The sequence below is a fragment of the Porites lutea genome, chromosome 10, assembly GCF_958299795.1.
Source record: "Porites lutea chromosome 10, jaPorLute2.1, whole genome shotgun sequence".
NCBI lineage: Eukaryota > Metazoa > Cnidaria > Anthozoa > Scleractinia > Poritidae > Porites > Porites lutea.
Window position 1 is genome coordinate 26,250,265 of NC_133210.1, and position 64,718 is coordinate 26,314,982.

General features: G+C 39.0%; 5 protein-coding genes and 1 pseudogene across 6 annotated transcripts in view; 1 reads left to right on the plus strand and 5 right to left on the minus strand.

Moving 5' to 3' along the window:
- Positions 1-3,561: 3,561 nt before the first annotated feature.
- Positions 3,562-13,457, minus strand: LOC140950134 (rRNA 2'-O-methyltransferase fibrillarin-like). Its single transcript, XM_073399317.1, has 10 exons — positions 13,424-13,457; positions 13,286-13,342; positions 11,527-11,643; positions 10,211-10,276; positions 9,751-9,845; positions 8,808-8,984; positions 6,837-6,969; positions 4,799-4,911; positions 4,057-4,202; positions 3,562-3,669 (listed from the first exon to the last, which is right to left on the minus strand). The coding sequence occupies exons 1-10, from the start codon at positions 13,434-13,436 to the stop codon at positions 3,642-3,644; spliced, it is 945 nt and encodes a 314-aa protein (XP_073255418.1). The 5' UTR covers positions 13,437-13,457; the 3' UTR covers positions 3,562-3,641.
- Positions 13,458-13,506: 49 nt separating this feature from the next.
- Positions 13,507-14,772, plus strand: LOC140950135 (ATP synthase subunit g, mitochondrial-like). Its single transcript, XM_073399318.1, has 2 exons — positions 13,507-13,645; positions 14,378-14,772. The coding sequence occupies exons 1-2, from the start codon at positions 13,561-13,563 to the stop codon at positions 14,635-14,637; spliced, it is 345 nt and encodes a 114-aa protein (XP_073255419.1). The 5' UTR covers positions 13,507-13,560; the 3' UTR covers positions 14,638-14,772.
- Positions 14,773-15,177: 405 nt separating this feature from the next.
- Positions 15,178-34,718, minus strand: LOC140950133 (uncharacterized). 2 transcript variants are annotated; one of them, XM_073399315.1, is made up of 16 exons: positions 34,238-34,718; positions 30,060-30,159; positions 28,227-28,377; positions 26,962-27,034; positions 24,865-24,940; positions 24,280-24,374; positions 23,549-23,681; positions 22,937-22,978; positions 22,191-22,295; positions 21,033-21,122; positions 19,023-19,280; positions 18,163-18,277; positions 17,522-17,547; positions 16,693-16,899; positions 15,802-15,903; positions 15,178-15,527 (listed from the first exon to the last, which is right to left on the minus strand). In XM_073399315.1, the coding sequence occupies exons 1-16, from the start codon at positions 34,339-34,341 to the stop codon at positions 15,474-15,476; spliced, it is 1,731 nt and encodes a 576-aa protein (XP_073255416.1). In that variant the 5' UTR covers positions 34,342-34,718; the 3' UTR covers positions 15,178-15,473. The 2 variants fall into 2 exon arrangements, with proteins under 2 accessions (XP_073255416.1, XP_073255417.1); XM_073399316.1 differs by lacking the exon at positions 17,522-17,547 and having other exon boundaries at positions 18,164-18,277.
- A 5,634-nt stretch (positions 34,719-40,352) lies between these two features.
- Positions 40,353-45,553, minus strand: LOC140949716 (uncharacterized). Its single transcript, XM_073398855.1, has 5 exons — positions 45,006-45,553; positions 43,722-43,887; positions 42,442-43,372; positions 41,371-41,481; positions 40,353-40,715 (listed from the first exon to the last, which is right to left on the minus strand). The coding sequence occupies exons 1-5, from the start codon at positions 45,277-45,279 to the stop codon at positions 40,353-40,355; spliced, it is 1,845 nt and encodes a 614-aa protein (XP_073254956.1). The 5' UTR covers positions 45,280-45,553.
- Positions 45,554-49,868: 4,315 nt separating this feature from the next.
- LOC140949717 (uncharacterized) lies at positions 49,869-59,014 on the minus strand (annotated as a pseudogene).
- Positions 59,015-59,801: 787 nt separating this feature from the next.
- Positions 59,802-64,718, minus strand: part of LOC140949718 (uncharacterized) — a 7,149-nt gene continuing 2,232 nt past the window's right edge. The window contains exons 3-4 of the mRNA XM_073398856.1: positions 63,964-64,059; positions 59,802-61,606 (exon numbers count right to left, since the gene is read on the minus strand). Of these exons, the coding sequence (XP_073254957.1) occupies positions 59,802-61,606; positions 63,964-64,059 (1,901 nt within the window). The remainder of the gene's footprint in view (positions 61,607-63,963; positions 64,060-64,718) is intronic.

The following is a 64,718-nucleotide window of genomic DNA, read 5'->3' on the forward strand; positions in this document are numbered from 1 at the left end:
TGAGGAAGGCTAATTTTGTTAGTCGAAATATTGGCCTATAATAAATCAGCCCTTTGCCGTAGTGCCAGCCCTGCATTGAGTTTTGTGGATATGCAGTTATCCCTTTTATGCGCTTTTCTACCTTCAGTGGCTTTAAGAACGACAAATAGACATACTAGCCTGTATGCTTTTTATGCTGTCTTAAGACTAGTGTACATCAGAGTGGATACGTGGATATGCAGTGAATATTATTTAAAAGATATTTACTAAGTGGATACACGGATACGCAGATACGTATGTGGTGACTGAGTATCCCCGTATCCACCTTTTTTGGGAGGTTGCTTTCAAGTGGCAGGGTATTCTGCAGTTAAGCCATCGCAAATTTCTGATAATGGGAGTTGCACACAGTATGACGTCATCTATCATTTCTTCCCTATCAATTCTCAATACTTAAAGACGTGGGGGGTTGAAAGCCCTGCATGTAGCAGTTGAAAAATTTAAATTCTTACATTAATAAAAGAATCTTAGTCTCTACCACTTTTCTACGATCTCAGATGAGCCTTACCTTTATTTAACCTCCCGGCCGACTGACTTTTTTGTGCTACTTTGTGTCAAAGCTTGTTTCCCGTTGCTGAAGTAGCACACTGCTATACACGTAAAGGAGCTAAACAACGACGAATAAGCCACCAGATGGTTAACCGTCTAAGCCACGGTGTTAAAGTTCAGTACAAACGGTGAAATCACTGTAAAGTTCAAGTTTTGAACACGCACGTTTTTCAGGCGCCATCTTAGTTGATTCTCGGTCCCAGGTCCCACCACAGGACACCCAGGCTCATGGAACTTATTATGTAGCGAGTTGTTGTTGTCCTTAATATGCACACGAAGTTTCGGGAAAAATAGATTCTACTATGTAGGAAAGATGAAGGAGAGTATTTTTCCCGCAGCTACAATCTTGGACAAAATACATGTAGATGGAAAATTTGTCGCCCCCCCCCCCCCCCCCCCCGCCTCCCCCGCTAAATCAAGGAAGGGAAAATGGCTCGTTTTGGCTTTTGGGCGGCTTCATCTTTGATTTTGGGGGATGGGGATTTGCTGTTCTATTTTATTCTGTCCAAGATTGTAGCAACTAGCAACTCGAAACTCGTAACTAGCAAGTCTCAACTTCACAACTCGCAAAATACCTAGACTTTAGAAAAAGTCCTTCGTCCGATTTATGAGGTCGACTTGTAGCAAGTCTACAAAATAACCAGTCCCGATAATAATAACAATTGATGCTCTAGATAAAAAAGGGCGTCTTTCTAGACAATAAAAAAGTCCGAACATCAGCTTTTTTCAAAGTTTTTCCTCATATCTAATTTTTGTTTCAAATATGGGTAGAAATAATAATGATTACGTCCTGGAAAAAATCAAAGCTTTTTTACATTATAAAATGTTCATTTTTTAAAGTTTCAAAAATCGAATTTTTCAGGTCAAAAAATTAAACGTTTTTCTTTTTTTATTTTGAAGAAAATAAGGCCAGAGATAATAATGATTGGTGTTCTAGATAAAAAATGACGCCTTTCTAGACTATAATAAAGGCGATTTTTCAAAGTAAAAAAATCAGCCTTTTTCTAAGGGGCTAACCTATGATTTTGGTCAGAATTTCAAAGTTCTTTCTTCATCTAGTCTTGAAGGGAAAAAAGACTAGAAATAATAATGATTGATGTTCAAGATAAAAAAGAGGCCTTTCTAGGCGATAAAAATGGCCATATTAAAAAGTTCTAATATCGAAATTTTTCAACGTGGTTAACCCTTGGTTTTTGTCAAAATTTAAAGTTTTTCCATTTTTTAAATTTTTAAAAATCGTATTTTCCCCAAGGGGCTAACCCATGATTTTTAAAAAATTCATTAGTTTTTACCGAATTCTATTTTTGAAGGAAATAAGTCCACAAATAATAACGATTGATGTTCTACATAAGAAGGCGTCTTTCTAGACAATAAAAAAGGCCATTCTTGGAAGTCCAAAACATCAGCCTTTTAAACCATAATTTTGGTCAAAAAAATTTTTTTTTATCTAGTTTTGAAGAAAAAAGGCCAGAAAAATGATTAATGTTATAGATAAAAAGGACGCCTATCTAGTCTATAAAAAAGCCATCTTTCAAAAGGCCAAAATCGTTTTTTTTTTTTTTTTTTTTTTTTTTAAAGGGGATAACCAGGAGTCGATAACCTTTCTAGACTACAACAAAAGCGATTTTCCAAAGTCCAAAACCCGGATTAATTCAGGGTTTTGGTAATAAAAAACGTTTATTCCTTATCTTACTTTTAAGAAAATAAGACAAGAAATAATAATGATTGTACCCTGGGTGCCAGAGGCTTTTCATGCCTGGTTTCCGGTTTCGGTCAAGTCTTAAAAAGGGACCCGCGCGACCGAACACGTGTCAGCCTGCGGCCAACGAAAACGAAGCTCTCCGTTGCACGCGAGAAAAAACCTCTGGTACCCAAGGTATAATGATTGATGCTCGAGATAAGAAAAGACGCCTTTCTAGACTATAAAATGGAATTTTTTGAAAGTTCCAAACATCACAATTTTTCAAAGGGGTTAACCAATGATTTTTATCAAAAATTTAAAGTTTTGTCTTCATCTAGTTTTGAGGAAAATAAGGCCAAAATTAATAATGATTGATGTTGCACGTAATAAAGACGTCTTTCTAGACTGTAAAAAGGCCATTTTTAAAGTCCAAGAAGTCAGTCTTTTTCACGGTGGTTAAACCATGATTTTGGTCAAAAATTTTAAAGTTTGTTTTCATCTAGTTTCGAAGAAAATAAGACCAGAAATAATAATCAATGATGTTCTCGATTAAAAAGACGCCTTTCTAGACTATAAAAATGGAATTTTTTGAACGCTCCAAAAATCGCAATTTTCCAAAGGGGTTAACCCATAGTTTTTGTCAAAAATTTTTTAAAGTTTTTCCTTATCTAGTTTGGGTTTAAAATATGGGTAGAAATAATGCTGAATGATGTTCTCGAAAGAAACAAGGCTTTTTTACATCATAAAAATAATCATTTTTTGAGTCCCAAAAATCGAATTTTTCCAAAGGGGAATTTTGAAGAAAACAAGGCCAGAAATAATAATGATTGATGTTCTAGATTAAAGAAGCCATTATTTTGGTCAAAAAAATTAAAAATTCTATCATTGTCTGAAATTTGTCATTTATATACCCAAAAATATAAGAACCTGTTCAGCCTGGAAAGAAAAATAGGTTCTTGTACAAAAAAAAAATCATCCGGATGTTAATTGTGTGAGAAACTTCTGACAAAAAGTTTTCGTGTATACGGTTTCTTTGATTTACATTTCATCTGTTTGGATTTTCACGAGAAATATGTTTTCCATAAACCATTATGTATTAATAGTACAATTTTTCTATCACTGGTTACTTTATGACAATCTCTGAGAAATAAGAACCTATTAAGGACCTAATAAGCCTGATTTGTGAAAAACTACCCTAAAATATGAGAACCTGTTCAGCCTGACCTCAAAAATTCCAGGTTCTTATATGTGGGTTTTTACTGTACACCAAGGAAGAAATCTTTTGGAGTCTCACGGTACAGCAATCAATAGAGCTTTTTTTATTGAAAACAGCATTAAGTTACAATAAAATCCTAAACAAGAAAAAAAAGATGTGCTACTGCTTGTCCTTCTTTGGGGGCGGTCTGGAAAGAAGATTAAAAAAGAAAATGACAAATAAATAACAGGAACCCTTTGACAAAAACTTAGGCATCAATTTAGGTTTCTAACAAACTGCCCACCTACCCCTCCCCTAAGCCAGCATTTTGCCCTAAGTGAGAAGTAGGTGTTAGTATTAGCTTAGGGGAGGGGTAGATGGGCAGTTTCCCAGAACCTAATTGAACTTAGTGTTAGCTTACCAATTTCCTTGGTACTTACAGTATTCAAGGACATAGGGTATTGACTGCTTCAAGTACAGTACGTTTTAAGTATTTATCTATTGCTTCTTATTTCTACTGTTGCATGCATGCAGCAAAGAAAAAGGAAATACACGAAGGAGACGTCAACACACAAGCTATGTATCTAACGGTTACCTGTACACTCCAACAACGACAGCATGGTCTCTTTCATATGGTTCCAGCGTTAACTGTTCCTGAGGTTTCATTTTTTCAGCTTGCATTTTTTTCACTTCACCAGCAAATACTGCAGCAGGTTCTGCCGTTGAATCGATGCAATTTGCCTAAAAAAAACATTTGAAAATTTAAAGAGGTAGATACTTCAAGCTTGACTGTACATCAAGTAAGGTTGCAAAGTGTTCATAGACTGTCAAACAATCAACACCAGATTTGATGGAGAGATGCTAGCCTCTGGAGATCTAAAATCCGGGAACCATTACCTTTGTGGAACCCCCCAACATCAACTTTGCCTGCGTCGCAGATGCTGTAAACCTTCTATATACCACTATACAAATGGTTTAGACAAGTGCATGGGCCAGCTGCAACACAGGCTACATCAACCACATCACATGGGTGTATTTCAGAACCTTATATACACAGTCTTATTGTGTATGATTGAAACCCTTTTCTGAATTTGGGAGGAAATGAGCTTAATTCTAAACTAAAGCACAGAAAAGCTCAAAAATAAAATTTATTTGGGATATTTGCAACCCCTAGCAGGAGGTTGGAAAAATAATATTTTTTGCCATTTCTGGGATACTGCCAGATAATTGGGGAGAGTTGGCCTCGGCTTGATTCAATTTTGTAAAGGAGGCTTATATCTTGGGGGGATCTTATTACAAACTAGGATCTTACTGTAGGTACAAAGTACTTTACTGACCTTTATTGATATGACAAAATGCCCTCCATTTTTAAGGAAATTGTGAGCATTTATAGCAACGATACGAGCCTGATCAGGCTGAGCAACATCAGCAAAAATAGTATCCACCATGCCTAAAAGGTAATGAGATTAAGAGATCCAGTTTAATTTAAAATGGTTTACTATCAGCAACTCGAAGGTTGAAGATGCATAACGTGAATGGATGATGCATCAATTTGTCTGGGAGAAAAATGCAAACTTTGGTAAAGTCAATAGCCACCATACATGTAAAAAGATTCAAAAGCTGCAGACAATTCACTGCAGTGCTACACCGTAGCATTTCAATTCTAGCAATAAAAAAATGTCACATTTTGGATTGTTTTACAACAGCCAGGGGTGTAGCCTGCTTTTCGACTATTTATAGGCCTGGCTGACTTTTATTTCCACATATCCTGAAAAATGCATGCATGACTGGTATGAACTGACCTCACCAACACTTTGAGCTCTTCAGCTTTTTAGCTCACCCCAACGACATATAATTTATTACAAGTGGTAGAATGATGCAACCAAAATTTATAGACTAGGGCCTACAGGTCTATGGGCTGGCTATGCCCTTGAAAGCAAATTGACGAAGGTTACAATCACATAGCACCAGACGAATTTTCAACTGACTGAAAAATTTGACTGGACAAATTCGCTTTTTAGCTCGCCCCAACGACATATAATTTATTACAAGTGGTAGAATGATGCAACCAAAAATTTATAGACTAGGGCCTACAGGTCTATGGGCTGGATATGCCCTTGAAAGCGAATTGACTAAGGTTACAATCACATAGCGCCAGATGAATTTTCAACTGACTGAAAAATTTGACCGGACACTTCCCTCATATGGAACAGTTCAGTATCTTCACTCTTTTCACCAGGAACTTTGAACCACTAGGCAACTAAATTTTGGTACCGTTAAGGCGGTCCTGTGTGAACAGAACACCTAAATGCACAAATTTTCAACCTGTCCAAAATTTGTCCAGTGTTGTGTGAACATTGTCTTTCTCAATTCAGGTAATAAGTCAAAATAATATCGTTGTGTGTATCACACAACTTGTTACACTACAGGTGCTTACCCCGGGTGCAAAGAAAGTTAGTTTTACAGCCTGCCATTCAGGCAAGCTGTAGCTAGCATGTACTATCCCACAAGTCATTTCCACAAGCCACAAAACCCTTTTTGATTAGCAGGATTGATTACAAACCTTCTGTAATTTGAATTTCCCCAAAAAACACCACTTGCCCGTCGGGCAAGTTAAGAACAAAAATCACTAGCCCGAAAGCAAAATCCACTAGCCCCGGACATGACTTTCTTTGCACACTGTTACCATAAGTCAGAACTGATTGGCTGGACCTGTGACCAGTCACTTTGAAAATGAGATAATAGTCTTTCCCAAAAATTTCTGCTTTACCCGATCACTAGCCTGTGTCACAGACATAATTTAACCCCAGTAAGTAGACAGATGAAGGATTTTGGACCTGTTTCGCGGACAGACTTAACCACAGTTAAGTTTTGGCTGTGGCACAGGCTACCCATCACTGTCATGCATACTATTAATTTGGTCTGGTTGGGTATGGTACACCTGATTAATAGTGCAACTCTTTCTCAACTTGACAGTGTTTTGACTGCATGTATGATTGGGCTATACACTAAATAGTGCCCCATGGCCCATGGCGACCTACTTTTGCCTTTAGGCAACTACATTTCACAAAGCCACCACTAGTTGAAAAAATGACGTCTGAGCAACAATTGCAAAAAAACCACACTGGTGACGTGTCACTTACTCAGATCTGGGTAGTGCCTCTGATTGGTTACACCACAAGAGAAATTTGCTTCAACCAATCAGAAGCACTACTCAGATCTGGGTAGTGATGCCTATCAGTATGGAATTTCTGCAGTCATTGGTCACACGTCATTTCTGAATTCACGAGGAAACCAGCGGTGGCTGTTTTCTCTCAGGCCAAGCTTTAATGTGTTGAATAATCTTGAGAAGTTAGCAACATTTTCTTTACTCACCAACCAGCATTCTGTATTTATGAGGATGTCTTGCATCTTCAATAATTGGTATAACATTTGTTCTTTTCTTAGCTACATTAATGAGATCACGTCCCGATCTGTGAGAAAATTCAACTGCATACACAAGACCATCCTGAAAGATATTAAAAAGAAATATCCATTATTTTGACTGATCTTCTCATTTCTGTTGGTTCAGTCTAAGAGCTAATCATGTCACATCAAGTTGCATCAATATTGTCACATACACAAGCCACAAGGAGAAAAGAAATTTGATACATACAGGTACACAATGCCTTTACAGCTAGTTTTCAAGAAAATCAGTCACCTTGCAATGCGTACTTGAAGCCTTCATTTTACTCATTTTGATCTCTTCACATTTGAGGTGAAGTCAAATACAAAAAAATCACTACAGTGTTTTTCCTGGTCTCTGGCAGTATTCCAAACATTTCCACCATTCATTTGAATGGTATTTGACTCCTCAACACTTGTATGAGCAGGCAAACAATAAAAACATATTTATCAATACAGGTTTCACTGTATGTGTATGTTGAATGTCCACTTGTGTGTTGTTGTACATGTAGCATCAAGCAATTTATTCTTTCCGAGCCATAGTCAAAATTAACAAGGAAGTTCAGAGATGCTTAATGCTCGATTACTGTTGGCAACAGGGAACGAGTCAAAAGTCACTGAGCAGACACATCCACTAGCTAAAGGTTGGCAAGCAAAGGAAAAGTTCTTTAAAGTTTTTTGAGTCCAAAATAATAAACCATCATTCAGACAAAAGTCAAATAAATCTTGGTTACTGGTGCAATTGTTTATCACTAAATTAATGCTCAAGCTAGCTGGCAGGCACTCCACTCACACATATGTAATCACAAATTTAATCTAAAACGAACAACCCATCTTTTATTACAGTAATGGGCTGGATGTTGCCAGTTGACTGTTTATGGGTGTGGCAGAGAAGTTAAGCTTGGGGCTCATGTGAAATACAGCTACTTCAGCTAGTGCTCAAAGGAGGATTCAAACCTGGGGTTTCAAGCTAAGATTGGGAACACAACAAGATGATCTCTGGGCCACAAAGGCTGTGCTCTAAGAAAAATTGAAGGGAGACCAGTGCTCTGAACCTAGCTGTGAAACTTACATTGTGTAGGGTGCCCACCATAGGATTTGAATGGAAAAGCTACGAATTTTTGTACAAGCTCCAAGAGTTATTACTCGTACGACACTAGGTGACTGCACCTTCTTGGCTGTGGAACCAAAACTGTGGAACAGCTTGCCCTTAATATCCATAATGGGGAAAATTTAATACTTTTAAAATGTTGCTTAAGACTTTAAACTAGCTTTTTATCAAGTCCAATAGATATTTTGTAAATTTTTGTTCATGTACATTCAACTTTTTACAGTTTTTTGTTAGTTAATATGCTATTGTATGTGATGCGCATTTGATGATATGCACATGTAATTTGCACAATATAAGTAATAAATAAGGCACCAGGGACCACAGGGTGCTGCTAAGGCAGAGCCTTGTGACACACTACCCCCAAATTAGTGTAGAAACATTCATAAACTAAATAGAGTCATTTTTGTATGACCTTGAAAAATGGTTTTGATAAGTGTTCATTATTTGTTTTATCAGCCGATGGATGAAAAGATCAAAACATGGACTCTTTGTTTTCCCGCCAAAGAAAACCCTAATATGGAGAAGGCATTGTTGGATTGGCCAGTCGTATTGCAGTATGACGTCAAAGCGAAGTATCAATTGATTTGTAGAAAGTTCTCAGGCATGAAGTTTCAGCCTTAGGCATGAAGTTTCACCCACGTGCTTGCTTAACCAACCAATAGCCACACATGTTCAATAAACCAATCAAGCTGTTCTCATTCTGTTCCCTTGTTGTTTCTGTTTTGTTCACGTGTTTTCACTAAAAATTATTTTTTGCAATCATACAGTTGTACATTGTATGTCATACTTACAGGTCCAACAACATCAGAGACATGAGACACTGTTGTTCCTGATGCAGCTCCAAGGTACAACACTTTGGAACCAGGAGGCATGTGAATTTTGTCTATTCCCCCAAGAATGGCAGCCGCAAGCTTTGAACGGAAAGGATTCCAAACTCTGTATTCAATTTTTTCAGCATCCGCTGCACCCTACAAAATCAACATAGAGAGCAGCTTATGTCTTTTCAATCCTAAAACTGAATGATACCCATATACAATGGATCCCCGCCTTATTGGCCACCTCAGTAATATGGTCACCTTGCTATTACAGCCACTTTTTTTGCCGCCCGGCAAAACGGCCATACATTTTCTTGTTACAAAATAGCTTGTTAATATTGTCAGCCATTAATATGGCCAAATTTTTTTTGGCCCATTGGTGACTGTATTAACAGGGTTCCACCGTAATAGTTACAAAGCAATAGTGTCTAGTTTCAAAGCCTTTGCTAACTTCCCTGGTAAAACAGTTTTACTTGATGAAGGTTGTGTTGGAAATCTCTTTATGTATCCTGTAGTACTTACGAAAATCTCTCCAGTGTGCCTGATAGCCCTGGGCTAGTGGATTTTGTGGTCAGGCAAGTAAATTCTGTTGTTAACTTACCGGACTAGAAATTGAAGTTTCTTGGGGAATTCAAATAACAGAAGAACCGTAATCAATACTGTCCATCAAAAAAAATGTTTGAAACAACTTTTGGGCTAGTGCAAACTGGCTACAGCTTGTCCAAATTAATGGAAAGCTGTAAAGCTGACTTTCTTTGAACCCTGCTCTCTCTCCATGTTACTAGATGCAAAGGGTTTTGTACAGTACATGCACACTGAAGAATTTAAAGGCACAAAATATAATGTGGTGCAAAAAGTGAAGTCAGACAGATATTGTATCCTAGAAGTTTTTACTTTATAAATATACCATTATTCTTACATCAACTGATATCCTTTTTTCACCATACACAGACTCTCCAGGTACTATATTCTTTGTGACCAACGCATCTTCCTTTCCACGTGCAATAAACACTCCTAAAGAAAGACATCAAACATGAGAAAGGCGTGTAAGTGACTTCACAAGTATTTTAGTAACTGCCCTGCCATGACAATGTATTCTCATACGCAAAAATAACATATTGCTATGTTTGAAATTTTTGCAAATAACTATTAATAAATTTTAAATGAAATGAAATTTTTCTTTAGTTTTATATTAGAAAATACACGGCAGGTCTAAAAATACATGTTTACAAAAAGCAGAATGAAGAAACTACGCTGATGAACAACTGTTATTACTACCACAGCCAAACGATTTAGCTCATTAGCAATTGTGAGATCACCACAACTAAAAACAACTTATGCTGTTTTTCCTTTAACAACCCATGTATCATGGTACTTGCCTTCATGCCGATGTGGTTCAATGGTAACTTTGGCTCCTCCTTTAAATCCTCCACGTCCACCACCGCCTAGTTATACAAATACAAAAAAACTTAGCACCATATTACCTACATGTACTTATGACAAACAAACTGTATTAACAATGCTAGTAAAAATGCATTCTTTTGAAGTAAAATATGCGATTTCAAATTTCAGTTGAAAAACACTATGCATGGTGGATTTTGCTCCTAAACTGCAAGGCTTTCTTGGTTCAGGTGTGTGCAGAATACTACCCATCAACTATTCTTCTCTCCATTTTTCACTTCCCTTTCCCATCCTTTTCGCTTTTAACTATCGCCTGAATGTCAGCAGTCTCCTCAAGTTGCAAACTCCCCAAAGAAATTCCTTAATAATTTATAATGAGCTGCTTGCAGGGGATCTGTTAGACTGAGAAAACAGCCGCCGTTTTGCAATGCCACTGACGGTTTCCCAGTGAGATGACATCTGAGCACATAAATTCCATTCTGATGATGCTTCACTACCCAGATCTGAATAGTGCTTCTGATTGGTTAGAAATTTGCTTCATCCAATCAAAAGCACCACCAAGGCCTGAGTAGTGACGCGTCATTAGTATGGAATTTGTACACTTGTTTCTCAGATGCCATTTCACAGGGAAACCATCAGTCGTGTCGTGAAATGCGGGCCATTTTCTTATGCTAGCTATCTGTCAGCAGTTTGCGACTTGAGCTAACAGTTGAAATTCAGGCTACTCTGAATGAGTATTTACAGTACAATGTACTTGGCTTGATATCTGTGGGAAAAGTTTCTTAGAAAAATGACAAAGACCTCAACATCATTGAAAGCAAGCAAAGGTGCAGAGTGCGACAAGAATCTCATTTGTTTTCTCTGATCTGACCTGTCTGACCAAGTTGTAATCATTTGAGTACAGTTTAACAGTCCTCTTCCCCAGCATAATGTAAAAGTTAAACATTAAGGCTATCTTTTGTGCGTGACAACTGTGAGGTCAATATTGCAAGTTTTGGTACAAAAGTAATAGTTTTCCAGGCTGTGTACAGGCTGTTGAGCTGAGAATGGATTAATTCAAGCTAAGATGTTTGTTTACAGACAAGTCAGCTCCAATAAAATTAAAGATCTCATTCTCCATCATATGGTTTGAACTGAGACAGGCACATGTACAACACATATAGACTAAACAGTGTCCCTGCCATCCCTTTCTGAATTTTCTGGATCCGCCCCTGGAACATACGTTAAACAAAGTTACAGGTATCAAACTTAGTCCGTCTCTGCCATGAAAAATGGTAATAATGGGGAAACCTACCTCGACCTCCTCCTCGTCCACCGCCTCTTCCACCTCTGCCGAATCCGCCGCCTCTACCTCCGCCACCACCTCTGCCAAATCCGCCACCTCTACCTCCACCACCTCCACGGAAGCCTCCTGTTGACAGTGTACATAACAAATCATTAGTTTTTTAGTCCAAAGACTGAACACCAAAAGTTAAATGATGTGCTCGTATTTAAACACACAGCATGAAGTTTACTAACTGTCTTGAAGTCTACTTACCAAAGGGAAAAGTAAATAATATTTTTAGAGCAGGCAGGGTTAGTTCAGTCGGTGCACTAAGCAAGAGGTCACAAGTTCAATTCCCAAGTGATGTGTACCTGTGTCTTACCCCTTTTAAAAGGTCTCAATAGCCATATTAAATAGGATGACACTGAGTAACTGCACAATTATTATTTGCAAACCAGCAGGAAAAAAAAAAGCTATGCATGCACAAGATATTATGAAGTTCTGCCATGCTCTGCTGACAGGGTTATGACGATCCCATTGGGTGTGTGCTGTCAAGGGCTATCCATCTGTATACTATCAGTAAGGGAACTTCTAAAGCAAAAAAGTGAGGACCTAGTGATGCCATGGATTGCATCACCCCCAAGTCATTTCATCCTGGTAACTTAGCCCCCTAGCTAAGTAACCTTTAACATTGCCTAAAGAACAAGATATATAACATATTTAGATGACTCAAAAATAGGGTGCTAAGTAACTGAAGCAAAAAAAAGAGGGTACAAAATGACTGGTTACCGATGGCCAAGGATGTAGGGTTTCAGCAAAATCTACATGTAGCTCAACAACCACCCTGTTAGCAGAGCCTCCTTTTGTCTTGTTAACCCTTCAAGTGCCAATAGTGACCAACAACAATTTTCTCCTAATAATATCCATACATTGTCATGAGATAAAATTATGAGAATTAATAAAATGATCATCAAAGGGAAAATGCCATGATCTTTTATCAAATTCTCTCAAGCAATTCTTACAGGAAATGTATGGAGATGTTTGGAGAATTTGTATGAGGATATTGAAACTTGAAGAATTAAGTGAGAAGGAGAAAAGGAGACTCTAGCTGAATTGCGTCAAATCTTTGAAGTCGCCGCAGCCCAAACTTCGGGACTAGTCAATCTGGTTTTCGCGCATCAAACCAGTTTTTTCAAGTGTGAGCATTCTTTCGTTGATAAACCGATGATCATAACTGAGCTCGCTGTACCAAGTTCATGGCTATTAGGCCTGGGTTCGAACTGCATCCTAGCAACATGCAGTGAAAGCTCAACCAAGATCTTACTCAATTCATGCAGAGTCTTTCTTGAGTAAAGAAAGACTCTGCTGGCAGGGGTGCTCAACAACCTTCAACAAAATTTTATGTAGTGAGAATGCTGAGACATATGCTGTGGATGTTTGTCTTAGCCTTGATAAAATCTTTCTTGTTGTTTAAGAATTTCCCCATACTCTATCCCAGATATTTCATATCTATCAGGAAATCGTGCGTCAAATCAAAGGAATAGTAAGCTCATGTTTCCTCGATCTTCAGCCTTCCAGAATCTGGAGTTGCATTGAGAACACGTTTTTTGTTTATGGAGATCCAAAATTCACTGCAAGTTTAGATCGTTGAAACGTGATCCCCGCATGTCATTGCAATACTTATTCGTTAAAATGCACGCTTTGGAGCACAAGAAACAAGAGAGCCAAGATCATTTCGCCATTACTTCTTCAGATCACGTTGTAAACAACATGGTGAGCTACTACAAACCTCGTCCTCCACCGCCTCTGCCGCCACCACCTCGTCCACCACCTCGCGGAGAGAAACCTGAAAATGTGTTTTTATAATCAGCAAGGGACCAAGGTATTCAAATCTTAGCGTGGGGGTTAAAGAAGCGCAAGATATTACCTGGTCTACCCATCGTAAACTTGGAGAAACAAAACCTAAACGCAGACGCACGTGGTACAAATGCTTGCTATACACTACTACGCATGCTCGACTACGCACTGCATTGTGGGTAGTTTCTTCGCCGGTGAAGATTCAAGATGGCGCAGAAGTTGGTGAATTTTGGGCAAAGAATCGCTGTCGCAACACCTCGTGTGGCCACTAGATGGGGATTTCAAGCGCTTGGTAAGACACTTTTTGAATCGCCGATAGTTTTGTGGTCATTTGATTCCGTTTAGCTTCCTCGTATGGCGCGTTTTGTACGTAGTATTGTTTGAAAGGCTAGCGGTCCAGCAAATATTAAACACCGTTTACACGCTCTCATTCTTTAATTACCAAAGTCTACTCAGATTTAAGAGTAAATTTTCCATAAAACAAGAACACATAACAACATGCTGCGCTATTTTTTTAATGGAAGTTGTCATCAGTGATCACAAACGAAAATTGGCAAATATTGTTCCTATTTCACACCCTTCTGATGTAATTAATGATCTCCGATAAGACTTTTTTTGCTACTGTGTATACTTCATGCAGGTATCTGTTTAACAGATTTCATTGCGCTGAATTTTTGTTCAATTTAAGATCACAGTTGTTTTCAAAATGTCAGTGGAGCATTATAATGTGTCCTCTGGGGTGCCTATATTGTCTGCCTGTTTTGTCTGTTTTCGGTAAAATGTCTATTTGATGAAGCATATATTTCTCAGGAATTTCTCATCCCGTTAATCTGTACATGTATAAGTCTAAGGGCATTTATTTAAAACTTGATTGGAATGTTATGGTAGTTTATACGAAGAAAGACATCACTGTATAGGTCTTTCTTGATAATCAGTACATTTTCTGCAAGTGGGCAATACTTAAAAGGTAAAAAAAAATGCTTACCTGTATTATTTTAAATTAAATCCCCAATTTCTCTTCCAGGTTTGGCGAAGAAAGCACAGCCTCATGCTACCAAATTTTGGAACAATGCTAAAGTCGAGATGGCACCACCAAAGATGTCAGATTGGCCTGCCATCAAGAAGAGCTTTATGGGGCTGAAAGATACGGCCCTAGCCGGAAAGTTTATGGATGTAACTGTAAAACAAGCTTGTGTCAATACTCTGGTAGTTGCTGAAATTGCCTTCTGGTTTTATGTCGGGGAAATCATTGGAAGAAGAAGTCTGATTGGTTACAATGTGTGAAAAACATTCAGCATGCACTTATAATCTGTTTTGTTATTCCATAACTGAGTTTGTTGAAAAGCCTATCATTGTTTGTGTAAAAAAATTGGATTGTGTTCAAGTACCCTATTAGGGTGAATAAACACTCAGACTGGTTTTGTGTCTGTTTGTCAAATTTCAATGTAATGTTTGCCTCTCCCATTGTCCCCTGTGCGCTTTCCGTTTTCCTCTCCCTAGTCTCTGTAGCTTCTCGTGTACTTGGTAATCCAAGACAGTTTTGGATTCTGGATTCCACGCTATGGACTTGGAATTCCTTATCAGTGGAACATGGATTCCGGATTTCAATATTTATAACAGGATTCTGGAATCAATAAGCAAAATTTTTCCTGGATTCCATTATGTGGGGCAAAAAAGGCCTCTCTGGCAAAGAGAGGGCTAGAAAAGTCCCTTAGGGTTCAGAGTCTCTTACTGCTAGGTAAGCAGTCCATTTTTCCACAATCTAAGACTTCAAAATTGACGTTTAGTTCACATCAGTCCGCATATTTCAAGATAAAGCAAGAAATCAACAACAAAACTTTATTTATCGATATATAACTCATTTACTAGCTGAAAACTGTTGACATATCAGCTTTAGAGGCCTTGTTCATTTTTATCAGGCATATATGAAGTTCAAGTTAAGCCAGTAGGCATATTTTCGGACCATATTTTCATATCCATCATCAACATCCTCAAGTCTGGCCTAAGCCACAAATAGTCCTGTGGCCATGCTTCTTCTCATTCTCACTCAAACTGTGAAGCTTGCCATCGTGGTTTACATAGCTTTAGTTCAAAACATCACCGTACAGCTGTTACACAGCTCAGAGCATGGTTTCTTCTGTATTGCGGGAAGATGTTCTTGAACCTTGAACCGTCTACAACAGACAAAAGATGACGATTTGAACTTTACATTTGCTAGCAACAAAAAGGTTTTGGGCCCCCCTCCCCCACCCCTTGTTTCTGTGCTGTCGTGTGAAGTTCTTTCTGGCACGTCGAATAAAGGGACCCAAAGAAAAGTGGGCTTCTTTTCTCTCACCCACAACCGCCATCCCTCCCTCGCTGTTTTTCCTGCTCACATCTCATTGGGCCGTCCCCACGATCTCATGAACAGCTGGTACAGGCTTACAGGCTAGGAAATGATTTAGTTACCTCGTAAGAATTCTTTCTGTCTCCTCCGCCCGGACCATACAGACTAGATACTGATGGTCTTTGAGGTTTAACATAATATGGATTGGAAAACAAACTCTCCAGCTGAAAAAAAAATAGCAAAGAAAAACAGAGACCTCGTATCAAAAGTTTCTTATCATAATCAACGGCATTGTTCATAGCTTTACTAGATGACGTCACGAATATGATGACGTCATTTTACTACCAGCGGGTTTAGCCAAAACTTCTGCAGGAATGTAGCCTAGCAAAAGCCTAACCAAAAGGGGAAAAAAGGAGGAGGAGAAGCAAGAAAAACGGGGAGCGGGGAAAAAGCGCTTTTTTGCTCTTGAAATGAAAGCGAAGGTAACGCTTAACTTACAAACAAATTTTCTGGCAGATTTACATTGCTTTTCTGGTATGCAGCGAACGTTAATCACGTGGTTACCATTCTGCATAAAAACAAAACATTTTGCGTTTCTAGCTTTGCAATGAAAAACTTGAGAACGACTCACAAGAGTTGTAAATCCAAAGCCTTTCATTCTGCGGTGATTTATTCTGGACACCGCGTGAAAAGGGTTAAAGTGACCACAAACGGTTACGGTGTGGTTTGGCAAAATGAATCAGGTGTAAACAACAAGCATTGGTTCGCATTCAAATCCTAGTGTACAGTTCTATTCTGGAAACACAATGACGAGATAAACCAAGTGATTTTTCTTAGTGTTTCATGCCACTAAAACTGGGTCAATATACGATCTTGAACGTTGGGATTTATATTACACCTTAATTACGGATGTTATTTCCTGCAAGAGTTTAAGAAACGAAATAACTGTGCGTCTGAGATTCTGGAAAAACATCATAAATTTAGGTTAATTATCCAACGGCCTTTAGCCTAACCTCATTCAAAGGCGTGCTTTGCGTTGTTCGTGAAGTTCGTCTTGGTTTTTTCTCTGAAGATCCTGTAGAATGGGAGGACTGAACACTAAGTTTGCGATCATCTGATTTGCTGTCCACGTGAGTGGAGTACTGTTTTTGTGCAGGTTTATGTAGGTCAAAAGCAGGGATTGCAGGCTCGCTGCGTGATTTTCCAGCTCTTTGATGTACCTGAATGTCAAATTAAGGTGATGTTACACGAGACGATTTGCAACGACTATTTTAAGCGCAACACAGCGTTGCAATGTTAGAACAACGTTGCACCCATTCGATGCAATGTACCAACAATATTGTAACGCTGTGTTGCGCTGAAAATTGTCATTGCGAATCGTCCAGTGTAACATCGCCTTTAAACGAGCACAGTACACAATCATATATTGAACTGAAGAACCTAAGATCGAACCGTTACTAACGGCCATCTTTTCTATCCCCGTGGACAGTCTATGCATTAACTCTTCTGCTATGAACCTCTCCTTGACGTTTGTAATGACCAATTTCCACAGCAGAAACGTCTTTACGTCTTAGCCATTTAAGCCAAACTGATATACGTACTGATGTACGGCAGGCGCTCCGACTATCACGAAGCCTGAAACAGGCTCATTGGTACACCGCCCGTTGGAGCGGGACTGTACTTGGGTCAATTTTTGCTGTATGTGCCGCCGACCTTTCAGTGCCCCTACCCCATTATGGTCTATTCTTGAGTCAATTATAGACCCCATCTTGGTCATTTCTGTACAAATGTAATTTTCGCGATCCCAACTTACAGTTAGTCACTTTCTGTTTATGCATTTACCTTATACAGCCTTTTAACTGGGTCATCTTAAAATGAATTGACACACTGATTTGGTAAAACGAATTTAGTAAAAAATCTCCCGTTTTTAAATCCCTACTTATCACAATTTTCTTACCCCAAAAATCCCGAGAATGAGCGACCCCATTTTAGTAACTCTATGATAAAAGCAACCCCATTGTAGTCAATCCAGTCGTGAAAATGCGATCCCATCCAGCGGCATATCCCCATTAGCTTATAACTAGGAGGTAACCCCCCACCCCGGGTATACAGGACTATTAACGTTGTCGGAAAGCCTACGTTCAGTGTACGTAACGAGACCACTCAGCAATACGGGTTTCTTCAGAAAAAAAAATTATCAACATCAGTTGAGAAGCAACTGTTGCGTTATAAATTAAATCGCAAAGAAAATGCTTTGTTATTTCATACGATACTATAGCCGTTTTACAACCGCCAAGTTGTGACCGAACAACAAAGGGTTTACAGCTCCCACATGACCATGCCGTCATGACGCGTAGGATTGGGCCCTTAGTAAAATTCAACAACGTTAATATTATTAAAGCAGCTGTATATGCAACATTAACCAGAAGGACGTAAATCTCCGTATTTTCACTGGAGTAACTAGAAAAGCGATATTATACTTACTCTCAAGTTTTCAGCTGCATGAGAAGAGCGATAGTTTTCACTTCTGTCGTCAGCAAGCGGCTTGAAGTTTGATAAGCTGGTTGGAGTCGCTGATCTTCTACCTATTCCCTCCACCTTGTAGGAAAAAATGGAGAAGAATGTCACAGATGTGAGGCCCCGATATAAGGACATGTAATCTGCTGCCTTTTTCATGGTTAGCGCAGTGATTAGTATCCAGTGTCTGCTGCCTGCCTGCAAGCGGCCGGAAGATCACAGGTTTGAAACCCGGCCGGGTAATAATCGTGATGTTAAGACTTTGTGTCCGGCGGGCAGATTATCCCGCCATAAGGCGTTGCCTTTAGGGCGTGGGCCTTATCTCCGCCATTTTTCTTTATCATTAGGAAACCAAATACGGTCAGATAAAAGTTGTACTGAGCAGTATTTTCCTGTCGCGCTATTTATCATGCTTCGCAAGGTGACTCTAACTTTTAAGTTTGCAGATGGATTAGGTGGTTTATACTACTACATTAGAAATTTCTGCAGTTTGATTGGCTTAGAACAGTGGTATTTCAGCTTAATTTGAAATACCTACATGTGAAAATTACAAACCTTTTTTGGGTAATAGTATAAACAAATAATAGCATGATTTGTACGTGATATTTTGCATATGTACCCCTCGTGATATTTCAAAATTGTCTCAAATTTCACTCGCCTAACGGCTCGTGAAATTACGTATAACAATTTCGAAATATCACTCGTGGTATTTATGCCAAATATCACTACAAATCATGCTATTACCTATACAAAATGGGTTTCACATTTAAAAAATCTAATGAATATTCTCAAATGGGTTGGTTTCCTCCGGAAACTCTTGAGTTACCTCTTTGGTCCTTTTGCTCACAAGCTGATCAGGTGGCGTGCTCTGTCGTCTTGGTTGCTTCACTTCAAATTCAGATATGTGCGGCTCGGGTGTCCCGGGAAGACTGGGATAAGCATCGTGATCAGGCTTCGGTGGGGCTCTCTCCACCGCTGCCTCCGCCTCCACTGGTGGCGATTCCCTCTTTGACTCAACTGTAACCTCTAGTGGCTGAGGCTCTGCTTTTGGTGCAGTGGGTGGGGAAACAGCAGAGTTTTCGTCCTAACGGGAATGAAAGAGTAAACTATAATCTCTGGTGCCACAGACAGCTTAGAGCGAGCACACATTAATACTCTTCTCCTGAACATGAGTTGTTTGGAGGAAGGAGAATTCTAACACCAGAAAGCTCAGAAAAAATTCCGAGCTCCAGGTGGCCCTCCGAGTTCTAGATCGGTTGATCTAACTACTGACCTACTGGAGGCTCTATGGCGAGCAGGATCGAAATTTAATAACTACACCAGTCAAAGTACGAGAGCTGATCTGGTATCATATAAATGTAATTAATTAACCCAGACTGAAACGTGTAAGGATCAACTCTCATGGCTAAGTGGAATTATTCGACAACTCCTTTTTGCTGTAGAATCCTGAATCCTCGGTTTTGGAATGCGGAATACAACTCAGGAATCCGGAATCCCACTAACGATTAAGATCCGGAATCCAAGTTCCACTGAAAAAGAATCCGGTTCCCGGTACCTGGAATCCGGAATCCACGTTTTGGAATCCAGAATCCAAGGCTGTCTTGGATTCTTTTACAAGGGGTGAAACGAGAATCCTTTTAACCATAGACCGCCATTAAAAGTTTTCTTGTCAAATCAGTGAGCACACGCGAGCTGATTTATAATTATGTGAGTAAATGTTAGGAAGATTCTTGCGGTTCTGTGCCTCAGCGCCTTTCATCAGCTTGGTTCATTTCTGATACATTACCATGATACCATGGACCCTTTTGAGCCCTTTCTTAAACCTGTCTCAAATGAAATTGCTCTTTTCTGGCCATTATAAATCTCTTTGCAAGAACTTCACTACTTTCTTAATCCTTTTCCCGTAGACTCCGTATTTCTGGGCGCCCTATTTTTTCAGTTAGTTTTTGAAAATTCATTGTATGTGGAAGTGCGAATTCGGATTGAGGTTCGTGTTTGAGCCTCTGCGTGGTGCAGTTTCCTTAGACAATAATTTTTGCTCCACTACGTCTTTCTTCTTCCTGAAATGGGTACCAGCGATATACTTCTGGGGGCAATCAGTGATGGACTAACAACCCATCCAGGGAGGGCGGATAGCAACACTCATATAAAATGTGCTTCAAGCGACAGAAACCTGGTTTAGCCTGCTTTGCTGGCTTTTTTTGGTGAACTTTTCGTTTGTGTATCGTAACAAAGCAAGAGATACAGCTGCGCCAACACTGAATCGAGGTCAAAAGAGGAAACGATGGGAAAATGGGAGTGAAATGGGCAGAAGGATTTTTGTCTGCCTTCTTTCTCTTGCCCTCTACTCCATCGCTTTCTCGTCTGAGCTCTTACTTTAAAAAACACGGACGAAAAACACACCAGACAAAACGCCTGTTACGTAGGCTAAACTTGGTTTTCCGCTCTAGCATCGACGACGGCAACAAAAACGTCGTTATAAAAAAGACTTCGCTTTTTTTCAAACTTTGTCGCAATTATTCGGACTCACTGAAAATGTCAAATGTAGGTGAATTTTCCTGGGATTGAGTTCTTAGAGACCCAAGCCAAGTTTAGAAGGAGAAAGCAGTCGTGCAGTGACGGCGAAGAAATGTACCAAAAAATTGTGCTGCACCCGCGAAGTTGTTGTCTTTCTTGTTGAGTCAATTGCATTTTTGACGTTTTCGTGCCGTCGCTGTTGTCATTGCTAAAGCTCCCCGATGAGTGCGCCTTTTAATTCCTGATGATAACAATTAGCTCGTTAACCTGTGTCCTTTAACTTAATTCCCTCTTTCTGGTATGTAGGCGTGTATCTCACCTGGTTACTACTGCTCTGTGCTCTTACTGATATCAATGGAATGTTGTCCTGGGCGTGGCTTCTGGTGCTTATCTTTCTACGAGATCCTGTCTAAAAAGGCCATATAAACGCGAGGTCTAATAGCAGTATGCGGCGATCATGCGCACCTACTTTTGTTTGCATACGATCAACTGCTTGTGTACGCACCACCCCGGTCCATATTCATTCCCAGGGAAAAGGCTGTCTCGTAACGTGTTTCGGGACTACCACCGGACTCCGTAGATACTGCATAATCTGCGGCTGGGGCCTGTTTCAAGCTCCAAGCCAAGTTAGCTGCAAGAACTGGAGAATGAATCCCCGGTTCTCCCTTTCTCCCCTTCTCTTTCTCCCTTCCCAAATTGACTGATACTCCTGAAAAACGAGACGCGTGCGGCTCAATAGCCAAGTGTCAGAGCTTCTAAATATGGCCTTGTGTGTTTTTGTGTTTACTTGCTGTCAGCCGTCACTCATACAGTTAACTCACTCCCCGGGGGATGGGGTACTCCCTTATATGGCTTATACAGGGATGTGCCGCTGGACAGGGTATGGTTTTTGTCTTCTTTGTCCTAAAAAGGGTATATAATTGCGGGCGAGTCTGTCCGAAAGAGGGTATATAATTTGTCCGAATTAGTCCTGCTGTAAGTGTACAAAAGCAATGACAGACTAAAATGTGAATTTGTTCTATTTCAATTGCCACAAAATGGCGTTAAAACAAGACAGCCTGCATTTTGTCCTTTTCCTAAACAGGGGTAATGAAATTGAGGGCCTGTCGTCCTAAACATGGTATTTAGTTTAGGACTTTTTGGTCCTAAACAAGGTCAGGATTTCAAACCCGCAGTGGCTCGCCTATACCAAAATATTGGTCGAGTAGCCCCGGAATTCTCTCTAGGACGGACACAGTATTACTGGCGGTATTAAATGTCCGTCTTATAGGAATATTCGCCTTATAGAAAATACAAAAAAGACTACGATGTAACTAAAAGACGACAAGGACCAACCTCTCAGTGCCCGTCTTACAGTGTTGTCCGTTAAGAGAGAGTTGAATGTGCATAACTTGAAGTTACCGTTGTTACTGGTTATGGTTCGGGGAGTGAAACGCTTTTCCATTGTTCTACACCCATGTGATTATCACGTGCTTACCGGATCTTGTGCTTGCGCATTGACCCGTCTGCTACGTTCTCTGTCAGTCAAACAGCCATCTTCATGGCTACAGCGATGAACTCCTGATTGGTAATAAGCTTTGATCTGGTAATAAAGTTAAAGATAACTTAAAGTTCCGAAAATAATCCCCTCCATGTATAAGCCCCTCCAAATATAAGCCCCCCAAACCGGTAACGCAAAAAACCCTCCGTTAAATCGCCCCTCCAAATGTAAGCTCCCGTGGGCTTGTATTTGGAAAATTGCCCTCAAATACAAAGTAAAACAAAGCAAAAGCGGTAAATTTACTTCCAACTATAAGGTTAGCCCAATCGATTTTGAAACGCAAATTTCCCTCCGTAGATAAGCCCCTCCGAATATAAGCCCCTCCAAAAATAAGCCCCTCAAAAAGGGCCTTTGAAAAATATAAGCCCCGGGGTTTATTTTCGGAATTTTACGGTATGCTAAATTACACCTAGTTAAGTCGTGAAAAAATGAAGGTGGCTCTGAACTACCTCTAAGATTTTCGACAAAGATTTATTTAACATACCAATTACAATTCAATGAAAAATGAGAAGTTAAAACTAAAATTAAGGATGTTTAACACTGGATTAAGTGCTGCTATAGCAACCTATTACGCCATACTGAATACCCGTAGGCCATCTTATATGTTTTTAGTTTAAACAATTCGAGATTTAACATACTGAGGTCTTTCTAGGAAGAGGGCATTACACGAAAGCTGTACTTACGTCAATGTTTAGAACACAGTGAAAAAAGAACAAAAATATCCCCTGGAACGGAAACAAGAAAATATTATGGCAGTTAAAAAATATTAATTTGTCAACAAAAAGGTAGCCTGCGAAAAAAGCCGACATTTACAGCGCCATCACTGGTTTTCCCGGGAAATGACGTCTGAGAAACGAACGCAGAAATTCCATGCTGATGACGTGTCACTATCCAGATCTGGGTAATGCTTCTGATTGGCTGAAGCAAATTTACCTCAGTGTATGACCAATCAGAAGCGCTACCCAGATCTGGGTAGTGATGCGTCATCAGTATGGAATCTCCGCGCTTGTTTCTCAGACGTCATTTCGCCGGGAAACCAGTGGTGTCAGCTGTTTTCTCAGGTTAGTATAAAGGAGAGAGACTTTTCTAACAAATCAAATTCATGGCCTTTAGTGTTGGAACGAAAGGACACAATTGCCCAAGTTATGATGTGAAAAAAGCAAGGCGCGAAACCAGAAACCTAGAGACAAATCTATTTCACCAGGTGTGATGACGTCATTTGGTTTGAAATTGCATCATGAATTCATTCGCGAAATAACTTTGTGTATGTACACAATATTGGAGAAAATACCAACCTGTAAACCGTTAACAAGTCCAAAAGAGAGTTGAAAAACTACGTCTTTATCCTTATCCTGGAAGGAAAGAATGCCAAAAATCCAACCGAGGCAAAGGCCGAGTAGCATAAGGCTATTGGTCCTTAGGCCATACCTGTTCAAAACAAAAGAGGGCAAAAGAGGGAAGCACTTTGTTCACCGAGCACCGTTTCGCATTTTTCTATTCATACCGAGTATGTCTTTTTCATTGGAAGCGTATTTTTGCCTCCTTCCAAAAATTTTTTTTCGTCAAATAAAGAAGTGATTTGGCTTCTTGCTGATAGCCGTTCCACCTTTTAAGATCATTAATTCGCCTTTGAATATCCAAGCCTTCTTTGGGACTAAATTTGACCGAATAAAACGGAGGAAAAACTCCTCCTATCCCCTTTCCCCCTCACCGTCTCCTCGCGATTTTTCTCCTAAAAAGAGAGCCTTATCACAAGAAATTAAAATTGTGCTTTGTATTCCATTTTTCGCCATAAAATCTACTTATATGGATTATGTTGATGAGTGTTGTAATAGTTGTAAAGAATTATAACACTGTGTTTCCATCCGGAAGGCAACGTAGTCATTTTGGGCGTTTTAAAAGGACAAGTCGTCCTGGAGGCGTTATTTTGTTTCCGCCTGAATGTCGGTTTCCTCAGACTTCCATCTTTGTTACTAACTATTTGTTTTCATAAGAATAATGAAAGGCTTCAGGCTTGGGGTTTTACCTTGTACATCGTTTTTCTACTACAGCTCTGGCGCAGATGTCATATGAAGGTTGTCTTAGATGATGAAGTGTCACGCACAAGACCATCAAGTTGAGCTACAAACATGAAAGTATAAAAGCCTGGGTAAAAAAACTGAAGTCCGTAAAAGCAAGAACCAACCTAGTCCCTAAGGCGATTCTCTCAGAAAAAGGGCGGGGCGGGAAGAGACGGCCTGAGTTCGCGCTCTGTGAGGTGACGCATACAGTCTAACTTCCGCCTATGGCTACCTCCCCTAAACGGCCACTTCTCTAGAACAGATACTTTTTTGGCGAAGAGTCCATATATTGCCCCTTTTTAAATCTCTCTACAATGGCCACCTCTCTACCATGGCCGCTTTCTTCTGTCGCCAAGGTGGCCGTTTTGGAAAGGTTTAACTGTAGTTTGATTTTAGGGTGTATTGGGACCTATTGGGGGCACACGTGACCAGTCGATGCCAGGGTCTTTTCCAGCCCCTCTCACTTTCTAAAGGAAAAGCTTCGGTGACAAGGTTGCGCAAGAACTTTCCAACAAGCAAAACAAATCATTCAAAGAATGCATAATTATTACCGTGGCAATGAGAAGAGCAGGAACAACGAAGGTCCACACAATATGATCTGAATCCCAACAGTTATAAAGCGATAAACTGAAAGGAAACCATTACAAACAGCCGTTGGTTTTTGTACGGTCATGTCATCAAAGAAGAACAATACAATACTGCTAAGTTGTGAATAAAATGCTTACAAAATTTAGTGATATTGATTAAGTGTCAAGGTCATAGTTAAACAAGGGTCTGGGAGTGGGGGGAACTTAAATCCACATTCCCTAATTCACGACAATCCCTCGTCATATCCCGAATTTCAGTTATCTCTATCCCGAGTACCGCTCTCTTTCCCAATAGCGCAGCCCGTGTCAACATTTTGGCGAATCCCGTTTCCTTTGTAGTGGTCAAATCCCTATCCCGTAGAGACATTCTGCGTTTTCTTCTTTTCCGCACTGTATTCTAGTCAAATCCGGCGGGTATCCCGAGAATACCTTTCCAGACCCTGGTAAAACTGTCGGTGATGAAACAAACATAAAAGGGAAAGTCAGCGCACGATGGTCGGTTGCTAGGGCTTTTGCTCCCGTTTGGTTCTTAAACTCAATTTCTGGCTTACAGAGGGGTAGTTTATATTTCAAATGAAGCAAAACATTAGAACATCTTAATTGGAGAAAAGTTTTCTTTAAATTTTTACAATTGTAAAGGTATTTTTGACTTTTCTTGAAAGTATGACGTCATAAGTGACACCTATTTTTAGTAACAACGTTAAAAATTTGATAAGCAGTTCAAAATTCTACAAACATTTTTGTTACAGAAAAACAATATTTACAGTGAAAACCCCATCTCAATCGGATAAAATGGCGTGAAGTTACAGGTAATTAAAGAAATTCAAATTTCCCGCCTCATGACCATATATGGTCAAACTTTAGGGGTATTTTAACGCGAAAACAATGAATGTATTTACAACGGAAAAAAGACAAAGCTGCATAAAATAAAAATTGTAGTTTTTTGAATTCGGCATATGTGGTGCTATGACGCGTATTTCGTCACAAATTACGTCATTATAACGTCAAAATGACGTGATTCGTGACGAAATACGCGTCATAGACCACACATCCTAAACTCAAAAAACTACAATTTTGTTTTTATGCAAATTTGTCTTTTCTCCGTTGCGACTACCTTCATTGTTTGCGCGTTAAAATACCCCTAAAGTTTGACCATATATGGTCATTTGGCGGAAATTTGAATTTCTTTAATTAAATGTAACTTTGCGCCTTTTCATCCGATTGAGATGGGGTTTTCACCAGAAATCATAGAATTCTATACAGAAAACTAATGTAAAATTTTTGGCATTCCTTTCCTGAATGTTCTTTCTGATGCCAAATTTGGACATCATTTATGACGTCACAATAGAAGTCACATGGGATGAAATAAACACCAATAAGTAGGTAATTTATCAACTTACTTCCTTGCCAAATTTTGTTACATTCGATGTATTCTACTTCTCTCTATGGCCTTAAACTCTCAGTTTTGAGAGGTATGGGAGCAAAAGCCCTAGCAACCGACCACCGTGGCGGGGAAGCGGGGAGGGGTTACTCCCATATATGGGCCTCATAGTTAAATAGGGTATCATTTTCGCCCTTGCTGTTCCCTGCGTGATCCTTAGTTGGGGCACCTAATTTTGTATCAGTTAAAATTGAAAGCGTAAATGCCCACCTGCACGAAAAAAAAATCATCTCTAATTTGTATTAAGAATGCTCCTTATAGGTTGGTGTGTTGCCACAATTTTTTAGTTTTTGTCCTTCCTTGAAAAAAGTGCGATTTTTCGGGTTTGGGCCTTAAAAAGGGTATTAATTTTCGTCTATTTCATCCTTAAATAGGGTTCCTGTACAGGGTTACATAAAACTGTCTTAATTCATAAGGGCTCTTAACCTTTTATTGTGGAACAAAAACCTATTGTTTTAAAATAATAGTTACGAGTTTTTTAATCTTAAGATATTTTTTGCAACCCGACCCTGGGCGGCACAAACCTATCCGAATTTTATGGGATTACCCCCTCCCCCCTTCCCCCGAAGATGAGCCATTCAATTACAAGGTAATGAGGTGACTAAGCTCGAGATACTCACACTGTTCCTTTGCTATTGCTTGAGGTAGTGAATCCAATCGCTAAAGACATTCCTAAAATTATTAATGGAAAACCTAGAAAGATTTTTAACACAAAAACGATAAGAAAATCGGAATTAAAAGCTAGGTTTCAAGAAAGACTGTACATAAGCATTTTATCCAACTAATCAAAACACGTTTGGTTAGGGCTTTCCACAAGTTGCTCGGCAACTTTTTGGCAACTTCTCGTATTTCGAGCAACTTTTTTCGTTTCGTGCCATTTTTTGCATTCTGAGCAATTTCTCTGGTTATCTTCCAATTATAAAATATCGGAGCAGCTATTAGTGCTTAAATCGGCCTTTCCTTTCAGTTACATGTTTTAGTGGAAGTATCATCCCTGGAGTTCAAAAGAGTGAAGAGACAACATCGAGTGGAGTGACAAGCTCCCTGAACACATGGTAGACAATTTATCAATTTCCTGTAAGAAAAGGAGCCAAATCCTCCCCCCTTTCCCCGTGGGGCAGATCATGGAGCAAGATAAAAGTAGCCGGGCTGCTAGGTCAGAGGTTTTTGGAGACTGAAAATTCAAAATAGTGGACGTTATGGTGGACGAAGATTCACACTCGACTGACTTGAGTGTCTCGGGTGAAGAAGCCGGGTTATTTAACAATTTCATCGGCTTATTACATTTTTTTGTTTTGAATGAGAGCAAAGTTATTTAGCAACCCTGGTTACACCGCAAAATTGCACAAAAATGCTTAGAAATCTTACTTTTGTTGTATAATTTGCATATTTTAGCATCAGACCAAAAACAGTTTTTGTTTTTTCGAGCAACTTTTGAGTAATTTTCGTTACAAAAAGCAACTTTTGGTTGTTTTTTGAGCAACTTTTTGAGAAATAACGGGAAACTTTTTGGAAAATTTCGAGCAACATGTTGAAAGCCCTACGTTCGGTAGTTCACTCATTCATTTACTCATTCATTCATTCATTCATTCATTCATTCATTCGTTCGTTCATTCTTTCGTTCCCTCGTTCATTTATTCATTCGTTTGTTCGTTTGTTTGTTTGTTTAGTCATTGTATCATTCATTCGTCTTTCATTTGTGGTGCTGTCATAATATTTCTTCGTTTTTCATTAAGAGGCCAAGAAATATCATCAATACGTTAAAAAAAATGTCATGTTGGGTCTTTTCCTGAAAGAAAAACCGCCCACTCTATTCAAACAGAGTTTATACACTAACGCACGAAATAAATCGATTTTTTAGAAGCCAGAGTATCAAGAAACTCACCCCAACCGAGCAACAGATAAAAGACGTTTCTCCTCAATGGATTAGCGCTGTTTGTATGATTGAAATACAAATACAAACTGTCCACTAAACACCAAGTAAAACAAGACGAAGCGGAATAATGAAGTACAACTGATATTGCCTGGCATCCTTCCTGGGATGGAAAGGAAAAAACGTTGCTATAAACACTTTTGATAGCTTCAAAGCACTGTTAATAGCTCCAATTATGATAAGCGAAGCAAGCCGCAAGGAAACAAGGGTGGCGCAGTGGTGAGAGCAATCACGAATCCTGCCGTCGACGCCATGATGTGGGTTGAGTTTGTTGTTTGCTCTCTCCCTTGCTCTGAAAGTTTTTTCTCCAGGTTCATCATCGGTTTTCCCCCTCCCCTCAAATTTCAATTCGATCTGGAACACACGGGATACGTTTAAGCCGTGGGTAAACAAATTACAATTTAACAGAGAGGAAAAGTGTGACGTCACGTTACCATGGTAGAAAAATTTTTGGATCGCAACAATAGGGAGTTTTTGCAACGGTGACGGCGAACAGCAAAAAACAATAGGTTTAGATACGCAAAACAACAACAACAACAACAACTTTGCACGTGCATCAACCTTTTTTGTACATTTCCTAGCCGTTGTTGCACGACTGCGACATGAGACTTCCTAATTTAACCCAGACCTTTGACAAATTAAATGAAATTAAATAAGATCGATGAAGTTTGAAAGAGTGCTAATCCACTTTTTAAGTAATGTTTTGGTTTGTTGTCATCCAGAAAATTTGCTACCATGGCAACGTGACGCAACGACTTCTCTTCTCTATTACAATAGTAATTACAAATTACAAGTTACAAGACATACTATATCCATACAACAGACAATTAATTATGTCTTCGTGTTTTGTAATTGAAATGGTCTACAAGAAGGCTCTCTTTATAGCCCTACATTGTATGTAAGTCAATTTAAATCCAAGGCAGTCTTTGATTCCGATTTCCAGTCAGTACTGGATTACGGATTCCTCGTCAGAGGAACTAATGGTTTCCGAATTCCAATCGTTAGTAGGAATGCGGATTCCTTGAGCTGAATGAAAAGGAATTCGGATTCTTTAAGCAAAGATTTCCCGATTGCGGATTCCGCATGCAAAAATGTCAAGGATTCCGAAATTCGGATTACCTGGCGACCCTTTATGAAATAGTCGAGAATTGGATACACCTCTTTATTCAGACTGTAGTATTTCAGAATTACATGAAATCAAATAGATTTCAGTGGTTTATATTGCGCTGCCGTGAAGGGGGAAGGTATAAGGAAAGATCGTCTGCCTATCTGGAGGGCTAAGATTCGTTACATGGCCCTGAAGCTATAAATAATCACCCTGCATTGATTAATGGTGTTCACTGCATTGATCTGATAAAATCCCAGGCCCCTTTTTCACCTCCCATTAAATTGCAATAAATGAATCAAGAATGGCATGTGTTTTCTTTGGTGGCCATTTTATATTTTTCGGTCGGCTGCTGTGCGATCTGGAACCGAGAAATTTGGGGGGATCCGGGACAATCGGAAATTTCGAAAATTCTCCAAGATCCATTCACTTACCGACCCATTGCCGACCATGTATAAACGAGATCCGATAGGTTTCGGCAGAATTTTCGTTTCCAGACCTTCCTTTAGCTGAACCCACAATTCAAATTATGTCCGTCATGACAATGAAATAGATTCATTCATTTATAACAATCCCGAATGTGAATCCCCGACGGTGAAACCTTGCGGCCAGACTCGAATTAATTTTCTTTTTAAACTAATTAAGAGCTGAACTAAACTGAATTCGGCTGGAAAACTAACCTTCTTTTCGTAGGCTCCTATACTGACAAGAAGAACTATTTGCGTGAGTCCCACAGCATAGACTAGGTGTTGTTTTATCAAAAACGCCTCCGTCCTCGGTCTGTCAAATACACAACACAAATACTGTAGTGAGTAATAACAAAAATAGAGTATATTGGATCAGACTCTCGTTTCCATCAGTCCTGAAGGGTACTATAACTCCTGCTGCGGGGAGGCTCCGCCCGAAAGGGATATCCTTTTCAGGCTTCAGTGTGTAAAAAGATAGGGATATGACGAGCTGAAGAATATGAAAGGCTGAGATTCAAAAGGGCCTTTGACTTAAAAAAATTTGAACAAACGCACCTTGTGGCTTTATCGTTTAATTTTCGATGTGGTCTTCCGTAATGTTGTTTCATTCCAAGTTTCAACGCGCAATGCGTAAGCACAAGATCTACTGGTAAGCTTTACTAGGAAGTAAGTGATTCCAAGATCGTAGGTGGGTATGTAAAAAGGGTGCCATTTTTAAATGTAAGGCATATTTCATCGACTGTAATGGCTGTGAATCCTTTCCGACTCTCTAATGATCTGTAGCATTCTTATCATTTTGATCTTACCGACCAATATAAACGTCGCATTAATTTATTCCTTCACAATTTGAGAACAAAAAACAAAGAATTATGCACATTCAGGGAGCACCCAATATAAAACTGCAGCGCCGTTGTTTTTATAATTGATGTTTGCTGCCTTTCAAAACCAGTCTTCTCTACTAACTATGGAAAAAGGGTACCCTTTCTGCCCAATTGGCCTATAAAAGGGTTAAACGTTGGCCATCGGGGAGAGGCCTCCACGTGTAAAACTTTGTTTTGAAATTCAAAATACAACTGTCATTGACAGCTTCAAATAAAAAAGCAACTAAATCACACTTTTCTAACGGTATCTGCTAAATTTTGCTGAGTATACGGCTTACTGTTTAGAATTCTTTTCAAAGATTTTATAACCTCCGTTTTTCGGCAAATCTTTCTCTAAAAAAAAAAACAATTCTTGCCCCTCAAACAGGGTTGAATGATCGTTCATCCAACAACCTCGTTCCTACGGAGCGAGAGAGAGTGGGACAGGTAGGAGAGAACCCTGGGAACGAGGTTGTTCATCCAAATCCTTGGAAATTTTGAAATTTTTTAACCTGTCATTACATCTTTCCTTTACTTATTGCGGGGCTCATTTTTTTTTGTCTCTGAGCCCATACAAGGATTTGTATGGAGACCACTTGACAGTGACTCAGGGTGGCAAGAGTTGTTTTTCCTGTATGCGTCCTTTTTATTTTCGGTGGGCTTTGCAAGAGTCTTGCAATCGCTACTTTCGAGATATATCCCTGAAAATTTACAGGATATTTACTGTTTTATATGCTCTTATAGTTCCTGCTAAAATAATTTTTTTCAACAACATTATTGTAATTGTGTTTACGGAAAGTTATCAGGTAACCATGATCTACTGCAAAAGGCCTATTCGGTTTCCATAGAGATAAATCCCACAGTCATTGGACTTTGATAAATTAATTCCCTGTCGAGTATTTAATTTGATTCATCGCTTTTTGAAACGCTTCTCACTATTGAAAAGAATCAAAACAATAAGTTTTTATTTGCATGTAAATTTAAACCTTCCAGGTGAATGTCATAATCTTCGTCGTAGAGTCGTACAGTGTATGTTAAAGAAGACGCTCGAATTTCGATCTAAAGTTTTATTAGTAGACTACTGCAAAAAAGACAATTAAATCAACACAAAACAAACTTGAAAACTGAATTTTTGCGTTTCTATCCTGCTCCGGTATATTTTCAAGTTGAGATTAATTAAGATTTCCCTTTTTCATAGATCTACAAAGTTCGTAGGAGATGCACGTATGTCTAATGAGTCCAGCCTGGGACTAAGTGACTATTCAAGATTTGAATTGTACATTTTTTTACAAATAAGGCGGTTCTTGGGCTTTCATTTGAGTCTAATTGAACTGCAGTTTCTACAGAGCAGTGCTTACTCGGAATATTGTTTATCACTAATGCTTTCCATGGCGATTTTAACTTTTACTTCGAGTCTGAAGATGAAAAGCGTAATATGCAGTTTCCGAGTAAGATAACGATACGTCGATCCATCTGTTTTTTCACATACGATCTGAGCTTCAAGGGCCGGAGCATGCATATGAATTCCCAACTGATTTATTCAGGATAAAAAACCAACAGTGATTATGTTGTGAAGTGATCTTCTTCCATTTCAAGAATCTTTTGAACTCTTTTGAAGCGTCAATAAAAGACCGTCAATCATAAATCGAGTAAACAATAAAATTTGTAGCGTTTCGAAACGTTTGCGAGGAATTGGGACAAACACAAAATTTGGTTATATTCGGACAAATTAAAAAGTCAGAGCTCTATTTTTCACTTTTTCGGACTTTTGGCAGATCCATTTTTTGTTTCTCCGGGTGGTCAATTTATCGGAATCAGAAGTTGCAAGCGGTAAGACTGAATATTAAAGATAGATTAAAAGGAGAAGTAGTTGATCATCGCCCGTATCGCCTCACAGACTGACCATTTCCGAGCCGAAAGCTCATTGGCAAATTAATAATATAATATTCTTTCTCGTAAGCAAATTTCTTAAATATGTCTGCAATCGTTAAAACCAAATTTATTCGGGACATTTTCAAGCGATTATTCTGTAGCTTCAACGTCTTCAATTAGCTCAAAAGTTAACGATAAATAAACAAAAATAAAAAAGATAATCGAATGCTAATTTTTCTGCTGCGTTCACCCGCTTTAAGCTTAAATACAGCGCTGAGAACTACGCCGATTATTCCCTTCACGGAGTTGCGTTCATGTGTTTATTGCCTCGCCGGGGTATGCTTTCACAAAGAAGTTTTCCGTACAAATTAGATATTTCCTCCAGCGTTTATAAAGACAATCAGGAAACACGGAAATTTACAGAATAGAAAATTGTAGATCAGTTTATACTCTCCTTGCTTTTGACGCTGGAAATAAAACATTGTATAATTTGCTTTGTGATCTAAAGCTGTTTTACAAATAATTGATGTTGAGCCGAAGTATTGTTTAGGTTACTGAGCGATCTAGCTCACCGCTTTAATTTTAACCTCTTTTATAGCTTGCCTGCCTAAAAAAATTACAAACCAGCGTTTATATCTGTTAAATGGCACGGCTTTCATTTGGTTTTATTTCAGAAAATGGGGGAAAACATTAAGAGTGTTTGAAGACAATGCTATGAATAAACGTTCAATAGTCGAAGTGAAAATATATTTAATACTCGTTACAGAAAATCGACAGCGGTTTGAATATTAGGTGTATACATTATGTATGATGTAGTCAGTGGAGGGCCGAGAACTCAATTTTTTACGGACACTAAATCCTCCGCTTTCATTTTCAAGAATAAATGTCGGAAAGAGAAAAAACATCAGGAAAAGCTCACGTTTTGTTTTGGTTAAGCGTAACAAAGTTTGCCCCAAAAGGGAGTAAAGTTTTTGCCAGTGTGATACTTCAATTCGATAGTTGCCAATAACAATATTTCAGTTTTTGTGGTGAATTGAAAATTATGTTTAAGACATTGCGTGTTTTGAACGTTGCAATTGTTATTTTAGACATGTTATTACTCTGCTCATGGTAGAAACAGGATGAAACTAAAAAATTGTCGTCTGTTTTATTTGAAAATGATTAGTCACTAGTTGTGACGTCTAGAAGCTAGTAAAAACTTTATCTTTAGCATAAACAATGATGTTGAATTGCTATCGAAACAAGTAATGGTTGCGACTTGAAACAGAGGAAAACTTTCACACGTTACAAACTTTATTTTGACTGGTTGCGTAAAAAGAAAGGGGTCTTGCTAGACCAAATTTAGACACTGATCTTAAAAGTAGACATTACAATTGAACTCTAACTATACCAAGTACAAATACTCATCAAAATTTCGTAACACTCAATATTTCATTTCAAATATGCCATAGCTGATCGCATAAATTGTGTTGTTAAAAAGTAGTGTATGTCCCTAGCTAAATGTCCGTTTTTATGCATGAAGATATTCAAAACTATTATAATATGTTCAGTAAAACGTTTTTCTTACAGGGAATTACATTAATAAATCACTCAAAAGGCTTCTAGGGCGGAGAGCTGGACTATCTGGATTGTAAAATTTTAAAAACAAACAAATCTCACCTGAAGAATATGAAAGCAACGACGGAAACCACGCAGAAAAATAAAGATATCGCGCATCCGACGATAGCGGTTGCATCTAAAGGACCTTGACTAGGTACGTACATTTTTCATTGTACCATCGAGTTCTCATCAAACCGCCTTGTAACCTCTCCGTCAACAAACGATCGATGCACAGGCAAATTAACTGAAGATGCAATACCGCTGATGTAAATTCAAAGCTTCAGGCGTTTCATGACTTGTATAAGTCTCGTGATATCGACCCACTCTTGACCGCAGGAAATCTCACTACATTGTCCGGGCTGTTCAATGCTCGTATTGCGGAATTGAAGAAACAGTATTAATGAAATGTATTATTATATGATAAGGCGACAGATTTTTGTCAATGGAAGGCGTTAACTAGAAATGAGAACACGATTTTGAACAAAACGAAACCCGGCTCCCTGTAGCTTTGTGAGGTTAGTTAACGAAGTTTGATTTCGAACTGTTTACCACAGAAAAGTGACCATTCTGTAATTTAAATCCACAGACTATATTTTCTTAATGTCAGCGTTCTTATTGGCTAATATCTTGTTCAATAAAGCACGTGCCAAAACAGGTGCTTACATACATAGTCGTTTTACAGGGTCGCTTATTAAGCTTTATTTTTATATGTGATAACAAAAAATGCTAAATAATGCCGCCCAAAATACTGAAAGACAAAAATAAATACTTGAATTGTATTGCTCACATCATTTCATTCAAATGGTCATCAAACTGCAAAATTTCAACCACAAACTGGAGAGGTAAGACACTATCATATAGATTAGTAGTTCGCAGTGAGCAGGTTTCGAATTCTCACTTATAATACTGTGGCTGAATTTTATCTCTTACTAAAGAGAACCCCTCAGGCCAAATATTCATAAATAAAAATTTTGCTTATTAAAAACTAAATCGTCGCTTTCAGCAATGATTGAAATGTGATCACTCTAACTCAGTTAGACTTTTATGTACAACGAACTATATTTAGTTTATCCGGCGGAAGATTGTTTAGTCAAGAACAATTAATTGACTTAAGTTTAATTTTTTTTATGTCTACTGACAAAAAGTTCAGAGATGATAAAAAATCGTCTCAATCAAGGCAAGGAAAAGAAGAAGTGTTAAAAGTAGTTTATTAGCATTGTTTTTAAGTAAAATCTGTTTTAGCGTGAATTTTAATGGTTGTAAAAGTCGTTCATTTAAACGAACGTAAGTTAAACCGGAAAATACGTGTGCTTCAACATGACAGTCTTTAACTGATGCCAAGTTTAAAAGTATCTAAAAAGATGGGGGCAAAATAAATTTAAATTGTAGATCAGTTTGCAACGATTAATAAATTTACTTCGCACGAAAATAAAAAAGAATCTAATAGATCTGAAAGCTTCTGATTTTTGCCTTTACATGAATCTTTTTAACATTTTATCGTTTTCTTGATCGGAATATTTTTCCTCATTTCCTCATTTCCTCGCGGCGATTGCACATTCTAATCTGTATAAATGGAAGCTTGGTAACAAAAATACAGTCAAACCTCGCTTAACGGACACTTCATTATTACAGACAGTTTTCTTTGTCCCTGGGGATCCCTGGGGAAAGGAACCCCTTACATTTTCTCTGATTCAACCAGCTTAATACGCGACACCCCCCTTACTACGGGCACTTTTTATGGCCCCATCAGTGTCCGTATTAGCGGGGTTGATTGTAGTGAGGAAACACAATTTCGGTTGAGTTCGGCTCACATGATGATCGTTGCAAGCGTGTCAGTACACTGTACTAAGCATGCGCATGCCGGTTTAATGGTAGCCTGAGAAAACAGCCAAAATTTCGCGACACCACTACTGGTTTCCCCGCGAATTGTGACGTCTGAGGAACAAGCGCAGAAATTCCATACTGATCACGTGTCACTGGGCAGGTCTGGATAGTGATTCTGATTAGTTGAAGCACAACCAATCAGAAGCACTACCCAGAGCTGGGTTGTGACACGTCATCAGTATGGAATTTCTGCGCTTGTTCTTCGCGGGGAAACCAGTAGTGGCGTCGGGAAATGTATTATAAATGTAAAAGGCCTTAATAACAGTTGTTTTAGTACTTCTTCAAAAATCCAGAGGAATTATAATTGCTACAATCAATTAACCTTACAATAATAGTCGATTTTTGTTGCTACGATAATTTCTAGTTTGTTTAATGGTGAGACAAGAATTGATTTTACATTTAAATTTGGTCGCTATAGTTCTGAGTTTTTGAAACTTTTTTCCCGTTCCTTTGAAAAACTGCCCCATGATTTGTATTCCTTTTAAAATATTACACTGATTAATTTAACCCTTTTTTCATATTCAAAGAAATAGGTGTGCAATATTAAAGATAATGACATTCAGCAAAGGTTTCCGAAAACTTCGGTTGGGAGTGAAATGAACCTCCCCGCTCCGATGCATTCAGTCCTTAAATGGTCATTTCAGATGCGCCTGGAACTCCCTGTAACAGTGTACTGTTTTGTTTCGAATTGCATTTTGGGACAACCTCGTTCCCATGGTACTCGGGGGCCGAGTAGGAGAGGAACTGGGCATCCACTGGAACGAGGTTGCTCTAAGGACTGTTTCGGTGACGCTTGGTCAGGATCATTCCAGCTGGGTTAAAATGTAAAAATATAACTGAATTTCCCTGGAATTGAAATCCTGGAGATCGATAAGTTAAGTAGGAGAAAGGAAAATTCGTCGTCCAACGTAAATCGACGCACAATAGAATTTCACATCGAGGTCGTGCAGTGACGAAAAAAAATGTGGAGAAAAATGTTACTGCACGTGTAGAGTTGTTCTTTTGCTTATTAAACCTAATCTATTGCTTTAGAAGTTCTCGTTGCTATCGCCGTCGTCGTTGATAGAGCCCTGTATTTGCTACTACGAGGTTAAACAGAACGTGGATCAAAATTCGCCTCCCTAAACAGTCGGCCAAGAATACAATTCTCATCTTGATTTGGCCATATTTTTTAAAAGAATTCGCTTGTACTTTCTCTATATAACTAACAATCCGATTCGCAATAAGTCTCAAAGCTGAACACTGATAAGAATGAATCCACCTTATCGAGCATTAAGTCTCGATAAGAAGCTATGAGAACCGCAACCGTTTACTACGTACAAAAAAATGCAAAAGCGAATAACTCTACCTACCTTTTACTCGGTTACAGCTATCTCTACAATAATCTGTCTCGTCGAATAAACAGAGAAAGTAACGGCTTTTTTGTTCACATTTTGCAGTGAGGTTGACACAGATGGTCCGATGAACTTGTTTGGGAAAGAGATACATTGCTCTAGAATCCAAAATGGTTTGATACGCAGTGTACTTTCGCATCTTCTTTCCAGAACGAAATGATTGTAAGAGAATTTTAAATTTGAATATTGCGCCACAAAGCAACTTCGTGATTATGAGAAACACGTTTCCTGATTGGCTGTTATTATGCTCGTGCTTACGCAACGAGAGGCAAGAGAAAGATTATTTAAATGTCCCAAATCATTATAAAACAAAAGAAGTCATCGCTCTCCATAAAAAATGGTGAATTTGGGGATTACGAAGTGTTTCCTTTGTTTACTGCACGAAGTTCTGTGTTTTAAGTAAATTGAATTATCGCACACAAACAATTAGCCTTACTTGGATTCCCTTTCTCTCTTTGAGGATCTGTTTGCAGTTTTTTCTTCAGTTCTATCGCAGGAGATGAGAAAGGTCTATAGGGCTCTGTCACCGAGTTAAGAACAAAATAAGTCAAAAAGATGCAAAATGCATTCCATCTTGTGTAACTGCCGGAATAGTTTTTTGCGCGGGTGAGAATTTTGGCGTCTTGAGACTAGGAACTAGTCCCCAGATTTCCTTCAGTATCGACAATCTCATTAAGCAATTCACCACTTCCAGACTTGCGATTTCCCAAAATATACCTTGGTTGGGGGATCGCGAAAGTCATCAAAAGTTATTAGGGGGGATCACTTCAGTTACGTAACATTCAAAGGGGGGATCGGCTAAATTTCACCTTGTTTAGTCCCAAATCCCGCCGCCCCTGGCGATAAATAATGACCGGTCCCTAATATAAACACAGAAGTCACAAGAAGGTGTTGGGAGAATTCGAGGCAGTTATACAAACCCGAGACGAAGTCGAAGCTTTTAAAAACAAGAGACTGCTCACAGTTTACAACTTTATTCCGTATATGTAATAAATGCAAAGTCTCACACAATGGTTACTATGACTATAATCGTTAAATAAACTAATGCACACACTTATCCCTGAAGTAAATTGTCCCTACTCCCGGGGGAGTACTTAAGAAACATTTGAGCAGAGGTGTGCCACAGAGGCCTTCAAACCCTGACCCTCACAAAAATCGTTCATTTCTTTACCCTTACCCAAGAAACCTTGTTTTATAAACCTGATTCGTTTCCTTTCTTCCAGAGAGTTAATTAATTTTCCAATTTAAATCGCAGTTTTAGACTTTTTGGAACTGAAAAAAATGCTGTCACCACAATAAATGCAGACCACACCTCAACAAGTTTCCCAGTCTTTTGTAAGCTTCCGATCCAACTGAAAAGACACCAAGTGTTCAAGACGCTAAATAGTGAAATTGTATGGGGTTTCTAAGATTTTAAAAAGACCCTCAAAACCATACATTGTTCCGCGGCACATACCCGTTTAGGCCAAATCAGGGAGCCCTCCCCCCCACGGTCCCTTCTGTCATAATTTTCGGACTTTTCCCAAGGCGAGGAGAGCTCTTGTTTTCGTGAATCGCCAGTGATGCGTGATTCGTGATTTGCATGAACTGCGTTTTCCCAACTACTAGCTCTAAAAAGACAACCGAAGGTATAATTCCTCAGAAATATTGATCAGTTTGATGGTCCTTGATTTATGTCAATTGTAAAAACGACCCTTTTAGTTTCCGTAAAACATGTTCACTACAAGTTTGCTTCAGGGACTAACAATTTTAAAAAAAGTATCACATAAAAAGAACTTACACACCACACAAACTCTCTCAGAAAAAAAGCTGGGATTTTCATTTAAGGGAACTCATTGACCGTACTCATTTTAGACATTTTGGTGGCCTGCGTAGCCAACCTTCGCTCCCAGGGCTCTCTCCTACTCGAGGCAACCCTGGGAACGAGTTTGCTGTGTAGCAGGAGATGACGTTTTCACTGTTCCTTTCATTAGAGATCTAGACTTGTTATATGCACCTCTCAATCACCTAAGTCTCTTTTGAGAAAGATATAACTGAGGTGTTTCAAGTTAGTAGCTAGTGATAATCACAGAGTTAAAAAAAAAAATTGCCCTACAAGAAATGAGCGTAACGAAAAGCCGTAATAATTGCCAGATACACACTGATGGCACATTTTAACGTCATCTGTGATTCGATGTGATCTCTGGGCCTGACTACATGATTCGGGATCGCCCCATCTGAGGATCTTGGCCGCTTTGTCATGTAATGACGAAAATGAGTTTTGTTGAGTTTGATTGAAGTGCCGGGATCTAAGCAACGCGACAAACAAGGTCATGTAATCAGGCCATATCTTTGAGAAGCCAGAGAGACGGTAAACTAATATATTTGTTTTGTAGTATACATTCGAATCTCTCTTAACGGACACCTATGTAAAACGGACACTCAGAGTTGGTCCCTGTTTTTATTTACTCACTTTATTTGACTCTCTATAAGATGGACACTTACTACCGTTCCCAAAAGTGTCCTTCTTAGACAGAGTTGACTGTAAATCAAAGCCAAGTATATCTACAGTCAACTCTCTCTTAGACAGAAACCTTTGGGATCGGTTCAGGTACTAAGTGTCCGTCTTAGAGAGATGTCCGTCTTATAGAGAGTCAAATAAAGGGCGTAAAGAAAGGCAGGGACCAACTCCCCAGTTAAAGTGTCCCTTTTACAGAGGTGTCCGTTTAGAGAGAGTCGACTGTATTTATTACTAAACAAAGGTAACCAGTCGAACTGCGAAAAATCAACCAAGATTTTTTTTTACCAGTTTTAAGGGTCTTTTGATAAGTTTTTTTAATAAGAGCAGCCTGCACGCCATTATTTCTAAGTTAAGGGAACAAGTCTTTACAACTTGAATCACTTATACAGCTCAGTGGCTAGGGAAAGCACTTCAAGTATAGGCCTAATCCTTTTTCGAAACCATCAGACTCAAAAAACGTTTTGTAATCCCTCCAGCCTGACCAAGAGCACCCATAATACCAAATTGGCCATCGGCACGTAAATTCACCATAAATAGACTTAGCACTTAACTTTAAAGCAGTGAGATGAGGACAAAATTGGATGCACACTCCATCCAGTGAATGACTGGCCGACGCGTCCCTTAGAACTCCTTCTGCAGCTGTTAGTGTAACTGGTAAAGTGAGTTTGAGGATGGTTCCCGATCCTCTCGCTCCCGCATAAACAGGCCCGACACCAGCAAATCCAGTGATGGCAGCCTTAACCTCCCCAACAGACTTCATCTAAGAGAAAAGCATTTCATTACTACAAACCAAGGTCACGTACTGATGGTACTACAATGAGTCAGTTGTGAGGTATGCAAAAGTCACAGAACTTGAGGGAAGTTTAGGTCCAATTTCACTCATTGATAATATTAAGACCTTGAAGAAAGCAATCTATATTTACAAGCTGGAAGCGTGAGTCTCGTATTCCCAGTATCTCAAATTCTTACACTCCCTCCTGGCTTCTCGTTTAAATACATGTTTGATATTCTGACACAAGAAACGGTTCGAAACGGTTTTTCTGGAAATGGGTAGTGGTGGGTGAAAGATTCTTCCTAGCTCTCCCATATAATTCTTCCTTCTGTTTTTCGTTTACTTTTTCGCTACTCGCTCGCTTTTTTTGCTTGTCTACACCGACCGAGAGCCTGGCACAGGCTAGTTAGAAGCACGAAAGATACTGGAGCTGGTCACAGGGGCACGCAACGAAGGGCGGACAGAAAGTCGCATCTATTCTTGCAAGATTCTTTCAGAAATGACTGGTCTTAGGGAAGAGTTGGGTCAGTCATCAAGTCATCAAGTCATCAAGTCAAGTCCATTCAAGTAGCTTCGGCTATTAGCAGGTACTCAGGGGGTACTCAGGTATTCAATTACCCTTTCAATTTACCATTTTACATACCTTAAAAATGAGTATTGAGCCACTCTTAGAAAAGGTAAAGTCTAACGAAGCTTCAAGCGTTAGGCCGAATTCCACACCAAGTGTTACGCCGTATACAATAGTTTCCCTGGTCTTAAAAGCAAACAAAACCAAACATTGTCACATTTATCCTTGCCTAAAGAACTTAAAACCGGCGTCAAAAGGTTGTTTGTTTGCCTTTTTTATGCACAGGCAAAAGGCAGGTTCCTTGTTTACTTCAAAAAACGTCATATAAAGGTGACTTCCTTTGCTCTATCGAACTAATTGTAGTCGTCAGTTATATGATGAATAACGATGAACAGATAAAAAAAAAAAAAAACATGTGATAGATATGAAACAGCTTTGTATCCCCATACAGGCCTTGGAAATATACCGTAAAATTCCGAAAATAAGCCCCTCCATGTATAAGCCCCCCAAAATCGTAACACAAAAAACCCTCCGTTAAATCGCTCCTCCGAATATAAGCCTCCCGGGGGGCTTGTACTTGGAATTTGCCCTCGAATACAAAGCAAAACAAAGCAAAAATGGTAAATTTCCATCCCACTACAAGCCAGCTTAATCGATTTTGAAACGCAAATTTCCCTCCGTACATAAGCCCCTCCGAATATAAGCCCCCTCAAAAATAAGCCCCTTAAAAAGGGCCTTTGAAAGATATAAGCCACAGGGCTTATTTTCGGAATTTTACGGTAATTAATGCAAGTGGAGCTTAACTTGGTTTCTTTAACCATGTGCGGATCTAACAGACTGAGGCTGTGTCCCCTTTCTCCACTTTCTTATAGAGTCTTGTTTAAGTGGACGTTTTGTTTTCAAGTGATTTGAAATCGCACCAACTTTTTCAGTTACTTTTGTCATTTCTAAATTTTCTGGATCCACCCCTGTAGACACGAACAGATGTAGTTATACCCCAGCTGTTTGTCGGTTTAATTTTCCGAAATGAACCTGTACCCATTTATACTCCTGGGTAGAGATGAGTATTGTGAGAGTAGCTGCTCTTGTGCAAAAGATTCCACAGATAACCCTGTCTGTATTAAAATAGAGTACTGGTATACTTACAATTGAAAAAGGTCGTGAGAACGTTAGTGGGTCTTCTGCTCTAGTTTCGTCTCTCCATTCATATGTGCGCTTAAACACTTCCACAGCCACACCTCCAAATTTTACGATGATCTCCGCTCCAACGGTGATGCCCTGGTTAAGGTTGGCTTCTGCCCAAACTTTGGCCTCACCCGATATGTCAATTCCGATAACCTCCTTCTGGAACAGGTGGATTCCCTTCTCGTATTTCTCTGATAAACTCCTCTTTTGTCTAATAAGGCTTTTGTTCTTCGGACTTGAGGTGGGTGTGGAAATGATCTGGGTGTAAGGTGAATTGGTGGATGACTCGAGACTCGAATTAGAAGGCGTGATCGAACTTATGGACTCCGATGGAACCAGCTTCACAAATGATTGGACTCTGATATAAGCGGCTTCAGCCTCTGTCAGGTGAGAGGCATGGGTCTCTATACGAGTCACGTGACTGGATACTGACACGTTCAGCATCGTAACATTTGGTCCACTTTTGGTTCGAATCGGCTCTCCAAACTTCAGTTGCTCAGACAAGAAGGCGTGGCTCTCTGTTACCATTCCATTGCTTTTGTTTATGGAGGCCAAATCATTATAAGTCATGTCCATGTCTATATCTGATGTAAAGTTGACAAGATCTGAACGATTAAAACGATTGTTGATGAAAACGGCGTCCTTGTCCGATGTCTGTGCCACCCTGTGCATATTTACAGCTCCTGGCATCCGCGAAGACTTCTCAGGGCTCAATGGTACCACGGAACCAAATTTTTCTCTATCTACTTCCTCGTAAAGATCTCTTTGCAAGGTTGGAAGAAGCTGATCAAGGATTCCGTATATGAAACTAATGAATTCCTTGTTTGTTGTCCTGTTTCCGTAAAGTTCAAAAGATTCTTTGCTCCCGTTATTTGCAGGTTGAGTCTGCAATCTAGGGAGAACCAAAAAAATTGTCAGTATTTTTCCTATCGAGAGTGCTTTTGGAAAAAATGTTCAAAACGTTATGGTTATAAAGCTAAGACCCTATTTCAACTCCGTCATTCTGAAAAGCTCTACTTTTTGAGTAACAAAAGACGTTTTCCCGGTTTTTATAGCCCGATATATGCACGAGAGGGTGTTAGGAGAATCATGCAATTATTACGCAGTTATACATTTGTATATTTTGCAGAGACGAGGAAATTACTGACAGCTTATAAATTGGTCTTGATCGACGAAAATTAATTCTTTTGATATAAAGCTTAACATAAGAATTAAAAGAAAGAACTGATTTAGTTGAATACCTTCTGGAAGTTTCGAGACGCACAACGAAATAATCCGTCATCATTGTTTTCTCTTCTCGTAGATCCACATTTCCAGGAACATAAGAGAAATTTACTTTCACAGCAAACCAATACTCGTCTGATGTTTTATTTAGAACTCGTATTGCAACAATGGCATGGATAGTACCTGTTAAGTTCAATAAAATATGAGAAACAGTTGAGAATGTGTTTAGTTAGCAGCAAGTCCTGACACCTCTAAAAATTTAGACAAAACATCAGTTTCAAGTTTCTTATTGTCAATCCCACATGTTTATCGTAAATTCTAAACTACCCTTGTTCGTTTTGGTCTAACTTTGCCCCTTCACAAGCACGAAAAAACATCACTCAAAACATGTATAGCTCCTTGACTGGTCACTAAATCACGACTACATTCCATAAACGTTCTAAGCCCCCACCCCCTCCCCCCTGCTGGTAAGCACCCGTCTCTGATAGCTCTCTTCCTTAAAAAAAATAAGGTAAACAAACAAAGCAAAACCCTAAATTAAAAAGAAAAAAAAATCAGGGCAAAAATAAGAATTATGCACAAATGGTTAAAAAGTAACATTGTTCTTCTAGTGGCTCTTGTTGTACTTGCAAGCCCCTGCAGTCTCCGTTTTAGATATTTACAGGAGGTTTTCCAAAAAAGAATGCATAGTGTATACCGTATTCATTGAAGCTGGGCGACAGTTCAGAATACTAGTCGAATTATCCCTCGCATATTTGGCTCTAAGTAAAGTTACTAATTAAGCCCTTCTCTCTCTAAAAAATTCCCCTCGTCTTGAGGTAGGAGGTCCTAAGAATCAAAGAACCTCTTGGATAAAATTTCTCTTGTTTACGTGAGTAGATACGATAACAAACTGAGAAACAAGTGGTAGATTTTATAACAGAAGAGTCGGCTGGATCAAAAACGAATTATTACCTGCCAGAAAACGATGTATCATGTCAATTACTGATACATGCAAACAAAGTAAAGGAACTAGTTTCGCAAATACAAATTGTAATCTAGTTATAATTATTTTCAAGGTCAGTACTCTTCAAAACTTTCACGATTTCAGAAAATGATTAGTGAGTGTCAAATACAGAGAAAGACTAAAAACGAGAAAATTAAACAATCTATACAAATCAATTAAAGGAAGCTTCTATTTAACGATTAGTATACATGAATTTTAAGGCATTAAAATTCCTTAATTCCTTAATTCCCTCTGAATACCGTATTCCTTAGTTTAGAGAAAACATATATGTAAAAGCGTTTAAATACCAACACACCCTTATGAGTATCGCCTCCTTGTATCTCTATATCCTGCTTTACTCGGTAGGTCAGAGTCTCTCCTTCTTCTAGATTAACGTCTGCCAATCGAGATGGGGCTGCCTTCTTCAGCGAGAAATACACTGAAACAGAAACGACTGCACCCAGTAGCAGAATGGCGGTAAGGATTCCAATGAGGATAGGCACTTTCCACTTACGAGGAGACCCCTTCGAATCTAAATGTTTGTTATCACTAAATTCCACTTTTGGTTCGGGGTCCTTATTGTTTGCCATGGCACAGCTAAGAAATACTTCCCTTGTTCCTTCTGCAGAGGTTTGAAGGTGCAGTTATGCATTTCTACCCCTGACGAGGCTCTTTAAGTAGCATTTGCTGCGACAAAGAATTTACCTCGAGGATAGTAATTTCTAAAGAATAGTCACACCCTCAAACCCGGTGCTCGCAATCAGAGAGCCTGTTTCCGGCAAACTTACTTTGTGTAAAGAAAAAAAGAGGAAAGAAAACAAAGTACTTAGGCTGAATACACACCTGCTTCGTGTTCCTGTTTACCATCTATTATACTTCACGTTTTAGTGCCTTCTAAGTGCATGTTACATTTCTCTTTTCATTCATTCTTAATCAATGCTGAATCTATAACCTTTTTCAAGTGACTTTGCCCACAAATGAAGGCGAATCACATCAGTTGTCCATGGAACAATCCTAACATTGGCAGAGAAACCGTTATTTCCTTAAATGTCCACCAACTCAACATTAACACAGTTAAGCAAACAAAGACGCGGTTACCTTCTTTAAAGTATAAATAATGTATAAGTGTAACTCTTGAGTAGCCTGACCCTCTCATGTTCACTCCCCCATTTGCGTCTGCTTTGCAGCCTACTTTTAAGCTATTCCGTTTTTCCTTCCAAAACGTCTACGTACGTCGACCTCTTAAAACCTCGTCCCGGGTCGTATGGGGGTCGATGTCATCAAGACCTGGGGACAAAGTTATTGTAGATACCGACTTCAAGTCAACGTGATGAAGAACACGTTCATTTCTCATTGTTAGTGGTCATCCGGTCGGACGTTTTTAAGTGCCACTTGGAGCCCTTTTCCGGCCTTTTTAACACATTTACTCAGTCACGATACATCTTTGTCCCTGATTACTGAACAGTCACTAATTACGTCTTCCGGTTAAAATGTCACTGAAAAGTCGAAGTTTAAGGTCGCTAATATAATGTATACAAGGTCGGCTCACTCGCCCTATTTCAACGAGGGTCAACGAGAGATGAGGGAACAGTTCGGTTTCCCAGATATTATCACATTGTACCTGTTTCCCAGTGCAAAAAGACTGGTAACACAATAGATTCCGAACGAAAACATGTATTATCCAGCGTCCGTATTGATCTATTCCATAATAAACTTCAAAAAAAGCAAACTATGTAACAGCCGCCCTTGTTGTGGAACACTCTTTCTCCAGTCATGAACTCTCCGACGAACCAAGAACAATTTTGTCAGCAACGGTCTTTCTACCCAATATCTTAACAATGATTCCCGTGCAAACATATGCTAATGTTTAATTTCAAGTACTTCACTTAAGTGGTTTTTCCGTTGTCCACTGGTTTGATATACGACGTCAAACACAGTGCCCATAGCTTCCATGCACAACACCAAAGTTTGTTTCGTTATTGTTCCTGCTTAACAAACAGTAACTAATTTCTTCTTCCCGTTGCCGCTTCATGCATGAGACCGTACAAACACGATAAGTACCAGGGTTCTGTGAATAGGTTTGCATATAGGTTTGTTCCTGCTTAGCAAACAGTAACTAATTTCGTCTTCCCGTTGCCGCTTCATGCATGAGACCGTACAAACACGATAAGTACCAGGGTTCTGTGAATAGGTTTGTATATAGGTTTGTTCCTGCTTAGCAAACAGTAACTAATTTCGTCTTCCCGTTGCCGCTTCATGCATGAGACCGTGGAAACACGATAAGTACCAGGGTTCTGTGAATAGGTTTGTTATATTGAAGTCTCATACAAACGAAGGTGATACAGTCGAACATTCACTACCGCCACCTCTCTACCACGGCCGCTTTCTTCTGTCCCCAAGGTGGCCGTTTTGGAGAGGTTCAACTGTCTATGACAGTCATAACCTGTGAACAGGCTCTCTGTTTGGGGAAAAAAATAGCAAGTGTTGCCTTATTTAACTTTCTCAAACACAGCTGGGAGCGGGGGCACTGGAAGCCACGCCAAGCCAGCCATGCAGCCTGACCAACAACACCACAGATCACTGATATTACACCACAAAAATCCTAGAAAAAAGACTGACAAGAAACTGAGACTAGATACAATAACAAACCAGAATTACGTCACTACCTCAAAAAACACATAGAGGGTGGGTGGGTGGAGCAGGTCAGGCAATGGCTGATGGTAACCAAACTAAACTTTTGAAACGCTACATGACCTGAAGACTCCCGCACACTCGAACCCATATTCCCAGCCGTGTGAGAGAAAAATGTTTGTCGCTTCATTCGTTCCTCAGCCAACACTAGCCGCAGTTGTTATTGAAATTTGAGCGGACGGATCTTTTGTACTTTGTAGAAGAAATGAAGAAGAACATTACTGCGTCTACAGTAGAATTTTGAGTATAGTTTACACCTAAATGCAGATATGAACATAAACTTTTCAATAGAAGTTAAAAAGAAATGATCTGAACAACTAAATGAGCATAGGGCTTATAGGTGTATAGGCTGAATAAGCTCCTGAAAGCTATTCGTGGATATAAAAGGATGAATGATCTTGTTGTTGAACATGATTCATTTCCTTTCCTTTGTACCCATAGTTACACCTTACTCGGGTTATTCTTTTCTTACTCATATTTTAGGAGTTACGTTCTGCTGTGGGAGAAGGTGACTTCGCATCACCTTACATTTAGAAGATTTTGAAATTTTTTAATCACAGTGTTTCTTCGTTGTTTGATCAGTCCCTGCAAAAGTCTTCTTGACTGTAACGACTGTAACGTTTTAAATTTGATCCATTTTGACTGATCACGATCTTTTTGGATCCGACGTTGAGCAAGATTGATCGTACACGGTTTTTGCAGTGGTTTTTAACCTTAATTTTGCACAACATTATCCTACTTAGCTAATTAATTATTCATACGGCGACAATTATAAGAAGTTGTAACAGAATTACCCTATTTCGCAATAGTTGAGCAAAACATGCTTTAATTTTTTCCCTTTAAGCTTGCATTGTGTATTTTCTTATGTTTATTTGTGTGTTGACTGCGTTTCAGGCCGCTTAGGATGCCAAGAACCCGAGAACAACACTACCCTTCTAAGCTAATTAACTATTTATACAGCAAGAAAATTATAAGACGTTGTATGAGAAATATTCTTTGCTCACTAAATTAGCAAAATCTGCAAGCTTACCTTTAGCGTCCTCTTGTTTTTCTTTGTGTTGTGACTGAATTTCAGACCTCCTAGGCACTGTTTAATGCCTTTTTTTGAGCGACAGTTTTTTTCCCAGATGGCAGTAGAGAGAATAGAAGAGTGGACAAAACCCTTGTACCAGAATAATTTAACAATATCGCATTTTTTTTTACATTTTTCAAGGGCTATTTAGATGTAATTTAAGTTATCTGTAATAACACCAAAGAAAATTTCTCATGAGAGTGCCAGAAAATAAATTCCAAATTTCACAAAATGACACCATACAAATGAAATTTTCAGAATTTTACCTGTGTTTTCACAATCCTTGTAAAAATTTGACATTTATTTTCTCGGGCTCCCATGAGAAATAGTCTTTGGTGTTATTACAGATAACTAACTATATCTATAGCCCTTGAAAAATGTAAAAAAGAATGCGATATTGTTTAAATTATTCTGGTACAAGGTTTTGTCCACTAAAAATTGAAATTACTCAATTTCCTGATGCATTCCGTTTTTAAAATCAATTTTTAGCGGTTATTAGATTCTATCCGTGCATTTATAACTATTTACCAATTTAACCTTCTCGTATACAAGATCATGACTCGAAATAACAATAACAGGGGCAATTTTAGAACATAACTATCCATCGCACTGTGACAGTTTGTTTGTTAAAATAGTTCAGGGGCACCCAACGACGGTTTCCTCCTTTGAAAACACTTTTTAGGCTATCCAGAGTACTTTTAGATCTCCAAAAATGTACCCTAAGTAGCGCTAAAAAAAAATTATATCTGTTCCGTCATCTTAGGGCAACTTGAGTCTTTTCGAAATTACAAGGGCTTCTGTATTACTTTCACAAAAATTTTAGCTGCAATCTAACGTTTTACGAAAGTGAGAGTTTTTTTATTCCTCTCTGCATCGCATTTTCGACTCCAAACATTTTAGGTTTCCTTTCTGTACGAAAAATTGCTTAACCTGGGGAGTAAAATGTAAAAAATTTAACTTCAAAAAAGGGTAGGGAATTTATGAGATAAGCTTCGAAAATTGTACATGAATAGAACGTTCATCTAGAAATTTTTAGCCTTCCTTAAGCTATAGAAAATTCTAGGCAATTTTTGCTTCTCCGAACAGATATTTGACAGAAAACAGTCGTTGGGTGCCCCTGATGGTTGATGTCAGTCTCAGTTCCATAACTCAAGTGCGACTCCACGGCCAGGCTAAAAGACGGGTGGAAAAAACTATACAGCATCACCTTGACTTAAAAACAGGAGGAAATAACGTACCGTCGTTACAAAATATATAAAAAGTTGGTAAGTACAAACACAAAAACAAAAGGTAACAGTTTTTATGTCCATTCTGGAATGGAATAGGATTCAACACAACGTAATCTACGACTTGTACCACGAAGTGAAAGAGTTAGGTACTGTACTTAGGTACTTAGGTAATTAAATTACGAAGATACTAGCGTCTGTTGGCTTTAAACCTCGTGTCCAGAGTACCATCCTTTTTCAGTGGTCCCCACGAGCTGGATCCATCAAAACTACTTTCACTAGAAGACGATCCGGACCTGTAGGTCGATCCCCCATACAAGGACGAACTACGAACTACCATATAAAGACTTGTTTACAGCATACCTCATGTCCGGAGTACCATCACTTTTCAGTGGTCCATATGAAGTGGATCCATCAAAACTACTTTCACTAGAAGACGCGAATCCGGAGCTGTAGGTTGATCCGCCATACGACGACGAATTACCATATAAAGACTTGTTTACAGCATACCTCATGTCCGGAGTACCATCACTTTTCAGTGGTCCACACGAACTGGATCCATCAAAAGTACTTTCACTAAAAGACACGAATCCGGAGCTGTACGTTGATCCTCCGTAAGAGTATGGACCCGCATATAAAGACCTGTTTGCAGCATATCTCATGTCTGGAGTACCGTCGCTCTTAAGCGGACCAGGAGATGCGAGACTGGCCAACAACCCAGCGCTGTAGAATGAACCACCAGACCAATATCCTGAGGACGATGGACCATCATAGCATGGCTTGTTTGCTGCATATCTCATATCTGGTATGCCATCAATAGAAGACGATCCGGAGCTGTAGTTTGATCCACCGTAAGAGTATGGACTCGCATATAAAGATCTGTTTGCAGCATATCTCATGTCTGGAGTAGCGTCGCTCTTACGCGGACCAGGAGATGCGAGACTGGCCAATAACCCAGCGCTGTAGAATGAACCACCAGGCCAATACCCTGATGACGATGCATCATCATAGGATGACTTGTTTGCTGCAGATCTCATATCTGGTGTACCATCTTTCTTAATTGGACCACATGCACTGCTGTACGATGGCAGTGACGACATTGAGGAAGCGGATTGCTTGTTGGAAGCAAACCTCATGTCTGGTGTCCCATCCTTCTTCAGTGGCCCTTCGCAAGAGGATGACGTCACTGCAGAGCGGCTGGTCTGTGCAGGAGATGCAGGTTTTCTCGCTGGTATGTTGACCGCAAAGCCCATGTCTGGTGTACCATCTCCTTTCAATGGAGTTGTTCCGTTGCCTAGCGGCAAAGCAGTGTTCAAGGTTGACGGTGTTCTTGTTCGTGCCCTTCTGGAAAGATGACTGGCCATAAGCTTCTTTGTTAACCTTAAAACGCATGTCTGGTTTGCCATTTTTTGTCAGTGAACCCTCGGTAGTAACAGAAGCATCTCTCTCCCACGCACTGGATTCATCAAAAATACTTCAACTAGAAGACGATCTGAAGCTGTAGCTCTTCTGGAAAGATGACTGGCCATAAGCTTGTTTGTTAACTTTGAAACGCATGTCTGGTTTGCCACTTTTTTTCAGTGGTCGCTCGCTTTCACTGTGAGAGTCTTTCGTGCCCTTCTGGAAAGATGGCTGGCCATAAGCTTCTTTGTTAACCTTGAAACGCATGTCTGGTTTGCAACTTTTTGTCAGTGGACGCTCGCTTTCACTGTGAGAGTCTTTCGTGCTCTTCTGGAAAGATGGCTGGCCATAAGCTTCTTTTTTAACCTTGAAACGCATGTCTGGTTTGCCACTTTTTGTCAGTGGTCGCTCGCTTCCTCTGTGACAGGCTTTCGTGCTCTTCTGGAAATATGACTGGCCATAAGCTTCTTTGTTAACTTTGAAACGCATGTCTGGTTTGCCACTTTTTGTCAGTGGTCGCTCGCTTCCTCTGTGACAGGCTTTCGTGCTCTTCTGGAAATATGACTGGCCATAAGCTTCTTTGTTAACTTTGAAACGCATGTCTGGTTTGCAACTTTTTGTCAGTGGTCGCTCGCTTTCACTGTGAGAGTCTTTCGTGCTCTTCTGGAAAGATGGCTGGCCATAAGCTTCTTTGTTAACCTTGAAACGCATGTCTGGTTTGCAACTTTTTGTCAGTGGACGCTCGCTTTCACTGTGAGAGTCTTTCGTGCTCTTCTGGAAAGATGGCTGGCCATAAGCTTCTTTTTTAACTTTGAAACGCATGTCTGGTTTGCCACTTTTTGTCAGTGGTCGCTCCCTTTTTCTGTGACAGGCTTTCGTGCTCTTCTGGAAATATGACTGGCCATAAGCTTCTTTGTTAACTTTGAAACGCATGTCTGGTTTGCCACTTTTTGTCAGTGGACCCTCGGTAGCAACAGAAGCATCTCTCTCCCTCGAACGTGCGCGTAGGTCTGAAAAGAGAGGAAAAGTTTAAAAAAACATTGTATAAAACTCTAAAAATAACCTCTTTTGCGTTTCAAGTTTTCAATAAGCCTATATGTCATTTCAATGTACTTGTGATGTACAATCGACTCTCGATAACTGGAACCTTAGCTGGGGAAGTCGAAGAAAGTTCGAGTTATAGGGAGTTCGAGTTATCGGGAGCACGAAGAATAGCCGGGGGTACTGCACAGTGAACATTTTCCTCACATTTAGTTGAAGAAATGTTAAGTGAAAATTGAAATATACTTCTAGATTATAAATCAGAACGTAACGCAACAAAACATTTCCTAAATAGAGCATGCGTTTTACTGTTTTGAGAAGTAAAGCTGTTTCACGTTAGTTTTATGACAAACAACACCAGCCTCCACTAGTAAACCCGGCGTAGTCAATAGATAAAAATCGCTATCGATAAAAATCGGTGGCAATCAGGTGATTCTAATCGATTGATAGGGAAATCGGTGAAAATCGATGAACTAAATTGCTGTGTCAAATCGATATTATCGATTTTTCATGATTTTAATGATTTATAACAGAAGTGCGCCATTGTTGTTTTTTTTGGTATAAGTTAGATAGCACAGCTGAGAAAACACATCCACGAGTAACAACTGATTGACAAATATGAGAAATGTGAAAACTATTGCACACACAAGTTTCTCTCTAGATCTAAAACCCCTTATTTTGTACATAATAACAAAAACGGTTCGGTTTAATTACATTCAGTTCTCGCAAGAGGGCATCACGAGAAATACAGCCTGTAAGATAAAGAGTTCCTAGCCTGAATTTCAGACATCCCTTCGATTTGAAGCGATTTCATTGTTTCCCGTTAACAATCAATAAAAATCACTTGATTGCTGAAGATTTTTATGGATTTCGATTTTTATCTATAAATTACTCCCGTATGTAATCACACCTGGAACTTCACTGACGTTGTTTTTGAAATGTTGGCAGATCTAAATCGTGACAAATTGGGCGCTTACAAACCTGACCAATAACATAGGCACGTTATAATTAAACGTGCGTGAGCTATTTTGAATGCTTCAGTGTAACTTTAATGCTTCAGTGTAACCTTACCAAGAGTGATGAATCTACCTTTTTCGTCCTAAATGTAGACTGGATTTTTGTGCGAAATTGGGTATTGCGATACATAAATGAAAACGCGAAACGCTCAGCTGAGTCGATCATCATGTTATATATTCACTTTTCCCTGTCTTTCCCTGTTACATCTAGTGCAAGTTAAACAAATATTGTAGACTGCTACACAGCCGTTTTAAGTGTCGTCACGCAGCGTTGCGTGACGACACTAAAAACGGCTGTGTAGCAGACTAAACAAATTGTTAAAGTAAAATAAATCTCTACTCACCAAACGTTGATTAGAAGGAAACTCTAAGGCTTCCTCGGAGTTTGAATTGACTCATCGAATACCGAATAGTTACGAAATACCGGGATTTTTATCATTGTGGTAGATGGTTGCATCAACATAATTCACGAGGTTTTCACGTGCAATTCTACTCAGTGAAACAGTCTTTAACTCCGACATTTCTTCATTTCTGATGTTTTAAAAGCTATTGCCTCTTAAAAGACAAGAGCCATTTTTAAGGCATTGGTTACAAAACGAAACAGGTCTTCATACGTTCAAGTTACTATTATTCAGGGGTACCCAACGACGATTTACCCTTAAATACGTTAAAAACACTTTTGAGGCTACCTAGAGTACTTTTAGATCTGTAAAAATGCATTCTAAGGCACGCTATGAAATTTGTATCTGTTCGGTCATCCTAGGGCAACTTGAGCCTTTTCGAAATTACAAGGGCTTCAGTATGATTTTCCCGAAAATTTTAGATGCAATTTACCGTTAAACGAAAGTGAGAATTTTTCGGCTTCCTCTTTCCATGACAATTTTGAATCCGAAAGTTTTAGGTTTCCTTTTTCTGCGAAAAATAGCCTTCCCTGGGGAGTGAAATATGAAAAATTAAAATGAACATGGCACATGAGCTCATGGCAAAGATTATACACCACAAATCTCAAATCAGGGCGCTAAACATCTAATTTGAAATATTTACAAATATATAAATTTCCATTTAAAAACGTTATTTTCTTGACTTTAGAGCACAAAATGTACGTGAAAATTCTTAGCTGCTTGGTTGCGTTTCAAAACAGGCCAAGCGCTCCGATCGGCCGTGTTGAAACTTTCGTGGATTTCGAATTCCTCGAAAGGACAATTTTGTAAACAAAAGCCTTCCTTTCTCCACGAAAAGAAAACTAGGCATTCTTTTGATCTTTCCCTTCCCATCTGTGTCCTTTAGCGGTGTATTTTTAACATTGAAATTCTCGTTCCTCGGTCTTTCCGTTGCTCCGAAACCAAAACGGAAACGCTTGCTACGCAGGCAAGTCTAGGCATCCCATTTTTGCGTGGACCACGTGACCGCTTTGGCCGCGCCCAATTATGAGGCCTTGGGACTAGGCAAAGTAGAGATTCAGACAAGCGAGATTTCTCGCACTAGACTATGTGACACGTGAAGCTTACAACCTAATGATCGGTAGTGATTTTGATTGGAAGATATTGAATCATGCTGTGTGGAGGTGGAAGGCTCCAGTAAAAGCGTCTGTGTCAGTTGTTTCTCTCCTTTCGCTCTCTCCCTTTTTCGCTTCTCTCTTCCCCCTCTCCGCACAGAAACGCTTGATACTTAGAATAGACATTTATAAGACTGCTTTTGCTTTAATCAGGACTCTAGTCTTTACATGTAAAGCAACCCAGGTACTAACTGGTAGTTTCGTACCCAAGTCGATTCGTACCCAGTTTTACCAACATTTAACAGAGTGAAAAAAAGTGAATAATAATAAAAGCACACTTCACATGCAATACACTTCGTTCTTTAAGCTACAAGGCCAAATAGTGCACTATGAATGTGCTGCGTGACAACACATATTGATGGCTTTCACAGTGACGTCATCAAATTGTAAAGTCAAAATAGCGAGGTTTTAAGAATTCTTATTTACACTAGGTTGAAGACAAACAGAAAATAAATCTTCGTACAAGTTTCCATTTCCGTAGTATGTTTCATTTCGAAAATAGAGCAATTTGAACTTCCGAGCTTTCACAGTGCGTGACACTAAAATAGGAATGCTGTCTCGTTGAAAAAAAGTCTCTGCTCTTGATTTTCAGCAGTATAACCATTTCAAGTATTAGAGAATATGTTTATGCGTACGTATACTAGTTCTCGAGTGAGAAGAAAGGGCTTTTATAGAAAAAGTGAGCTCCAGATGTTTTTGTTGATTTCTGGTGGCCAGTTGGTGCACCAAAACGGTGCACTAATATGGCGTCTCCATACAAAGCTCTACAAAGGTGCGTGAAACGTTTCGGCAAATAACTCAGAAACTGTGGGCCACAAAGACCTGAGACTTGGACAAATTGTTTACATATTAGTCTTTCATAACATTTCATTTTGTTGGCTTCTTCCACTTGACGGTTTTCAATTTATTTTTTTTTTTTATTTTTTTTTTTTTTCCTGTACTAGCAAGGCATTTTTATTTTTTTATATTTTTTTTTATTTTTTTATATTTATTTATTTTTTGCCTTACAGACATATATTAAATGTTTACAGTACTAAACACTACTGAAACTAAATACTACTAACAATATTCACTATACTTGCACTATTTACAATATTGGCTATACTGACAATACCATCCATACGATGCTCGTACTACTAATAATTACAATGGTTACACTACTTACAATTCTAGTACATCACACGCACACACACACCCACACAAACACACACACACACACAAAAAAAAAAAAAAAAAAAAAAAAAAAAATAGTTAGTAGGTCAGAGGAGTTATTTTTCATGTCTATTTTATAGCTTTTCAATTCTGTATTTAATTATCATTTTACCAACGAAGTCTTGGAGGAGAATTGGTTTGTTGTGTAGTTTGTTGGCGTAGATGTAGTATCTCATAAACAACATGGTATAATTGAATTTCCTTACTAGTACCTTTTCATGTAAGTCCGAGAGGATGCCGAACAGTCTTTCTTCGCTAGATGGGTTGAAATTGATCTTGTTTTCTATATTGAACCAGTTGATAACCTGTTGAATGAAATTCTTGACGAAATGACAATCTCTAAAAGTATGATTAATAGAGTCTTTGTCACCACAATATATACATTCATCATCTTCCTTGATTCCATAGCGGTAAAGTTCCTTTTTGGTGACTACAATTCGGTGGATTAATTTATATTGAAATTCCTTTAATTTGGTCTCTCTACAGACGGTTTTTAGGGAGGTGAATATTTTTTCCCATTTATTTTCATCCAAGGAAAGATCTTTGCTCCATCTCTGTGGCCCAGAATGACCTGTTGTGTGGATTTTTGTGCATAATAACGTATAGAAGTCGCTAGTCTTGATTTTGTTCAGATATAGAGTTATCGATTCATTTAATTGTAGACTAAGATTATTATCAGAATATAACTCTTTATTAATTGGCTTCGTTGATTTTGCTTTGGCTAATAGGTGTTTTGGGATAGCGCTAATAACTTGATAGTATTGAAGGAAGTTAGTTTTACAGGAATACTTATTCGTAAATTCCTGGTAGGTCATTGGTTGACCGGTATTGTGTAAGAGATCTTGTATTGACAGGATACCTTTTTTAAACCATTCCCTGATAAAAAAGGTTTTACTGTCAACAAGTATTTCTTTGTTGTTGAATAGAATTATATTTTGTGCTTGATCAAAGCTGTACAGAGTTTTTAATTCACTGAAGTATACACATATCCAGCTTTGTTTGAAGTTTTCGTATTTTCAGATTAAAGTTCAATTCATTGTTACCCTTCTCATCATAAGAGACATGAATTCCTAAGAGGCGAACCGGACTATGTAACCATTTTAGTTGTAAAGGATAACTTTTGTTTTTTTCCCATTTTCCCAACCAAATTGCTTTCGATTTCTTTATGTTTAACTTGAGACCCGCTAGCCTCCCAAAATCTCCCACCGTTTTCAAAGCATTTTCAACGGAGATCAAATCTGCACAGAAAAGGTTTGTGTCGTCTGCGAATTGGCTCAATTTGATTTCGTGCCCGAATATTTTGATTCCTGTTATACTTGGTTCTTGTCTGATTTTGCTGGATAATATCTCCGTGGAAAGCACAAATAAGTACGGAGAAAGGGGACACCCCTGTCGCACTCCTCTTGACGGTCTAAACCAGTTGGTCATGAAACCATTGTTTATCGCCGCGCTCTCAATTTTTGTATAGAATGTACTGATCCATCTTTTTATACTTGTTCCGAAATTGAATATATCCAGTGCTTTCATCATGAACGACCATTCTAGAGAATCAAAAGCTTTCCGAAAATCTAGAGATACTAGAATGCCAGGTATGCTTTCTGACTTCGTATGTTCCATTATGTCGATTATTAGCCTAATATTTTCCCCGATATATCTTCCTTTGATAAAACCGGTTTGATCAGTGTGCACTAGATTTGGTAATAATGGTTCTATTCTCCTTGCTATTGCCTTAGTTGCTATCTTGCAATCAACATTTAGCAGTGTTACCGGTCTCCAGTTTGAAAGTTCTAGTAGCGAGCCATCTTCTTTGGGAATTAAAGTAATAACGCCTCTTCGTTGTGAAATGGTGAGTTCATTTGCATCATAGGCCTCATTGAAACTAGCAACAAGATCGTGTCCTAGCAGATCGAAAAAAAACATATAAAATTCAACCGTGAAACCATCTTCTCCTGGAGCTTTGTTGTTTTGAAAAGTGTCTAAAGCTTTTTTGCATTCTTCATAAGATAATGGACCTTCTATTCTATCTCTGTCTGCATCTGATAGTTTTGGAATTTTTAAATGTTCGGTGAATTCATCAACATTATTTTCCTGTGAATTATTTGCTGATGCGTACAATTCGCTATAATAGTTTTCGATAGCTTCTAATATCTGAGACTCGTTGTTTGTTACTGTTTCACTTTCTGTTCGCAGTTCAGTGATGGTTTTCCTGTTGTAGTTTCTTTTCTCCAGATTGAAAAAGTACTTTGTTGGACGTTCGCCCTTTTCGACCCAGCGACATTTCGATCTAAAAATAGCTGCCCTCCCTTTCTCCTCGTAAATAGATTGGAGTTCCATTTTGAGATCTTCATATTCATTTAGGATGTGCGCGATATTGGGAGAGTTAAAGTTGTCGCAAATATTGCGGTCCAGAATTTCGAGCTGTCTCCTAATTTCCAATTCTCTATTAGTGGTCGCTTTAGCTTTCTTTTTACTATAAGCAATGGTTGCCGCTCTGGTTTCCATTTTTAACACTTTTGATTCATAAGAGTATTTACGTAGCCTCGGGTGACGTAATCTTTGAATATCTACGAGATCGAAAGCGTCCATAGTTGTCAAAATCAGGTTTCGATAATTTGTTGGTTTCCAAATTGTGCCACCAATTTTATCTATCTTTGATAGTGTGCAATTCCAGTCGCCTCCTACAATAAGCGTGGAAATTTCTGACTTGTCGATAAGGCAATTGTTTAAGTTTTGTAAGAAATCTAATTGTTCACTTTGGCTATTCGGGGCATAAATATTCACCAGTGATAATTTTAGAGAATTCAGAACACAAGTAATTAGCACGATTCTTCCAGCCTTGTCACTGAATGAGTAATCGATCTTATTTTGTACCGTAGGGTGTAAAAGAATGCAAACACCTTTACTATGCCTGGATCCGTGAGAGAAAAATATTTCACCTCCCCATTCGTTTTTCCAAATAATTTCATCTTCTGGTTGAGAGTAAGTTTCTTGCAAGAAATAAATTTTTGAGTTATGATCTTTGAGATATAGAAAAATGCTCCTCCGTTTGGCTTGATCTCTTATTCCCCTTACGTTTAGAGAAAGTATATCGTATTTTGCTTTCTCTTGCATTACAATAAAAAACAAAAAAAAAACAAGAAGAATATATATGCAAATAAATAAAAAAAAAAAGAAGCAAACAAAACTAAAATTATACAAAACGTAAATTAAAGTAGTTTTTGAGCGTTTCCCTTCTTCTTCTCCGAACTTTGCGTTTTTTTGTTCCTGTCCCAAATGTAAGTTACAGTTTTTGTCTTCCTTGGCCAGACGATTGGACATTTAAAGATAATCTAAGTCTTCCAGCTCGTTAATTCTGACCGGCTTACCCTGCGGAGAGGTCTTGACATATATTGATCCATCCATTGACCAGACACTCAACAATTCATCATTTCTCCGCATCTCGTTTGCCCGATTCATTATTTTTTTCCTGTACGAGGTAAGATTCTCGTTTAAAAAAATTCTGTCGGCTTGCACTAGAGTTGACGACGAGCACTGCGGGAAGATGTTAGAAACTCTGACATTTTTTAGCTTAGCCCTAGCCCTGTATAGATTTGTTTTGACCTTGTGGCTTATAAATTTTACAATAATTGGTTTGTTACCCTTCCTGTTCAGCTTGTGACATATTTCGATATCCTTTGGTTCCACCGATACATCTAGGGCCTCCGCTAATTTTAACACCACGTCTTCAATTTATGTTTTTGTTGCGTGACAGTGAAAACGATCTATAACGGCTGTGTAGCAGACTACCGTCAGGGACTTCCAGGGATAGATAACCAACTAAGTAATTTGGGAAATTCCTCACTTTCTGAAGGATTTGCGAAGCTAGCACCCTCAGAAATTCCTATTACACCTTCAGGCATTATTTGTTTACAAGCAGTCTTAATTTGCCTGGTAGGTCTGTGGACAATGTGTCAAGAGCAACGTGCAACGGTGAGGCTGTCGCAACACGGAAAAGATTATTCTCAAGCAGGCCAAATATAATGCCAAAACCTAGAAGTTTGTCATTTTTATCAATCTCAAAAAGCAGTGATCCCGAATCTCCTGACGCTGTAAAATATGTCTCTCTCTTTGACTCGCCTATACGATCGATCATTAAGCAGTTCTTCATCCAAAGCGAATCAATAAGAACTTGGATGTCTACGCTACAGGAATCACATTTATCAGACGGCTGCAGGCGTCCTTCAACACGTGACCTTCTCACACAATTACCACAGAGTGCAACTTTCTTCAACGCGTTGACCAACTGGTTATCTTGAGCACTAACCTCATACATGGGCGATTTAAAAAATACTTCTGAGGGATTTTCGTGGCGGCCGTCGCACGTGAAACCAGTGGTTCGCCCACTCTTACATAGCTCTCCTTGGGCTTTAAAACGTTGACTGCATTCACCGCTCGATATATATCTTGTTCCAATCACTGGTGGGCTCTGATATTTCTTCAACTCTCTTACTTCATCTTCACTCAACTCAGCAATAGCAGCATCGATAAAATACTGTTTGCCATCGGTCCAATCCACATTTTTGGAGACACCAGCAACTTTCCTTCCAATTACTCTGGGTTTCCTCGAAAAACCGTCCTCCAAAGTTTTTTCAAGGGCCTCTCTATCCGTTTCAGTTTCGGTCTTTCTGTCTGGGTCAAAATGTTCTTCTTTAATTGATTTCAATTTTTGAAATTTCTCTGACAATTGTGACTCTGTTTCAAGGACGTTAAATTTTAACGTGGTTTCTAGGGTATCAAGACTTTCGCTTTTGATGATGTTCCTGAGAGCGATTCTATATTGCTCTAAGTGATAATATAGATAGTTGAAATAGTCACTCAGTCCAGGGTGAAATATCTCTGTTCCAGGCGGGCCTTTCATCACATGGTTACAAGACAGGGCATAAAACTTTCCGTGGGTTTCCACGATGGCACCCAAAGATCCAGATGCTTCTTTATTATTTATTTCGTCGAATTCTTTTACGCCAATGCTTGCTCCTAGACGAAGGACATTGCCCTGCTTCTGAGCCTCATTGGGGGTCCAGGGTTTCTTAGGTGGGCTCATTCTGAGCCAAAATCCATCCACAACATCAACAGGGTAAGCACCAAGTATGAGTGGCAAAGGAAACTCTCCATCAGGGATGAAGCCTTTGCGAAGAACATAAATTGTAATACAAGGCTGCGTCGTCTGCTTAGACTTTGTGATTTTCAACGAGGCTTGAACAGCGGTGATGTTGCGATGTCTGACAAGAACATGAAGATTTTTCCTTATTGTTACATTGATGTCATCAACTTGAGATTCACTCAATCTTTTCGGCTTCCCAGACGAGCACTCGACAGGAGCAACATTTAATATTTTGGCAGCGTCATTGATCAGATCAAACCATTGCAGTTCCACTTCTATCCCTCTGAAGCATTCCTGAGCGGCAGCTTTTAATTTTTGTGGTACACCAGAGTTACCACTAAAAAATTGGCTTGACACATAAAAGTGAACCTTCGAATGACCACCGTCCGAGTATGGTAATACACGCACACATTCTCTATGCTTAGCTTCAAATTCGATAGTTTTTGTTACAACTTCCTTCAGCTGACGTTCAATACCTACGGTTGGCAGCAAGATGCCAGTTGGAAATCTGGTGGTGCCTTCAGTGAAATCTTCCTGAGAAGTGACTGCACCTGTTCTCAACTCTGAAATTAACAAGCAGATAGAATAAAACAAGCAGATTAAAAAAAAAAAAAGGAATCAGGCAAATTTAAAAAAGGCAGTCATTATAAGTAATTCCCGGCAACAAACGGCCATCGGAGGCCAACTTATAACAACGACTTTATTACCATGAGGGACGAAAGGCGTGTCAACTTAAGTAAAATTCAAATCTGTAGAGAAGAAAGAGCTTTGTGTGTTTCTCCTGCTGCAGAAACTATTGTTGGTTACCTATTAAGCTGTGATGTGGCTATTGTTCAGGTTCTTTTCAACCTTTCTTTTTACGTCATTTGGTGATCGCACTCGTCCTCAATACCAAAAAACTGCCGAAAATTTAAATAAGTGCTTAATGTAAATAAGTGCTTAAATAGCCCCTGTTTAACTTAGCTAACGTTAACATAAACAAGGGCTATTTACTCACATCTTCCAAAGCACACTTGCAATTCCTGCTCTCAGTTCAATTTATATCAGTGCGGGTTTTTAATACTAATATCTGTGGAGTAAATTGACTTAATTTCCTGATCAGCGTGAATAGATTTTTTCTTCTTCAGAGTATTGATTTCTTTCATAAGTATGTTAAAGGGCTTTCAACGGAGTCATCCGCACTGGTTTCAGTACTACGTGAAAAACGAAAAAAAAAAACAGCTTTACCGCTTTAAACCCAAAACTTCCTCTTTTGAGTGTATCGCTTTTTGAAACGTTCTCTAGCTCAAATGTACCCTGAGATGGGGAAGGGGGGGGGGGGGGCTGTGGTGGAGTGAGAGAGATGGCTCCACTCTAGGAGGAGCTAAGCTTTTTGCAACGTAATTCATTGTAACACCTATTTTACACAAATCGGCCGTTGTTATCTTTAGACAACAATTTAAAACGTTTGATGCCAATAATTTTACTCTGTCTCCAATGTTCTATTTCCAAAATGCGTGGCCCACAGTAAGAAAAGCTGTGTATACTTTAGTACTTTTCCACTATATATTCATTCATTTCCTTGATTGGATCGGATCACAACTTACGTATTTCTTCAAACTACTTATTTAACTTAAGTAAACCTTCAAGCCGTTCCAGGCGATAAGAAGTGTTGCTTCAGGTTGTAAATTTTACCGGTTACCACCTGATAAGGAGAAGACTGAATACCTTTATCCAATCTATGTCTAAGCAGTACAACTCTTGCACGTAGCTTTATTGAAAGTGTTTACGGCGATCATCTGTAATTTTATTGTATATACTGCAAATATTTACATTTAGTATATACTAAAACAGTGGATAGTGTTTTTCGCGCGCTGTGATTGGCTACTCAATCAGTGAATATCCTGCACTATTCATCGATTCAAATCCAGTCCTCCGAGTGAGCGACGCGTAAGTTGCGAGCAAAATGCCTTCCCGGTTTGCTGCCGTAACAAACAAAGAATTTTCACAACTACTCAAGCAAGCTGTTCCCGAAATACACTTTGTCTTTTTGACTTTTTCAACTTTGTCTTTTTGACTTGAATTTATCGATAAAACCGGTAAAAACGTTTTTTGTTTACAAGTGCAAATTAAACTTAAGCCTTGCATTACTTTATTTAGTTGACTTTGTTCGTAAATAAACTTAAAACTAAATTCAATCGTTTTTTTTTTACAGAATGATTTTAAATACACAAAGAACTCACACCTCGTTTTGAAGAAATTTCCCCGCAAGAGCTAAACAAATGCGTTCAAAAGTTTTATTTGTCAGCAAGAAAAGGCACCGACCGCGGCCTCTGTCATTGCGCGCCAAATTTGTAGTCGTTGGCAACAGTAAATGAGTTACAAATCATCATTTTTGTGCTCAATTATCTCACTGTTTTAGTATATACTAAAACAGTTATTCACCTCAGTGTCGGTGGCTAGTGGTGGGAATTTAACTCGCCGCTAACGCGGCCTCGGTAAATACCACCACTAGCCACCTCCACTTCAGTGAATAACTGTTATATGAGTTATGAGTTAGTGGTTATTATATGATCATATTTATAGTTATAATTGTTAGTACTAGTTATTATACTATCTTGGTATGTTCATGCAATTCAGCCTTGGAAGTGAGTAATTATTAAAACTATCTATCTATCTATCTATCTATCTATCTATCTATCTATCTATCTATCTATCTATCTATCTATCTATCTATCAATCTATCTGTCTATCTATCTATATGAATAGCAGCTGTCACTCATAATTGTTAGTCTCCCACGCAGTGGATATTTGCATAACTGGTAAGAACGGCTCATTACGCAAAGACTACTCAGCTTGCAGACCTTCTTCTACTAGCCTCCTCTATTATCTTGTGACTTAAACGACTTTTTTTTTTTACAGCTTACAAGTTGTTACTCACCAGTAGAGGTCCTTGACAGCTGGTCCTCTAAGCATCGAGCACACAAACAATCTACCTCTTGTTGTTCTTTGTTCACTGCCACTTTAGAAACTTCCGCTACAATTTGGTAAAAGAGTTACATTGAGAAAGGCTGACTTAAGTAAAATTGAAATCTGTAGAGTAGAAAGAGCTTTGTGTGTTTCTCCTGCTCCAGAAACTGTTGTTGGTTACCTATTAAGCTGTGATGTGGCTATTGTTCAGGTTCTTTTCAACCTTTCTTTTTACGTCATTTGGTGATCGCACTCGTCCTCAACGCCAAAAAACTGCCGAGAATTTAATAAGTGCTTAATGTAAATAAGTGCTTAAATAGCCCCTGTTTAACTTAGCTAACGTTAACATAAACAAGGGCCATTTACTCACATCTTCCAAAGCATACTTGCAATTCCTACTCTCAGTTCAATTTATATCAGTGCAGATTTTAAATACTAATATCTCTGGAGTTAGTTGACTCAATTTCCTGATCAGCGTGGATAGATTTTTTCTTCTTCACAGTATTGATTTCTTTCATAAGGCTGTTAAAGGGCTTTCAACTGAGTCATCCCCACTGGTTTCAGTACTACGTAAAAAACGAAAAAAAAAAAACAGCTTTACAGCTTTAAACCCAAAACTTCCTCTTTTACGTGTAGACTTGTTTTCTTCTTGGTCAGTTGACGTCGCTTTTTGAAACGTTCTCTAGCTCAAATGTACCCTGAGAGGGGGTTGGAGGGGATGGGCAT

What these genes read in the sequence shown, in the direction of transcription:
- LOC140950134 (XM_073399317.1), bottom strand. An exon ending in CAGAGGCGGTGGAGGACGAG is followed by an intron (nt 11,644 to 13,285) that starts GTTTGTAGTAGC and finishes CACTGTCAACAG; the next exon opens with GAGGCTTCCGTGGAGGTGGT. An exon ending in TGAACCACATCGGCATGAAG is followed by an intron (nt 9,846 to 10,210) that starts GCAAGTACCATG and finishes GTCTTTCTTTAG; the next exon opens with GAGTGTTTATTGCACGTGGA.
- LOC140950135 (XM_073399318.1), top strand. Translation starts at nt 13,561, where the DNA reads ATGGCGCAGAAGTTGGTGAATTTTGGGCAAAGAATCGCTGTCGCAACA. An exon ending in ATGGGGATTTCAAGCGCTTG is followed by an intron (nt 13,646 to 14,377) that starts GTAAGACACTTT and finishes TTTCTCTTCCAG; the next exon opens with GTTTGGCGAAGAAAGCACAG.
- LOC140950133 (XM_073399315.1), bottom strand. Translation starts at nt 34,341, where the DNA reads ATGTACGTACCTAGTCAAGGTCCTTTAGATGCAACCGCTATCGTCGGA. An exon ending in GTAGAAAAACGATGTACAAG is followed by an intron (nt 23,682 to 24,279) that starts GTAAAACCCCAA and finishes TGTTTTGAACAG; the next exon opens with GTATGGCCTAAGGACCAATA. An exon ending in ACTGTGTTCTAAACATTGAC is followed by an intron (nt 22,296 to 22,936) that starts GTAAGTACAGCT and finishes CTTTATTACCAG; the next exon opens with ATCAAAGCTTATTACCAATC.
- LOC140949716 (XM_073398855.1), bottom strand. Translation starts at nt 45,279, where the DNA reads ATGGCAAACAATAAGGACCCCGAACCAAAAGTGGAATTTAGTGATAAC. An exon ending in AGGAGGCGATACTCATAAGG is followed by an intron (nt 43,888 to 45,005) that starts GTGTGTTGGTAT and finishes TGAACTTAACAG; the next exon opens with GTACTATCCATGCCATTGTT. An exon ending in TCTCACGACCTTTTTCAATT is followed by an intron (nt 41,482 to 42,441) that starts GTAAGTATACCA and finishes TTTGCTTTTAAG; the next exon opens with ACCAGGGAAACTATTGTATA.